The 72,089-nt window shown below is 32.0% G+C and overlaps 1 protein-coding gene across 3 annotated transcripts; it reads right to left on the bottom strand.

The window, feature by feature from the left end:
• Positions 1-14,689: 14,689 nt before the first annotated feature.
• On the bottom strand, positions 14,690-61,217 carry RpS24 (ribosomal protein S24). Of its 3 annotated transcripts, none has more exons than XM_085811668.1 (5): positions 61,128-61,217; positions 60,817-60,885; positions 20,351-20,560; positions 16,503-16,619; positions 14,690-14,916 (listed from the first exon to the last, which is right to left on the bottom strand). In XM_085811668.1, the coding sequence occupies exons 1-5, from the start codon at positions 61,128-61,130 to the stop codon at positions 14,908-14,910; spliced, it is 408 nt and encodes a 135-aa protein (XP_085667794.1). In that variant the 5' UTR covers positions 61,131-61,217; the 3' UTR covers positions 14,690-14,907. The 3 variants fall into 3 exon arrangements, with proteins under 3 accessions (XP_085667794.1, XP_085667795.1, XP_085667796.1); XM_085811669.1 differs by having other exon boundaries at positions 14,690-14,754; XM_085811670.1 differs by lacking the exon at positions 60,817-60,885 and having other exon boundaries at positions 61,128-61,152.
• Between the last annotated feature and the right edge of the window lie 10,872 nt (positions 61,218-72,089).

Raw genomic sequence — 72,089 nt, 5'->3', positions numbered from 1 at the left:
ATAAAAAAAACTGAAAGCTTTCAGATTTTAAAGGGGCCCTAAAGGAGCTTTTTTTAATGTTTTATATGTTACCTTTATTTATTAAATATCATGTTCTTCCCACTTAAACCATAAAATTCAACAGTAATATCGCAATAGAATTTTAAAATGAGCTTATCTTTAGAATTTCCGATACACCGTCTCACGAGCTGGAGATAATTTTTTTTTTTTTTTAAACAGTATTGCCATTGTTCTCTTTGAAATCGTTGAGTTTGTTAATCAAAAATTCGTTAACGTATTACAAAATGTGAAATCGATAATAAAACAAATTCCAAAGTCGGGCTTCCAGATGCCCATATTCAGTGGAAGATTACGTTATTCAAAATTGGATGGCTCCAGGTACCGTTGTTTTATCACAATGCGAGAAATATTGATACATTTACGCAGATTCTTCATTATTTAATTTTTTTAATATAACACAGGGCTCTAATATTTGGTGGCAACAATCTGAAAAGTTGCTTTTATAGTGAACCAACGCAAAATGCCGCCATTTGGGCTAAAAACGAGAGAGATCCTAATAAGATGCCTTTTACTATAATTAGCATTCATCCAATAACTATCCGACTAGCCCGGCCTGAATTTAGGAGAAGGGGTGTCTATTTGTTGAAAGAGAAATTCTTCAAAAGAATCTAATTTTTTATGTAATAAAATACATAATTCAAATTCAAACTTTTGAAACAAAATTAACATTTCTTTTTAATTTTTAAACTAAATTGATTAAATTAAATTAATTATTTTTTTAAATTTTATATTTTAAAGTCTTGCACTATACAGAGTTAATCTGTTTTCAGATATGTGTTTCTATTATATCCTTTGCACCCTGATGTTCGTCTTCTGAAGGCAGGTAATAAGCATATACAATTACCCGAAGAAGTCAACGTCTAAAAAGCTAATAAATGAAAAAGAAATAGCCATCAAAAGAAGTATTTGTCAGATTAAAAATAATGATAATATTCGTTTAGCTAGATCTATAATAATGGCTCTGAGTATTCAACATTCTGATTTTCTAAGTGAAAAATTGGATAAAATATTAACACTAAAAATTTTATTATATATATATATTAAAAATGGAAGATTATTACAAAAGACATCAGCCGTAAAATTACATGAATTGTGTAACTTTACCTTAGAAATACGTAACTTAAAGTATGTTAAGCAATTTGCAGTATTTTTAGATATTCAAATCGCTATATTTCTAAGAGAAAACTTTAATCAAAAATTATATAATGGAAAATAGTATAAAGCTACATTTATAAAAATAGAAATCACTTTCAGGTTTCAGGCTTCTGTTAGAGGTTTTTTAGGAAAAAATAACTATTGCCATTATTGCAACGTGAGTTATGATATAAAAAAGATAAACACAAATGCCATCTAAAATGTAACAGATACTTTTTTTAAAAATAGTAATTGTCAAGGGGAAAAAACACTCTGTAATGATTTTTTTTTTTTTTTTTTTAGATTAAACCTATGGAATGTTTTGAAAATCATAAAAGGGAAAAGGTTTGTGAAAACTTAAGGAAATGTTAAAATGTAAGCAACATATTTAAAGAAATGAAAGAAGTCCAGAAATAAATATATTTCTTTCCTAGGAATAAAATATGAAGAAATATAACATGTTTTACTTTCATTAAATTATGTCGAGAAAGATTCGGTTTTAAATTTATCACTCTCAAAAATGTTCCTTTTCTGCGTGAAAAAACTCACTCTACTTCCAAAGTAAGAATAGAAAATTTTTTTAAAAATCTGAAAGATTTCAGATTTTACATTACGCCAAAAGGGGCGTTTGTTTAACGCTTTGTGTGTTACCTTTATTTATTAAATATCATGTTCTTCGCATTTACACCATGAAATTCAATTCAACAGCAAAATCGAAAAATAATTTTAAAATGAACATGTCTTTAGAATTTCCGATACACAGTCTCGCGCGTTGGAGATAATTCCCCCCCCCCCGTACAGTGTTGCCATTTCTCGCTTTAAAAATTTGATTTTGTTAATTGGAATTTTCTCGCTTAGAAAATTTGAGATTGTTAGTCAAGAATTTATTAGAGTCTGATAAAATACGAAACAGACAATAAAACAAATTCCAAAATAGGGCTTCCAGATGCCGATATTCGGTGGAGGATTAAGTTATTCAAAATTTGATAGCTCTAGGTCACGTTGCTTTATCACAGTGCGAGAAACATACATACATTTATGCAGATTCTTCATTATTTAATTTCTTTAAATATAATACACGGTTGTAACATTTGTGGCAATAATTTGAAAAGTGAATCAACGCAACATGCCAAACGAAATTAATCGCCCTTGTGGGCTAACGGCCTAAAAAAAAAAAAAAAAAAAAAAAAAAAAAAAAAAAAAGTTTTACATTGTTTTGGAAAAGTCTTATTTATAATTTTCTAAGACGATGAACGTTTACTACAGTTTTCGCTAGGACTAAAAAGAAACACTTTGATTTTTCTGAGTTGAAACAGTTTTCACTTTAATTTTTTTAATAATCTCCACTTTTATTTTGTCTATGGGAAAATCCATGTTAATACTTTTGTAGAGTCTTTTTTAATCTCCACTTTTTTACTTCCTTGTACGAAGTAAAAAAGAAGTACTGTAATCGGGAAAAATTTCCGATATATTTCAAATAATATTTAAAGAAAATACATATTTTGATCGCTTTCGAATGCAATTTAACAATGCTTTTGCGTAACATCTGTACGTAAGAGCAGAATAAAGGACTCTTTTTTTCTTAAAAATATTATAAAACAGATTTAAAATGAATTCTGAACATATTTTTTGCGTGGCGTCTGTACGTACGTATGTATCTCGCATAATTCAAAAACGAGTATCCTCAGAACGTTGATATTTTGTATATAGGACTGCTATAACATGTAGATGGGCACCTCCCATTTCGGTCGCAATCGGCCATACCAAAAGGATATAAATATACGCATATATATATATCTACTTTGTTACTCGGTTCAGTCTGCTCAGTTTCTTTATTCTTATATGTTAGTAAATTTTGCACGTTTTGCTTTCAAAATGATTGAATTATGTTGTACTTATCTTCCGGTTACGGTTTTTATGCATTTAGTAAATCAGCATGCAATATTTTTAGAATTATCAACAATTTAAAAGATTTTTTAAGTGCGGCTAAGCTTAAACTTTGTTTATCATAGCGGCCATATTTGTTTACATTTGTAACTTAGCAGAATAGTGGATTTGTTGCCAATCTAGAGAAAATAAACTTCGCAACAACAAAATAACATGTTCTTTTATTATTGTGAATTAAATTATGCTTAATTTATTCTGGATTTAAGTTATTAGCTTGTTTTTGCGTAGAAACAGTAATTTTGACTAAATTTTTTTAAAAATTGCTTTAACTGTACTTGGTGTTTTATGTCTTTCTATATCTTTCAGATTTTAATGAAAATATTTTAAATTTTTACGCATTCTTGCATTGCCGCGAAGTGAGAACTGAATTAAATAGTAGTGCATGCGCATTAGGTAAGCGGCGCTGAATCGTTTGTGAAAAACTGTTTCTTTTTCATTTGTTTAATTTTTTTTATACATCGTTTTAGATTTATTATAGTATTTGAATAGAACTTGTGGTAAATTCTTCAGATGATATGATTTTTGTGCACTCTGAGTTTTAAAATGAATGAGATGTAACGCTGTTAAGTAAAGCTAACGCCGAAGTGTCGCTATGGTAAATAAATATAGTGAACTTTAAAGAATACACTTCCGTACAGTGAAGTCACGTGGTGTACACATCATATTTTTTTCATTGTAGACAACCAGGGGGGGGGAGTTTGTATAAATCCCACGAATTGTTTTTAAAAAATTGCCTCTCAAAATTTTAGCTCCTCCATGTTAATTGAATTTGATATTTATTTATAAATATCTCTTTTTTTTTATTAAACTATTTTATTCTTTCTTTCACATTTCGAAATTTAGGGTCATTCCAAATAAAATTCGCCCATTTTTTCTTCCTTGTATGAAGTAAAGCAACTATTGTGATCATGAAAACTTCCAGGGACCACATTTCAATGAAAAAATACATTTTGACCGCTATCGAATACAATTTAACGATATTTTTGCATGTCATCTGTACGCATGAACAGAATAAAGGACTCTTTTTCCCAAAACGAATTATAAAACTAATTTAAAATGAATTCAAAAGAGATTTTTTTCGTGGCGTCTGTACGTATGTATTATACGTGCCTACATATGTATCTCGCATAATTCAAAAAACGAGTAGCCTAAGAACGTTGAAATTTTGTATATTATAGCATTAGATATGCATCTCGCTTTTTGGTGGCAATTATATCCACTCTCTCACTCAGCTCAGCTTTTTTTTATAAATATCTCTTTTTTTTTATTAAACTATTTTATTCTTTCTTTCACATTTCGAAATTTAGGGTCATTCCAAATAAAATTCGCCCATTTTTTCTTCCTTGTATGAAGTAAAGCAACTATTGTGATCATGAAAACTTCCAGGGACCATATTTCAATGAAAATATACATTTTGACCGCTATCGAATACAATTTAACGATGTTTTTGCATGTCATCTGTATGCATGGACAGAATAAAGGACTCTTTTTCCCAAAACGAATTATAAAACTAATTTAAAATGAATTCAAAAGAGATTTTTTTTCGTGGCGTCTGTACGTATGTATTATACGTGCCTACATATGTATCTCGCATAACTCAAAAAACGAGTAGCCTAAGAACGTTGAAATTTTGTATATTATAGCATTAGATATGCATCTCGCTTTTTGGTGGCAATTATATCCACTCTCTCACTCAGCTCAGCTTTTTTATTCTTATGTGTTGGTAAACTGTGCATTTTTTGCTTTAAAATTGATTGAATTATGTTGTTTCTATCTTCCGGTATAGATTTTTAATGCCTTTAGTTAACTTCCACACAATAGTTGTAGAATTATCAACAATTTAAAAGTTGTTTAAGTGCGGCTGAGCCTAATATTTTTTACCATAGCAGCCATATTCGTTTACATTTGAAACTTAGCAGAATAGTAGTTTTGTTGCCAATCTAGAGAAACTAAGCTTCGCATCAACAAAGGTAACATCTTCTTTTATTATTGCGAATTAAATCATACTTAATGCATTCTGGAGTTATCATTTAAGTTATTAAATTATCTCATATACTCACTGAGCATAGCGTTCACAACAAATGATGTCAGTTTCTACGCCTTCAGTATCTTTTTGGCGAATCAGTTTTGTGCACTGAAAAATCTGCCTTCTTGCCCGCTGGCTGAATTGCTTGTTTTTGCGTAAAAACTCCAATTTAAATTGGAAAAATTGTTTTAACTGTATTTATCTATATTTTTCAGTTTTTAATACAGATATTTTGAGTTTTTCTGTATTTTTGCCTTGCCGAAAAGTGAGAACTGAATTAATTGAATGATAAATATATCTTTAATTAGGCTTGCCAGATTTGAGAAATGTTCAAACGGGACACAGGAATTACCCCCGGTGACGCGGGTATTCAAGGGTTCACACCCTTGGCGGGTTTTTAGAGGGTCGTTTATTCTCAGTGTTATGAATAAATGGTTACTTAATAGGAATCTAAACCATGGGTAATAATAAATGCATATAAATTTAAACATTTTATTTCTTACATGCTAATTATAAGTTACTTAAGGTAAGAAGAAATAATTCAAATGAGGAATAAAAATTTGAACAATATTTACATGTACTTTTCATTGGCTAGGACTATTTTTAGAAAGTCTTTTTTGGTTTTAATCTTCTTGTAAAAATCTTCACAAGCTAATCCGATATTAATTTTACTGTAAAACTGGACTCGCCCAGAAAGCCTCTCGCATGGTAAAATCGCTTCACTTTTTCAGTGATCAAATGCTGATAAAACGCTAGGCAATATCTCTACTCATAAGAATGTCATAACTAAGCTATTTCAAAATTATTTGTGGTACATAGCAGGCATGGCAAAACTGGGGCTCGCGAGCGGGATACGATACTTTGACCCCTTAAATCCGATTCTTTGCAACAAAGAGTTTTATTTTTAAAAATATATTTAGAATGACATAAAGCAATTTTTGAAACAGACATTTTGTACGGACACTCATCTTTATCATTCAGCAATTTATTTCTTTAAATTATATAATATGTACAGTGATTTAAACGATTTCAAATTTAACGTTGCTAATCCCCGCAACAAACTAAATGTTAAAGAATTTCGTTTCTGTGAATTTTTCCCACGGCCAGTGTTCCATCGTGTTTAGAGCAAACAGCGGCCCATAGAACAAACACAAAAGATAATTTTAAAATAATGTACTATATTTTCTCCTTCAGATTAATTTTATTACAGGCAGTTTTCCTACAACTGTCCTGTATAGTTCCCTTACTTCTCAGTAGCTGCGATTTAGTGTCTCGTAAGATTTTCTGTTATATATTTGTAGGTTACTATTCTTATTCATTTCTCAAATGGCTTAGAAGCCACTGAAGAAATTTCTCTCAGCTTTCAGAGAGGGAAAATGCAGTCCGAGTAGGGGCTGTTTTAATTCTGGAAAAAATCTGAAGTCTGATGAATTCATGTACAGGCTTTAAAACGGGTAATCTAAGACTAACCACTTGTACTTGACCAGTAGATCTGTCAAAACTTTCCCCAAGTACAGTTACGCACTAACTTTCAAAATTAATTTTTCCCCCCTCAGCAAATCGGTTCATATTTTAATATTTTCCTATACAGTGTTTGCAGTAACATGCTGTAGTCACACTTTTTCACATATGGCACATTCATGATGAATAGCTGGTAATCCTAAGCAGAGATCATCATTTACTTGAATAATGATTATCTTCGTTGAAATGTTTGGGATTGTGAGACATCTTTATCATCAACTCTTGTATCAATAATGTTGGATCAAGCAGTGAAGGATCCATCAGGTACAAAGCTTTTATGATGCTGGTGAAATTTTTGTAACTTATGACATTAGTTGCTTCACTCATCCAGGATCTATTAGTAGAAGGTTATTTATGTTTAGACTTATCAAGATTATTTTACAGTTAGCTTCGAGAACTTTCAAGAAAGCGTAGTCCGGTTATAAGTTGAAAATTCTGCCAGATTTCGCTTAGAGGTCTTTCAGAAATATCTCCAGTAAAAAATCCAAAATCGAAAAATTTTGGGAATAAAATGCATTGTTAAAAATATAGCTTATGTGAAGCTTAATGAAGAATTAGCAATTTTGTTTATTTTCCAGAATCAGAAATTGAATTAATTTTTACTTCCTTGTATGAAGTAAAGGAAGTATTGCTATCACAATAAATACCGAGCATGGCATCATATTTCACCGTTATCGAATGCAATTTAATGAAGTTTTTGCGTCTACGTAATGACAGAATAAAGGACGCTTTTTCTCCAAATGGATTTAAAATGGATTAAGAAGAGATTTTTGTAACATTTGTAAGTACGTATCTCGCATAACTTAAAAATGAATAGCCTCAGAACAAACATTGAACTTTTGTATATACGACTGCTATAACATGTAGTTGTGCACCTGGTTGCATTCGGGCGTACCAAAAGTATATAAATATATACGCACCTGTTACTGGGCTCTATAAGGTCAGTTTCTTATATGTTGGTAAATTCTTTAAAAAATGATTGAATTATGTTGTTTTTATCTTCCGGTTACGGATTTTATGACTTAAGTTAAGCTGCATGCAATAGTTGTAGAATTAGCAACAATTTAAAAGTTGTTTAAGTGCGGTTAAGCCTAATTCTTTTTTTATCGTGGCAGCCATATTTGTTTACATTAGAAGCTTACAGAATAGTGAATTACGCCAGTTTCTGCATCTTCCGTGTTCTTTTGACTACACGGCACCAAAAATAAGCTTTCAGTTTTGTGCACCGAAAAATCTGTATCCTTGCCCGCTGGCCGAATTCCTTGCTCTTGCGTGATACAATTGCAAAAATCTGTATTTGGTGTTTTACGCTTTTCTATATTTTTAATAAAGATATTTTGAGGTTTTATGTATTTTCCCCTTGCTGCGAAGTGAGAACCGAATTAATTGAATGAGAAATCCAGGATTTCTCATAAAATCCGAGGAAGTAAGCTTAAATGAAATGCAGCTAAAAATGCGTTTAATTTAATATTCCGTACAAGTCGTGGTGTCAGCATCAGACTTTTTTTTTTTCATTAAACGAATTTTGTGCAGTGGCAAAATGGAAAGTGGTGGGCGAGCAAACGATTTAGCAAAGAAAAGCGAACTGTGGCAAGAATATTTAGGCTTTTCTACATTAAATAAGCTTGCTTTAATTTATAACAGTATATGAAACATTCTCTTCAACCCTCTTCGTTTGCAAAACTCTGTATGGTTTTATACCTGTAGCTTGAATTTCTAGGCCTATAGTAAACGTGTAACTTAAAACCGATTTATGAACTATAAGGAATACGACCAGACTGCAATTTTTCATCCCTTTAACAGATATAAAGGAAAATATTTGCTTTCCATTGGAGGAACTTTTAATTTCAGAAATTAAATACCGCATAAAAAATGTAACTATACCATATTTACGCATGTTATAAAATAATATGTCTAAATAATTATGTCTAAGAAAAACCACATTTTACTACGGTAATGGTAACGGCTGTATGAACGGGGGGGGGGGGACTTTCTTTTGGTTGTAAATTAAATACACACATATGAATGTATTCATCCTTCTAATGCTATTTCTGCAATAACCAGTATTCTAAATGCAATTTGATACTTCATTATAATTATTAACTAAAGCACTTACGAATACTTCTAATTCAAATTTCTATAAAACTGCATAAAAAATATTTTTGAAGCATCATTACTCTAGCTTAGAACTTAAAAGCACTTGAAAAACATCACTGTGAAATAAAATTACATTTCTCCAAATACGGTATCCAATTGAGGAAATAAAACTGCAGTTTATTATGTTCATCAATAATCAAATTATATCGTAGTTCACTGGGTTTTTAAAAACCGGAAAATAACTATGCAATAATATTAATGAAAAGTGAAAAAATTTTTACTTTTACCTTGTGCTGCCATCTAGTGTCGAAAAAAAGAAATACAACATTGATAAAATCTGCTACGAACATACTGGTAACTCGTATTATTCATTCAAATCCTAATTAAATCTTTTTCAATCAATATATATTTAATCCATACCTAGAACACTTAATGTGTGTTAAAATCAACTGTGATTCCAGTAGTTTCTTATGTCAGTGCTACCAGCGGCACAGTAGAAAATGTTATCAATAATAAAGATAAGAATCATAATAGTCAGTCATGTTTAAAGGACTGATGACATAGGATTCAGTGCCTTAACGGACTGTTTAAATTTCTAAAAGAAGTGAGACCCATTTCTGCTCTTTCACTAACAAACATCGCAAAATTATCTGAAAAACTACCTGAGGTGCAACCAGCTCAGCATCCCTTGTATTCTCCATATTTGAGGAAATTCTTAGTTCTATTGCCACTGCTTAATTTCTATTCTAATATGCCCTTAATGTCCTCTAAACACCGAGACTTATTAAATTCGATATAATCCTCAATTATTTTATGCTTATATTATTTCCATGCTGTGTGTTTGTGCTCTTTGTTACTTATACAGTACAAAGTCCGTAATCTGAACATTCATTATCCGGACTTCAAAGCCACAAACTTTACGCATGCGTTGAAAGAAATGTTTAATAAAGTAAACAAATATATATTAAGCCTTTTTTTTGGTAAAATTTGATACCATTTAGATCATATTTGCTCTTTATTTCATAATTTATGGTTTCATATTCTTAATTGTACAATTTTTGCATGCCATCTTAACAGATTTAAATTGATGATCTATAATCCGGAATCGCCGAAGTCCCGACGAGTCCAGATTACAGACTTTGTACTGTAGTTCTATTTACTGGTTATTTGTCTTAGCTCACTTCGGGTTCTTGCACTTAATTATGTTTGATATGCTAATTTTTCCCTAGCTCGATGGCTTGCCATTTTCTCATCATTAAGAATCTTTGTACGCCCTACTAATTCCTATAATTTATTACTTTGATTCTGAACCTCAATCATTACTTAAATAATAATAAAAAACTCATGTAAACATTTTTTCTTAATTTCAAACTTTGATTAGTTATTGTACTTGTATCCATTTGCAAAAAACTTATTCTTGCTTTTTGAGACATAGTATGGGGCTTCTTAAGCGAGGAAGAACCAGCAGGTTAAAAAAATTAAACACATTTTCCTCCATTTAAATACTAAATAATGTTTGATTAATTAAAAACACGATACGAGTTTCCCTCAGAATTATGTTTTTAAGCCTTAGCTTTTGTTTCGCACTCATTCATTCCTGTCTCAAGTCACTTTTAACTCAATTCAGAGAGAGGGAAAAAAATACCCATGGTCTGACATATAACTACCATTTAACATCTCATTTCAAATGGGACCTGATCATCAGCTAGTTTTAATGTTGCCATTTGATATTCCATATCTTTAAACTTTATAAAATTATATTTGTATAGCCACTTAGCAAAATGACGGATTTAAAAACAATGAGCATAGTGGATGTTTACAATTATACGACAATACAGCCACCTTTCCTACTTGTTACTATTCGATTGTATTGGTGTTACTCCTGTAAAAATGTTAGGTTTGGTTATTTTATTTTGGCAAAGACGAGATTCTCCTTCTGTGGAGGACTTTCTAAGGACAAGTGGCATTACCATTACATATAGGAAAACCCACAAAAGTGTGCACATAGAGCCTGCTTGCTCAGCAACACATGAATTTAAGGAGGCTATGGTGCATTTTCTTGAAGTGATGTCAATGATAACAGAGATATGATTTTGGCAGCACCCTTTAGGAATTTAATTCGAGGATTTTCCAGGTTTTGAGTCACTAGTATGTTACCGAGCTTTCAAGTGAGTGGTTGATGCTCTCTTGAACTTTTAGTTTTTAAGAATGTCTTATGGTGAGTACATGCTGTTTACTGAACCATAAAAAATTATCCCAATGGTTCCAAAAGGATTAATGCAATTCAGAAAAAAGATTTTTCAAGTGACTAAATTTTCAAGAGGTAATTTGAACATTTTCGTCGACAAAATACTGGGTGATATATAATGAAACTAATATGAACTAAAGTGAGGATAGACGAGGGTAAGTTGAAAATAAGTTTCCCCTGTCGACTGTGGTCAGAATTGTGTACGAAAGTCAAAAAATAGAATGAGACATTAAAGATATGACATACCTTTATTTTATTATTCTCGTACGAGTACGTTGAGACATTTGTCATATCGCTTGATAAGCTTCAAAAAGTCCTCCAAGAAAAATTCACACTTTGCATATGGAAGAAGCATTGAACGGCTATGGGTGAAAGGCGTCACAGCAGGAAAACACGCAAGTCACCGACACACCATTGGGTAGAGGTCGCTGCAAATCAAGCAGATGGCGCTGTTGCTGTGCCTGCGCAAAGCGGAGACCAGCCTCTCATTTGAGCCCTGGTAGGTATGGAGAGAAGGTGCGTTTTGAATTAGTGGTCAAAGGAGGAAGAGAAAGCGGTTATCCGCCATGAATGGGCACGTGGAGTATCAGGAACAGAAATTCATAACCGCCTCGTGGAAGTCTATGGGCTAGGTGTGATATCGAAGCAAATGGTGCGGAGATGGTGTCGCACATTCAGTGATGGACGTCAGCAAGTGGAAGACATACCGAGAGCTGGACGGATGCGCACGGCCACTACAGATGCAAATGTCAGGAAGGTGGATGACATGATCAGAGCGAACCGGTGTATCACCATCGATGAAGTAGCGGAAGAACTTGGAATCCTCACATGAGCAAGCTCAAAATATCATCCACGACATTCTTCGATACAGAAAAGTGTCAGCACGATGGGTGCCCCAACAACTGACCTCGACACACAAGGAACAACGAATGGAGGTCAGCCTGAAACATCTCGTGCGTTATCATGAAGATGGCAATGACTTTCTGTTTTGGATTGTGACGGGGGATGAAATGTGGGTCCACCATTTTACGCCAGAATCGAAGGCCGCATCTATGGAGTGGAAACATCTGTTATCACCTGTCCAAAAGAAGTTCAAGACAACTCCCCCTGCAGGTAAAGTGCTCCTCACAGTTTTCTGGGACGCCCAAGGTGTTTTGTTGCTGGACTTTTTGAAGGTTGGAACCATCAATGCTATGTGCTACTGTGACACCGTCGAAATTGAAAGAGGCGATTCGGCAAAAGCGGCCTGGCCTTCTCACATCTGGTGTTCTGCTGTTGGATGACAATGCCAGACCACATTCGGCGATGGCAACGCAAAACCATATTGCAACTCTTGGTTGGGAGTGCCTACACCATCCGCCATACAGTCCTGATCTCGCACCAAACGACTTCCATCTGTTTCCGGCTTTGAAGAAAAATCTCGGCGGAAGGCGCTTTGGAAGCAATACTGAAGTGAAACAAGCTGTTCAACGCTTCTTCCATATGCAAAGCCCTGATTTTGCCCTGGAGAACTTTTTGAAGCTTATCAAGCGATATGACAAATGTCTCAATGTACTTGGTAGCTATGTGGAAAAATAAAGGTATGTCATATCTTTAATGTCTCATTCTATTTTTTGACTTTCATACACAACTCTGACCACAGTCGACAGGGGAAACTTATTTTTCAACTTACCCTCGTACATATATTTATATCAAATAAACACATTTAACCTTAAAATAAGAACAGTAAAATGACTTACATCATGCTAGTAATTTAATTTGTAACACACGGCATTATTTATCAAATGTAATGCAAATTACAAGAAGAATGTGATTTTACTTTAACGTTCGAGCCCGGCGAGCGCTTCACTTGTCATATGCCCAAAATACGACGCAGAGCGACTCTCTTCTTGTATTGAGAATGCGAAGACGCTGCTGTTGGTTCGTGTACTTGAAAAAAAAAAAAAAAAAAAAAAAAAAAAAAAAAAAAAAAAATTGAAATATCCAATTTGTTTTGCATCAGGAGGAGGGGCATGCTTTGATCCAGGTACTTCAAAAAAAGTGTTCGATTCGTTCGAAAAAATTGTATCCACGGGTAAAAACTCATCAATAATATCGTCATCGGAGGTACTTGCAGTTACTTCATCACTGCTATCACTAATAACTCGTAATCTCTCAGAGCGAATGATGATGTCACTTCCACCATCACTTTCAAGGTCATTACTCTTCATTATCACTTTCAAATGAATCAGAACTTGACATGGGTTATTTCGTAACTATCAGTATAACACTTGGTAAAAAAATGAAAACAATTTCCAATTCCTATAAAACAATTGCTCTCAATAATTGCGTAAAGTATACTAACTAACATCAGCATCTTTGCATTTTCAATACAAAACAAGAGGGCATATGACAAGTGAAGCGCAGTAGCGCTTCGCCAGACACAAACGGTTAAATATAGAACTAAGGAAAATTTCAAGCTTAAATTTACTGAAATAAAAAGAAATTTTATGTTTTGAATTGAAAATATGAATACACGAGAAGCCATAATATATTTGCTTTATTATTAATATGAAAAAGCACTATTTCAAAAAATGCTTATATGTTTGTCCAATAAACCTTTTTGCAACTAATGAAATATAAGGAGCATTAAAGGAAATTTTAAAATGAAAGACTATTTTCAGTGACAGATTCTAGCCTTGATAGTTAAATCCAAGTAGAATGATTATCATGCAAGAGCTTCCTTTTTTATACATTACTAACCCACAAGCCGATGTATACTATACAATAGGGAAAACACGTGAACAATCCCGCCAAAAGAACCACGAAACTAACAAAACTTGGCATACTGCTAATCAAAACTGAATATTTACACCAGGCAGAGTAAAAGTAAAACAAATCGGACTGACAAATCCTGCTTTGCCCGAATTTTCTCAGGATAATAATGACTGCAATATATACAAACCGAGATAACTTGGAATAATCAGGCAAGCGGTTAAAACACACTATTTTAAATGCTCATCAATAGCTTCATTGATGGTAGGAATCTTTTGTTCTATTTAAAATTAGATAAACTTTAGAACAGAACTCAGAAACAAACTTTTTTAAATAAAAAATTCATTATTACTGACTTATTTCATATTTAACATGTTTTTACGCTACTATGCATTACTGTTTTATCTGCTACATCAAAAATATGCTGTATTTACATGCACTATATTTATGTTTCAAGAACTAAGCAGTTTCATAAAACTTGAATGCACCATTCCTATTAAAAAAAAAAAAAAAAAAAAAAAAAAAAAAAAAAAAAAAGTAAAAATACTTAACCCTGTCAATGGAACAAATAAATTCATAAACAGCATTGGGGAGGAAACAAGGGAATGCTGCCAGAAATTTGATGTGATAACAATTTTGATACCACCTGAAGCACAAAACTTGATACCTTTTACAATGCTTTTGGGAAAGACAACAGGAATATTTCATATATTTAAACCTGAATATACAGACGATGAAATGTTTTTAATATTCAGACCAAATATTTTCTAGTGAATTAACTTGACACTTGCTACGCACTCAGCCCTTACTGCTTTAGTATGAAAATTAAATACTTTACTACGCATACATACACAATAAATGTGGGAGTTCAGTGCAAAGAATACAAAAAAACCAAACACAAATACATATAATTTTTTTATTGTAAAAGTTGGATACACATCTGCTTTTATCTTCAACACTTTTATGGCTGAAAGAAAATAAAAAAAAAATTGTTTTAATGGTAAGCCATTACAAAAATCACTTTTGAAAAAGTAAAAAGATGAATGTAACTGAAGAGGAAACAGAAAGCAGCAGCTAGAAAAGCTTGAAGAATAAGCAGAAGTAAAGTTCCATGTGCTCTTTAATGTTTCTGTGAAGAAATAATACAAAATGAATAAAATTTATAGTATAAGAATTGTTTCAGGTTAGTCCACAGCAAGCTCCTACTGTAACAGTTAGTAACAAGCCAACTTTGTATAAAATATTTTAAAAACTAGTAATCTGTTACTCTATTTTATCAATGCCTTGGCATAAGAAGCAGTTTTTCAAAAGTTAGGTAAAGAAGTATTAGTGCAAAATGAGGAAAAAAAAAAAGATAAATAAGTAGTAAAGTATATATATGTATATATATAAAAACTTCTACAAAGGTATTAAAAAATGAAAAAAAAATATTCCAGATGCAGTAATCAAATTTTACCTCCAAACGATAAGTAAAATAAATTTATACTAAAAGGGCATTCAACGAAAAAAACAAGCCAATGGTTCTACAACAGCAATGATTTCTCAAAATATTCAATATTGTGTTTTACACTAAGTGTTCCATGAAAAAATTATGAAACTGATGTTGGATGATTACGAAACACTGTTTGATGTTATGCAAATAATTAACATAATTTAAAACAATTCTTTAAGCAAAATTTTTTTGCTTTGTCACATGTTATAAAACAGCCAATCACCATGGATCACTTTTGGAGTTACCAAATACAAGAAAACTACTCTCTATTACAAATGATGGAGGATTAGATGGTGATTGCTGATTAGTTGTTAAAAACAAGCAGCTTACAATTTTTTTGTGAAATGAAGGAAAAAATAGTGCTTCTTCCTTTGACAGGTAAAGTAGATAGAAACACATGCAGAATGCATTTTTGTCCGTGCTTCGGTTCTCAGCTCAAAAATAAAGATTTTAATGTCACTATTTTAAAAGTGTTAGTTTTCTTTGGTTTTTGTTTTATTTTTTAAACTGGTAAATAAATATAAATTGTTCACTAATAAGTAATATTTTTATCATTAAAAGTAATATTGTTTATATAATTAATTGATTTGACAACTGATTCCGGAATGAAACAAAAATTAAAAATACTAATGTTAAATGAATTTTGGATAAGCTTGCCAGAAGAATATCCGAATTTATCAAAATGAGCAACCTGTACTTACGAGACAGGTTTTCCATATTGCGCCGCAACAAAATCTAAATACAGAAACTGACTCGCTGTTGCATCCGATATAAGAGTTCATATTTCTAGCATTCTGCCTGATATTATGAATTTGTAATTCAAAGAATCATTTACATTAATTTCAGTGAAAACTAAAAACGTCTTTTAAACATTTTAACTATAATATGCATTATCATAACCGACTTGTCACACACAGCACTTTCAGCAATATGTAACTAGTTATCTCTCATATCCAATGCATGTGTAGGAATATCTTTTTCTCCCTGTATTGTAATTACTGGTTAGACACTAAAATGCATGCTTTGTTTTTTTGCATTGAATGTCCTTATACATTTCTAATGATATAAATATTTTTTAAAAATTAAAAATGATTGAGGTCTCATGCTTGTAAACGAATTTGCACAGCACATGCAGAATTCAGACCTCTTCCCTGGCCAAAAAAAAAAAAAAAAAAAAAAAAGGGGAAGCACTCTATAAATTCTGAAAGACTATAAATACATACCTTTTTACCACTAGCAGCACCAACTTTAGCTTTCTTCGTGCCTCTTACTTTCTTCATTCTGTTCTTCCGTTCTTTCCTCTGTTTCCTGCCTGTTTTTGCTCTTTCACCAAAGCCATTCTGAAATAAATTAAGACAAATATATGATAAAGATGCCAGTATTTACATGCACTAGAACTATATATACAGATAAACCTTCTGTTAATGGACTTTCATTTGACCAAGATTTTGTTATTACTGCACCACTAAATGGGGTGCAGTGGTCATATTTAATTTAAAAGTTCAGAGATCAGGGTTTTCATCATTGAACTAATGTGCAATAGGCATTTCATTTTAAATCAGAACTATGTGTACACTAATAAGACAAAGGAATGAGAAACAAAACTTTAAATTCTTGACATCTACTGCAATCTAGTGATACCAAAGTGAATTCTTTAACATAAAAGACCATGGAGGTATGTAAATTTGATGAGAAAATCTACTGCTTTGGGCTTCTCAGCAAACTCATCTAAGGGGGGGGTTCAAAAGTAAGATTTTATAAGTGAATGAGCTGAGCAAGTCTATAAATGTTTATGAATGCTTCTATAATCATTTTATAAGAACTTGTGGAACATGCAAAACACAATGCAGGAGATAAAGTTTTTTTATTTTGCTAGATTTCACATAGCACTATGCTTCCTTAATATTTTAACCTTTTACACACAAGAAAAACTAACAATTTTAACTCCTTGTTAAAATGACACACTTTTGATCTTCTACATAATAATTAACAAGTTTTCTAAATTGACAGTTACTTGGAAATATGATGACTACTTATATACATTTCCAAAATAAAATGCAAATGTCAAAGTTGAACATGCTGCCCTATTTCTAAAACATGCACAAAAGTATGCAATTTGACATTACTATATTACAGTCAAAAGTCGTTAATCCGGACTCCTCGGGACTTCGGCGATTACGGATTATAGATCATCAGTTTAAATCTGGTAAGATGGCATGCAGAAATTACAAAATTAAAAATATGAAACCGTAATTTATGAAATAAAGAACAATTATGATCTAAAGGGTATCAAAATTTACAAAAAGAAAAAGCTTAATATTTATTTGTTTACTTTATTAAACATTTCCTTCAATGTAAGTTGCTTCATTTCATGTGATAATACTTTCTCTTTAATTCTATTAAACAGACATAATTTCTTGTTTAGTTACAAAGTTCCGCTGTTCCAGTCCTATAATTGCTGTGTTGAGAATACCGACTAATTTGTCAATCGAAATGTTTTTGTTTTCAATAACCTCTGGGTCACTTTCTTCACTATCGGAAGCGAATTATAATGACAAGGAACTTGATTTAAATCATATCAAAGACCGATAGTGCTGACAGATTAACTTCCAATCCGCCCCGTGAAATTGATAAACAGATTTCGGATTTCAAAACATACTTTCGCTTTGTAGATACAAATTATTTTTAAATATATATCGAAAATTCTATTTGACATAATCTTTCTAATCTATCATAATCTAATAATGACGTTTCTGCCCTCCCTCTGCGGCAGAGCAGCGTGAAATTGATAAACAGATTTCGGATTTCAAACATACTTTCGCTTTGTAGTAAATATATATCGGAAATTCTATTTGACATAATCGAAAGTTCAAGCTTACTTTTATAAAATTGCTCTAACAGTCTGCAAAAAATAATAAGCCGGATCCAATTCGAAGATTAAGGAACAACGCAATCTGAAACATTAACTGAATTAGATAACTTTAGCTTAGCGTATAACTCCGTTACACATTAAAAACGCATGCGCACAAACATATTCGCAGCCGTAAGGGTCTTACGCGCTCTCGTTAACGCCTGTGCGCATGCGTGAAAGCGACGCATGCGCAGAAAGTTTGTAGCTTTGAGGTCCGGATTATAGATCATTCCGGATTACGGGTGTCCGAATTAACGACTTTTGACTGTATAATATGTTTTATTTATAATTTTAAAATTTTCAAGTGTTTGAAATACAAAAAATGTATATTATCTGAAGGGCGAAAGTTTAGCCATACACTTCCTGTTATAACTACAAAACTTGCACTGATTCCTGCATGGATCTAACTTTACAATACTTTCATATCTCAATTGAAAGGTTGTATGCAAATATAGGTAAGTTTTGTGTAATATACTTCAAAGACTAGCCGAAATAGGTTGAAACTTGTGTTAATAGAAAATACACAGTGTTTAAATATATATTCAATATCAGTGGATCAATTAAAAAATATTAAAAAAAAATTCTGGTGGCACTATCTGAAATTTGCACCAGAATTTACTGTCATCCTCCACAACTTGTCTTTACCTCCATGTAAATAAAGTGATTGAATTCTTTTAATTCATATTCTAATACCTAATTTTTAAAAACAACACAGGCAACTTTTATGAAACTCAACTTTTTGGCAAAATTTAAGATGCAGTATTGAAATATAGGGGAAAAAAAAACAGCATGTCATTTCAGAAAAAGTTTGATTTTGTGTCATATACCTGTGCTATATAAAAACTATGCATCCTATGCTCCATTTCGAGACATGAAAAATGCAAGTTGGTTTTCATCAATTGGCACAGCAGAACATGCTCAATATGGAATTTTCCTATTTTTTTGACACAGTGTACAAAGCCATTGGAGTAAATTTCTGACCTTATTTTCCCCAATAAGGAGACAGCCATTGAAATTCAGCATTACTGTGAGATGCAGTCAAAAGTGATCGATAGTACAATTGGATATTTTTCCTTGCAGCAGCCATTCTGAAATTTTGAGGCCCACTGCTTATTGATGCCTTTCTTTTGCAAAATTTCATGAGAGACCTTCAAGATGGAGTACATGAAATTTTACTTTGAATTTATCAATGGCTTCATTTCTAGCTATATATAACATATGCAGTTTTATGGACTAAAGGACAAAGCCGCATCTGCAAAATAGCATGCTTAAAAGTAAAAACTGAGAAAGCTTGGAGCTATATATTACAGCCTATTATTTAAAAATAGGCATTTTGAGACTTAACCCTTTTGCCGTCCTCTCCTGTCTGTGAAAATGTCTCCCCCAGCGGCCGTCTATTTTTCGTAGTGTGTAATGTTTTCTCTGTACATCATAACTTTCGTAGTGGATAAATGTCAATGAATATTAATTAAAATAAATAAATGGAAAAATAATATCTTTGCTTATTTCTAACAGCAGGATAATTTGATAACATCTGTTCCAGGCGGTCTACTCCTCCCATTATGTTGTAATCTTTTACAATTATTGGTTTTTTTAACAGTTCTTTTCAGTGTCCCAACATCAATCATTGAGTTATTATGGACTGTACTCATCAAATGTATATCCTTCTTGTCTTTCCAATTCACAACCTCATTCTTTCTCTTTCTCTGCGGAGTAGATGTAGAAGCCATCTCTCACTGTCTTGTATCTTATGTAAAATGGTGTGAATATTCATAAAACCCGGGGCAAATTCAATTAGAAATAGAATGCCTGATTAGTACTGCCCTCTAGGAGGTATTAGAACAAATAAAATAAAAACTTAAACAAGTAAACATTTAGAAAGCATTTTAAAGTGTAGAAGAACGACGCTTATAGCGCGTTACGGATGACGAAGAGGTTAACAGCCCTCCGTATTTGCCATGACAACACAAGTTGTTATGAGTTATTAAAAGTATCATATTTAAATCTTTCCAATTTAAATTACAATGGCAATATAATTCTAGATGCATTAACATGAAGGACATATTTATACAAATCTATATGATTATCTAAACAAAAGCATTACTAATTCTTTTTTATGTTAAATTTAAATATATTAATTAGTAAATAAATATTACATACCCTTATGAGACGATACTTTGGCTCAAATTTTTTTGCATAATCTAATGTGTCATATATAAGAGCAAAACCGGAAGATTTGCCGCCACCAAACTGCGTCCTAAAACCAAAACAAAATATGACATCTGGTGTAGTTTTGTACAATTTAGCTAATTTTTCTCGGATTTCTGTTTTTGGAACTGATCCCTTTCCAGGATGAATAACATCTACAACCTATTAAAAAAAAAAAAAAAAAAAAAAAAAAAAAAAAAATTATGACTTGGCAACAGAACTAGCAACATTACTCACATCTATCTTAGCTGAATCTGTCATTTTGAAAGATAAGTAATTCTAGAAATGAAATACAGTCGAAAGTATAATCCGGAGTCGTCGGGACTTCGACGATTCCGGATTTTAGATCATTAGTTTAAATCTGGCAAGATGGCATGCAGAAATTATAAAATTAAAAATATGAAACCGTAATTTATGAAATAAAGAGCAATTATGATCTAAAGGGTATCAAAATTTACAAAAAAAAAAAAAAAAAAAGCTTAATATTTATTTGTTTACCTTATTAAACATTTCTTTCAAGATCGCATGCGTAAAGCATACATTACGCATAGTTGAAATTAGAAAATTGCAACCAGAAAACTATTTGATGTGTATTCGTGATATTTATAATGATGAGGAATTTGATTTAAATCATATCAAAGACGGAGTACATCGAGATGAAATACTACATTTAGTAAGCCAAATAAAATAAAAACATCTGCCCTGAAGATAAGGATACTGCTGACAGATCAACTTCCAATTCATTGCGTGTAAAAACTGCTTACCCATAAAAAGATATCACACTTTTGAATTCAAGATACAGCATGTGATGATTTTCAGCAATTAAAAAAAAAAAAAAAAAGAGGCCCCCCCCCCTTGGATCAGAAAACTGGAAAGAAAAAAGGGAGGAAGTCCAACCAAGAAGAGGTTAAGGTTAGTTATAGAAAAACTTTTATCTCCATATGATCTTATTAAAAAACAGTAACTATTTAGCATTTTATTTATTATTGCTTCAGATATCTTCACTGTAGCACACTAGCAGAATAGTCTACACTTTCAATTAGATCTCGTAACAGCTTAAACCTAGGTAGATCCTGCGCATATTTCTTACCACATCCGATAGACTACTTGTTCAAAACACGCCAGCTTACAAAGAAAATGCCATACCATAAATATATGACAGATGCAACTGCTAAAGCAAACTGCAGAACATACAGAGGTCCCCCCTTGGGTTAGAAAACTGCAGCAAGATATCAGAAGCATTAAAATTTCTGGCAAATCAAATGTTAACATAAGAAGACAACCCGCATGTGAAGAAATAATAATTGTAAGAAGTGCATATCATTAGTGTTAAATAAGAATAAGAAGCATATTAACCCTTTAAGCGTGCTTGACGAACTCACCTCGTCATCGTCCCCACTGCAGTGCATGCGCAGGAGCAAACGCTACACGCTTAAAGGGTTAATGCTCATAAGATGTCATGATGTGCTATTTTCCCAAACTGATGCGATTCATGAAAGATTTCACTCTAGGTCAGCAGGAGATTTGCCTTCCACTCATCTACTGAAAAGGCTATCCTCAACAGCAAGATATCATAATTGTTTAAAAAGGTATCACATCATAACTGCTGAATAAAAGAATGCAACACTCTGTGAAGAAAAACAACTAGTCTGACTTCATGGAGCCACGCTGCAACTAACATCACAAGCCACTTAGTCCTAGTCTGGACACTGCCGCGATGGAAGACCAGATCTTTTTTTGTGACCTACTGGACAAAGAGAGAGTCTTGTGCCATTATCTCAATCATTACAGAGATCGACGTATCGGAAATTTTTCCACCAGCTGAGTAGATGCCGTTTAAGAGCTAAACTTAAGATGGTTTTTGAAAGTGAACGAAATGAATTTTTTAATTTCTTAAGATTTGCAAAAAATTTGAGTGTTTCGCGATAGAAATAATACAATTGATGCTGACGATTCTACTTTTATTGGATATTTCGACTTACCAAACCTATAGCATGGAACCTTATGAATAAATTAAGGCCATACTTTACTGGAGCATCCAGATCAAAATCTTCTGAATTATAGGTAAGGAATTATTCGCTTGTTTTCATATCTGCATGACATAGGCTTCTGGCTATTGATAAGCAATTTCTTAATTTTAGTGAAAATAATATATTTGGTGTTTTCCTTTATCACGTATAAAGAAGGAGTGCATATTTTAAATTTAAAATTGTAATTTTTAAACTAATGTACTTAATTTCATATTTTGATGAGTAATTTGTAAATTTTATGTTTTAAATCATAATGTATTTCCCTCCGCTTTTATTTTAGGTCGTAGCATATAAATATGTAATATATTAACAAATGCATTAAAAATGTGCAATATATATTCAAATTATGCACATCCTAAATTCAACACTCATATTAAATTGCTTCGAATTAAAAAAATCTGTTTAAGTAGTTTTAATTGTATATGTCGATATGAATGTCAGCTTTCAGTAGTTTTTAGAATCTCCTGTATACTTCAAGTTAAAATTCTTGTAAATATTTTAATACATGATTTATAATTAGTTATCAGATTTTTTATGTGGTCTGCTTTAAGATATCACATTAGTTTTGTGTAATTTTTATTCATATTAAAAAAGTGTTTGGTTTTGGTTTTATGTGATTACTGCAAAACCTTGAGGGTTATCTGCTTAAGGTGAGAGTTGCCTCTGTGGAAGATTTTTTTAAGGGAAACTAGCTCTTATACACTTAACACATGGGAAAAACCATGAAAACGCTCATGTAGCCAGCTCGTTCGCGGGATTCGAACTACCAGTTTTCAGCAATTTTACCGCTTCACCGCTGGTGGGATGGACTTAAAAGAGTACAAATAGGAATATGTACTGCAATTTCTTTCACTGCATATGTTAATATATTTATAACAGTTAGATATACATATATGTATATATAGTTATTTATTTAAAAAAAAATTTTGTGTGCTTTAAATATTTATGTTTATGGAAGTTACCACAGATATATTTGTAATGATGCCCATGCAACCAGCCCGTTAGCGAGATTCAAACCTCGGACAGAACTACCAGTGTTCAGCGATTTTACCGCTTGTCCACTGGTAGGATCGATTTAAAAAAGGTAGATACAGGAAAATGTACTGAAATTTCTTTCACTACATACGTTAATATATTTATAATACAGTTATATATATGTATTTATTTAAAACAGGCTTTGTGTGCCTTAATCTTCTTTGCTTCAAGAAGTTACCAGAGATATGTTGGTAATGACAGATATGTAGGGCTGAGTCATAAAGATGTCAGTTGGTGTATTTGAGAAGTTACAGATGCTATTTGTTCTGGTATTTTCACCAAATGGATAAAATTTACAGTAAAGAGAAGTTTTCAACAAAACAAAATCAAATTAGGATTCAGTTGAAAGTTTGGATTTCCTGGTGTCATAGGTGCTGTAGATGGTACCCATGTATCTATAATGCACCTAATGACAAGGAAGAATGCCAAGGTTACCTATAGAAGCAGAAAATTTTGGCAATTGCTTAATGTGCAGTTATGTAATTTTTCCTTCCATTTTATATAATATATAAATACACCTGTGTATGTGCATTTATATGAAAGATATGTTCTGTGACTTAACCAATAGTTATATATATTATTTTCCTTTGTACTACTTTTGTTAAAATTTTTTATCACTAGTAAATTGTTTTTTAATGCATCATTCTAAAGTTTTCTGCTTATTGATATTTACAATACAGTCAAAAAGTCGTTAATTCGGACACCCATAACCCGGACCTCAAAGCTAAAAACTTTCTGCGCATATGCGTGTGCGCAGGTGAAGAATACGTTTTCGCCTGCGCATTTAATGTATAACGGAAGGTGTAAGCTAAAATTATCTATTTCAGTTAATGTTAATGATTGCGTTGTTCCTTAACCCCTTAGCCCGTGTCTTACACGGGCGATAGTTTCCGGCAAATTTGCACATGTCCGTGTCTCACACGGGCGCCTTTGTATCTCGTGTTATTTTATTTCTAATGCTTGTCTGAGATCCGTTCCAGTAAAAATAAATAGGCTAGATTATAATTAAACTTATTTGACATAGATGGCACCACTCTTCAGCATTTTTCTTGTGTAAACCACGTGGCGCATTTTGATGATTAGCTATAAGTTTGCTAGGAATTCTTTGCTATAAAGTAGTCGTTTGGTGTGGAAAAGGTAATATATCCATTTTTATTACGTAAATATAATAAAAGTAAGCAGTTAACTGCAAATTATATTACTAAGTGTTTTTGTAATTTTAAAAAAGTTATCTGATAATGAGCGACTCTGACGATGACAATTTATCAGACAGTTTCGGCGATGAGAGTGATGATTTCTTGAGTGATGGAAGTGAATCGGAAGATAATGACAACGAGATTTTGGATATAGCAAGGAATTGGTATCAAATTAGTATAAATCAACCAAACGTTGCACCACCGAGATTTCGATTTGAAGCTAACCCTGGCTGTTATGCATATATATTGATTATGCAAGAAAAAAAATAGGTGATTTTTTGACCGAAAATTAGAAATTAATCTGTGCCTTAAGGGGTTAATCTTCGAATTGGATCCCGCTTATTATTTTTTGCAGACGGTAAGAGCAATTTTATAAAAGTAAACTTGAACTTTCTATTATGTCAAATAGAATTTCTGATGCTGGAACTTCCAAAGGATCTACAAAACGAAAGTATGTTTCAATGTCCAACAAACAAAAAGTGGAATTGCTGCAAAAAATAAATAAAGACATGAAGAATGTGACAGAGAGGTTAGTGAAAACGAAAAAATTTCGATTGACAAGTTAGTCGGTATTCTCGGCACAGCAATTAATGGGACTTGAACAGCGGAACTTTGTAACTGAACAAGAAATTATGTCTTTTTATAGAATTAAAGAGAAAGTATTATCACATAAAATGAAGCAACTTAAACAACTTACATTGAGAGAAATGTTTAATAAAGTAAACAAATAAATATTAAGCTTTTTTTTGTAAATTTTGATACCCTTTAGATCATAATTGTTCTTTATTTCATAAATTACGGTTTCATATTTTTAATTTTAGAATTTCTGCATGCCATCTTATGAGATTTAAATTGATGATCTATAATCCAGAATCGCAGAAGTCCCGACGAGTCCGGATTAATGACTTTTTACTGTACATAGTATATCTGTAGTTATGTGATAATTATAAATATGTATAAAATGATTGATATAATCATCAATTGCTAAAAAATTTAAATTCTGAATATTAAACATGCATATGCGATGCTACATTTCAATGATTTGATTTATGACAATGTTGCATAACCTTTTAAGACAAAAAAACTTTAATCATAAAATTCATCTTAATAGTTTACAAACATGTAACCTTTTAGAAAATTTCCTTTTTGCAAAAGATCATATGTGAAATTATGCTCACGTTTCTTCACTTATCTGCAGTTTTGAAAATGTCATTTCTTTCTGCATATAACCCTTCCCATTTATCTTTCCTGTGCTTTTTACCAAATGTGCATCAAGTTGACCGCTTAACAGTTGCGGATTTCTTTAAAAAATTTCACCATACTTGAACTAGTCAGTTAATTTTTTTTTCCTACCACATCCTCAGTGATAAGCACGTACGAAACAGAACTTTTAACAACAAACTAACTCCATTCGTGAGCCTTGAGCAATGTAGAGGTGAGAGAGACTGGTTGCTATGCAATAAACGTCACTTCTGCTTCATTTTTAGCTGATGGAGTTTGAAGAAATCAGACTTGCTTTTCCGTTTGCTGTTGAGTGGAAAGAGAATTCCAATTGGTTTTTCAACATCCATCTCGACCGGTATCCCAACTAGACCCCTTAGATACAGTTATATGCAGTCAAGGTATCATAGCCTGTACCAATACAATATCTTCTAAATGCAATTTTGTAACAGGATAAAGCACACCTACACACCCTTCAGATAAGATTTAACATCTTGCAAAATCTTGCAACCTTAGCCAATTCAATCTCCAAGACATAACCAAGATGTTGACTAAACTTTCTCTTAACTCCTACAAAACAAACGACTGTAAACTGGAAAAAAAAAATTTTATGTACCATATGCCAAAACATTTATTGAATTCATGCTACATCGGGTTTGAAAATACACTGCCCAAAATGAAGATTCTTACAATATTTTCCAATTATTTTATATTTTAAGCCATTAGAACTCTGATTGGAGATGAAATAAATCTTATTATTGGTTATGCTCCTGTTTGCTTACAGTTCTAGAGCATTCCTTTATAATGTGGCCTTTACTCTATCAAGCAATGTAGCACTTATTCATACAAACACTGTTAATTATTTTCAAAAGCTACAAGGACAGGGTAAAAGAACATGACGCCTGTAACATAAAAGCTACCCCCTAAAAAAAAACAACAGATTTCACGCATTTATTTGATAATATTCATAGCTACTAAAGAAAAAATACTATTATAGCACAGGCTGAGCAATCCCAAAAAGAAATTTATCAGGGTCATCAAATGTAGTTGTATGTGAAACTGTTTTCAAAACAAAATTTATGTGACTAGATCAAAGCCTGTACAGTGACTCTTTAAACTAATAAGCTACAAGAAACACCTACACATGTTTATTTAGCAACATTAAAGGTTACTATAGAAAAATAATCCTTCACGAGTAGGTAACAGCTGCCAATTAAGCATTTTCTACCTGACGTAAAAAGAGTATAAAAGAAATAAGCTACAGCAAAGGGGAATAAGAATCCAAAAAACGTAATGGCTTAAAAATAGTACTCGAATACAGAAAAATAATTCTGAAGTAGTAGGACACAGTTGCCAATTATGAATATTTTTTTTTTTTTTTTTTTTTTCCTGTTAGGAAAAAGTATAACAGAAAAGGGCTACAGCAAAGGGAGAAAAAAACCAAAAAAGCAAAGGGCTTTAAATGAAATACTCAACTGGAATGTTTCAGAACAATGTCTATACATGATTAAAATTAAGGCTGTTATGTATAATGACTCTTGTAAACCAATAAGCTACAAGAAACGCCTATATATGTTTATTTAGCAACATTTAAGGTTACCGCAGGAAAATAATTTTTCAGCAGTAGGACACAGTTGCCAATTAAGCATTTTTCTACCTGCTGTTAAAGAAATGAGCTACAGCAAATAGGAATAAAACTAGAAAAAATGTAATGGCTTTAAAATACTTGACTACAGAAAAATAATTCTTAAGTAGTAGGACATAGCTGCCAATCAAGCATCTTTTTTTCTTCTGTTAAAGGAAAAAGTATAATAGAAAAGAGATAGAGCAAAGAGAGTGGGAAAAAAAGGTAAGGGCTTTAAATAAATGTACTCGACTGGAACTTTCAGAATTATCTATACGTGATTACATTAAGGCTGTTATGTATAATGACTCTTGTAAACCAATAAGCTACAAGAAACGCCTATACATGTTAATTTAGCAACATTTAAGGTTACTACAGAAAAATAATTCTTCGGTAGTAGGACACAGTTGCCAATTAAGCACCTTCTACCTGCTGTTAAAGAAAGACTATACAAGGAATAAGCTACAGTAAAGGGGAATAAAAATAAAAAAAAAGTACTTGCCTACAGAAAAATAAATCTTAAGTAGTAGGACACAGTTGCCAGTTAAGCATCTTTTTTTTTCTGTTAAGGAAAAAGTATAACAGAAAAGAGCTAGTGCAAAGGGGGGGGGGAACGAAAAAAGCTGAGGGCTTTAAACGAAATACTCAACTGGAACGTTTCATCTATATGTGATTAAAATTAAGGCTGTTGGAACGTTTCAGAACAATATCTATATGTGATTAAAATTAAGGCTGTTACGTATAATGACTCTTGTAAACCAATAAGCTACAAGAAACGCCTATACATGTTAATTTAGCAACATTTAAGGTTACTACAGAAAAATAATTTTTCAGCAGTAGGACACAGTTGCCAATTAAGCATTTTTTACCTGCTGTTAACGAGTATAAAAGAAAAGCGCTACAGCAAAGGAGGAAAAAAATCCAAAATAAAAGTGTAACGGCTTTAAATAAAGAACTCCACTGCAGAAAAGTACTTCTTAAGTAGTAGGACAAAGCTGCCAATTAAGCACATTTTTTTAATTAAGGAAAAAGTACAAGAGGAAAGCGGGGAAGCCAAAGGCTTTAAATAAAGTACTCAGCTCGAAAACATTTTCAGGATACCCAATATGTAATTAGATTAAAGCTGTTACGTATAATGACTCTTGTAAACCAATGAGCTACAAGAAACGCCTATACATGTTTATTTAGCAACATTTAAGGTTACCGCAGAAAAATAATTCTTCAGCAGTAGGACACAGTTGCCAATTAAGCATTTTTCTACCTGCTGTTAAAGAAAGAGTACAAAAGAAATGAGCTACAGCAAATAGGAATAAAACTAGAAAAAATGTAATGGCTTTAAAATACTTGACTACAGAAAAATAATTCTTAACTAGTAGGACATAGCTGCCAATCAAGCATCTTTTTTTCTTCCGTTAAAGGAAAAAGTATGATAGAAAAGAGATAGAGCAAAGGGAGGGGAAAAAAAAGGTAAAGGCTTTAAATAAATGTACTCGACTGGAACTTTCAGAATTATCTATACGTGATTACATTAAAGCTGTTATGTATAATGACTCTTGTAAACCAATAAGCTACAAGAAACGCCTATACATGTTAATTTAGCAACATTTAAGGTTACTACAGAAAAATAATTCTTTGGTAGTAGGACACAGTTGCCAATTAAGCACCTTCTACCTGCTGTTAAAGAAAAGACTATACATGGAATAAGCTACAGTAAAGGGGAATAAAAATAATAATAAAAAAAAAGTACTTGCCTACAGAAAAATAAATCTTAAGTAGTAGGACACAGTTGCCAGTTAAGCATCTTTTTTTTTTTTTTTTCGTGTTAAGGAAAAAGTATAACAGAAAAGAGCTGGTGCAAGGGGGGGAACCAAAAAAGCAAAGGGCTTTAAATGAAATACTCAACTGGAACGTTTCAGAACAATATCTATATGTGATTAAAATTAAGGCTGTTACGAATAATGACTCTTGTAAACCAGTATGCTACAAGAAACGCCTATACATATTTCTTTAGCAACATTTAAGGTCACCACAGAAAAATAATTCTGTGACAGTAGGACACAGTTGCCAACTAAGCACGTTCTACCTGCAGTTAAAGAAAGAGTATACAAGGAAAGAGCTACAGCAAAAGGGAATAAAAAAAAAAAAAAAAAAAGACTTGCCTACAGAAAAATAATTCTTAGGCAGTAGGACACAGTTGCTAGTTAAGCACCTTTTTTTTTTTCTTCTGTTAAGGAAAAAGTATAACAGAAAAGAGCTTACAGCAAAGGGGAGAAAAAACGAAAAAAAAAAAAAAAAATAAGGGCTTTAAATGAAATACTCAACTGGATCCTTTCAGAACAACATCTATAAGTGATTAAATTTAAGGCTGTTATGTATAATGACTCTTGTAAACCAATAAGCTTCAAGAAACGCCTATACATGTTAATTTAGGAACATTTAAGGTTACTATCGAAAAATAATTATTCAGCAGTTGGATGCTGTTGCCGATTAAGCATTTTCCACCTGCTGTTACAGAAACAGTATAAAAGAAGAGCTGCAGCAAAGGGGAATAAAAATCCAAGGAAAAAAGAAAGTAACAGCTTTAAATAAAAGAACTCCACTACAGAAAAAAAAATTCTTAAGTAGTAAGACACAGTTGCCAATTCAGAATCTTTTTTCCCCCCTTCTGTTAAGGAAAAAGTATAACAGAAAACAGCTTACAGCAAAGGGGAGAAAAAACGAAAAAAGCAAGGGCTTTAAACGAAATACTCAACTTGATCATTTCCAAACAACATCCATAAGTGATTAAATTTAAGGCTGTTATGTATAATGATTCTTGTAAACCAATAAGCTTCAAGAAACGCTTATACATGTTAATTTAGCAACACTTAAGGTTACTGCAGAAAAATAATTCTTCGACAGTAGGACACAGTTGCCAATTAAGCACCTTCCACCTGCTGTTAAAGAAAGGGTATACAAGGAAAGAGCTACAGCAAAGGGGAATAAAAAAAAAATAATAATAATAATAATTAAAAAAAAAAATCTGTAATGTTTCAGATTTTAAATTACGTCCAAAAGGGCATTTTTTAACATTTTGTGTGTTACCTTCTTTATTAAATATCATGTTCCTCGCACTTAAACCATAAGATCCAGTGCAACAGCAATATCGCAAAATAGTTTTAAAACGAGCATATCTTTAGAATTTCCGATACAGAGACTCACGCACTGGAGATAAAAATGTTTTTTCTGCACAACGTTGCCATTGCTCGCTTTGAAATCCTTGAGTTTGTTAATCAAAAATTCGTCAAAGTTTTAAAAAATAGGAAATCGATCAAAAAACAAATTTCAAATTTGGTCTTCCACATGCTCATATTCGTTGGAGGATTACGTTATTCAAAATTCGATGACTATGTACCGTTGTTTTATCACAATACAAGAAATATACATACATTTATGCAGATTTTTCATTATTTAATTTCTTCAAATATAATGCAGGACTCTAACATTTTGTGGCAACAGTTTGAAAAGTGAACCGACATTTATGAGTCCGACGCAAAATGCCAAAACGAAACTAATAGTCCTTCGGCATTCAAATCCCTTTGGGCTAAAAAAAAAAAAAAAAAAAAAAAAGGGTACTCGCCTACAGAGAAATAATTCTTAAGTAGTAGGACACAGTTGCCAATTAAGCATTTTTTTTTTTGTTAAGGAAAACGTATAAGAGAAAGGGGGGAAAAAACCAAAGGCTTTAAATGAAGTACTCGGCTGGAAAAAATTTTCAGAACACCTAATATGTGATTAGATTAAGGCTGTTATGTATAACGACTCTTGGAAACCAATAATTCTTAAGTAGTAGGACACAGTTGCCAGTTAAGCATTTTTTTTTTTTATGTTAAGGAAAAAATATAACAAGAAAAGAGCTAGTGCAAAGGGCTTTAAATAAAATACTCAACTGGAACGTTTCAGATAAATATCTATATGTGATTAAAATTAAGGCTGTTACATATAATGACTCTTGTAAACCAATAAGCTACAAGAAACGCCTATACATGTTAATTTAGCAACATTTAAGGTTACTACAGAAAAATGATTTTTCAGCAGTAGGACACAGTTGCCAATTAAGCATTTTTTACCTGCTGTTAACGAGTATAAAAGAAAAGAGCTACAGCAAAGGAGAAAAAAATCCCAAATAAAACTGTAAGGGCTTTAAATAAAGAACTCCACCGCCGAAAATTAATTCTTAAGCAGTAGGACAAAGCTGCCAATTAAGCACCTTTTTTAATTAAGGAAAAAGTATAGCAGGGAAGGGGGGGGAAGCCAAAGGCTTTAAATTAAGTACTCGGCTCGAAAAAATTTTCAGGACACCTGATATGTGATTAGATTAAGGCTGTTACGTATAATGACTCTTGTAAACCAATAAGCTACAAGAAACGCCTATACATGTTAATTTAGCAACATTTAAGGTTACTACAGAAAAATAATTTTTCAGCAGTAGGACACAGTTGCCAATTAAGCATTTTTTACCTGCTGTTAACGAGTATAAAAGAAAAGCGCTACAGCAAAGGAGGAAAAAAATCCAAAATAAAAGTGTAACGGCTTTAAATAAAGAACTCCACTGCAGAAAAGTACTTCTTAAGTAGTAGGACAAAGCTGCCAATTAAGCACATTTTTTTAATTAAGGAAAAAGTACAAGAGGAAAGCGGGGAAGCCAAAGGCTTTAAATAAAGTACTCAGCTCGAAAACATTTTCAGGATACCCAATATGTAATTAGATTAAAGCTGTTACGTATAATGACTCTTGTAAACCAATGAGCTACAAGAAACGCCTATACATGTTTATTTAGCAACATTTAAGGTTACCGCAGAAAAATAATTCTTCAGCAGTAGGACACAGTTGCCAATTAAGCATTTTTCTACCTGCTGTTAAAGAAAGAGTACAAAAGAAATGAGCTACAGCAAATAGGAATAAAACTAGAAAAAATGTAATGGCTTTAAAATACTTGACTACAGAAAAATAATTCTTAACTAGTAGGACATAGCTGCCAATCAAGCATCTTTTTTTCTTCCGTTAAAGGAAAAAGTATGATAGAAAAGAGATAGAGCAAAGGGAGGGGAAAAAAAAGGTAAAGGCTTTAAATAAATGTACTCGACTGGAACTTTCAGAATTATCTATACGTGATTACATTAAAGCTGTTATGTATAATGACTCTTGTAAACCAATAAGCTACAAGAAACGCCTATACATGTTAATTTAGCAACATTTAAGGTTACTACAGAAAAATAATTCTTTGGTAGTAGGACACAGTTGCCAATTAAGCACCTTCTACCTGCTGTTAAAGAAAAGACTATACATGGAATAAGCTACAGTAAAGGGGAATAAAAATAATAATAATAAAAAAGTACTTGCCTACAGAAAAATAAATCTTAAGTAGTAGGACACAGTTGCCAGTTAAGCATCTTTTTTTTTTTTTTTTCGTGTTAAGGAAAAAGTATAACAGAAAAGAGCTGGTGCAAGGGGGGGAACCAAAAAAGCAAAGGGCTTTAAATGAAATACTCAACTGGAACGTTTCAGAACAATATCTATATGTGATTAAAATTAAGGCTGTTACGAATAATGACTCTTGTAAACCAGTATGCTACAAGAAACGCCTATACATATTTCTTTAGCAACATTTAAGGTCACCACAGAAAAATAATTCTGTGACAGTAGGACACAGTTGCCAACTAAGCACGTTCTACCTGCAGTTAAAGAAAGAGTATACAAGGAAAGAGCTACAGCAAAAGGGAATAAAAAAAAAAAAAAAAAAAGACTTGCCTACAGAAAAATAATTCTTAGGCAGTAGGACACAGTTGCTAGTTAAGCACCTTTTTTTTTTTCTTCTGTTAAGGAAAAAGTATAACAGAAAAGAGCTTACAGCAAAGGGGAGAAAAAACGAAAAAAAAAAAAAAAAAAAAATAAGGGCTTTAAATGAAATACTCAACTGGATCCTTTCAGAACAACATCTATAAGTGATTAAATTTAAGGCTGTTATGTATAATGACTCTTGTAAACCAATAAGCTTCAAGAAACGCCTATACATGTTAATTTAGGAACATTTAAGGTTACTATCGAAAAATAATTATTCAGCAGTTGGATGCTGTTGCCGATTAAGCATTTTCCACCTGCTGTTACAGAAACAGTATAAAAGAAGAGCTGCAGCAAAGGGGAATAAAAATCCAAGGAAAAAAGAAAGTAACAGCTTTAAATAAAAGAACTCCACTACAGAAAAAAAAATTCTTAAGTAGTAAGACACAGTTGCCAATTCAGAATCTTTTTTCCCCCCTTCTGTTAAGGAAAAAGTATAACAGAAAACAGCTTACAGCAAAGGGGAGAAAAAACGAAAAAAGCAAGGGCTTTAAACGAAATACTCAACTTGATCATTTCCAAACAACATCCAATAAGTGATTAAATTTAAGGCTGTTATGTATAATGATTCTTGTAAACCAATAAGCTTCAAGAACGCTTATACATGTTAATTTAGCAACACTTAAGGTTACTGCAGAAAAATAATTCTTCGACAGTAGGACACAGTTGCCAATTAAGCACCTTCCACCTGCTGTTAAAGAAAGGGTATACAAGGAAAGAGCTACAGCAAAGGGGAATAAAAAAAAAATAATAATAATAATAATTAAAAAAAAAAATCTGTAATGTTTCAGATTTTAAATTACGTCCAAAAGGGCATTTTTTAACATTTTGTGTGTTACCTTCTTTATTAAATATCATGTTCCTCGCACTTAAACCATAAGATCCAGTGCAACAGCAATATCGCAAAATAGTTTTTAAACGAGCATATCTTTAGAATTTCCGATACAGAGACTCACGCACTGGAGATAAAAATGTTTTTCTGCACAACGTTGCCATTGCTCGCTTTGAAATCCTTGAGTTTGTTAATCAAAAATTCGTCAAAGTTTTAAAAAATAGGAAATCGATCAAAAACAAATTTCAAATTTGGTCTTCCACATGCTCATATTCGTTGGAGGATTACGTTATTCAAAATTCGATGACTATGTACCGTTGTTTTATCACAATACAAGAAATATACATACATTTATGCAGATTTTTCATTATTTAATTTCTTCAAATATAATGCAGGACTCTAACATTTTGTGGCAACAGTTTGAAAAGTGAACCGACATTTATGAGTCCGACGCAAAATGCCAAAACGAAACTAATAGTCCTTCGGCATTCAAATCCCTTTGGGCTAAAAAAAAAAAAAAAAAAAAAAGGGTACTCGCCTACAGAGAAATAATTCTTAAGTAGTAGGACACAGTTGCCAATTAAGCATTTTTTTTTTTGTTAAGGAAAACGTATAAGAGAAAGGGGGGAAAAACCAAAGGCTTTAAATGAAGTACTCGGCTGGAAAAAATTTTCAGAACACCTAATATGTGATTAGATTAAGGCTGTTATGTATAACGACTCTTGGAAACCAATAATTCTTAAGTAGTAGGACACAGTTGCCAGTTAAGCATTTTTTTTTTTTATGTTAAGGAAAAAATATAACAAGAAAAGAGCTAGTGCAAAGGGCTTTAAATAAAATACTCAACTGGAACGTTTCAGATAAATATCTATATGTGATTAAAATTAAGGCTGTTACATATAATGACTCTTGTAAACCAATAAGCTACAAGAAACGCCTATACATGTTAATTTAGCAACATTTAAGGTTACTACAGAAAAATGATTTTTCAGCAGTAGGACACAGTTGCCAATTAAGCATTTTTTACCTGCTGTTAACGAGTATAAAAGAAAAGAGCTACAGCAAAGGAGAAAAAAATCCCAAATAAAAGTGTAAGGGCTTTAAATAAAGAACTCCACCGCCGAAAATTAATTCTTAAGCAGTAGGACAAAGCTGCCAATTAAGCACCTTTTTTAATTAAGGAAAAAGTATAGCAGGGAAGGGGGGGGAAGCCAAAGGCTTTAAATTAAGTACTCGGCTCGAAAAAATTTTCAGGACACCTGATATGTGATTAGATTAAGGCTGTTACGTATAATGACTCTTGTAAACCAATAAGCTACAAGAAACGCCTATACATGTTAATTTAGCAACATTTAAGGTTACTACAGAAAAATAATTTTTCAGCAGTAGGACACAGTTGCCAATTAAGCATTTTTTACCTGCTGTTAACGAGTATAAAAGAAAAGCGCTACAGCAAAGGAGGAAAAAAATCCAAAATAAAAGTGTAACGGCTTTAAATAAAGAACTCCACTGCAGAAAAGTACTTCTTAAGTAGTAGGACAAAGCTGCCAATTAAGCACATTTTTTTAATTAAGGAAAAAGTACAAGAGGAAAGCGGGGAAGCCAAAGGCTTTAAATAAAGTACTCAGCTCGAAAACATTTTCAGGATACCCAATATGTAATTAGATTAAAGCTGTTACGTATAATGACTCTTGTAAACCAATGAGCTACAAGAAACGCCTATACATGTTTATTTAGCAACATTTAAGGTTACCGCAGAAAAATAATTCTTCAGCAGTAGGACACAGTTGCCAATTAAGCATTTTTCTACCTGCTGTTAAAGAAAGAGTACAAAAGAAATGAGCTACAGCAAATAGGAATAAAACTAGAAAAAATGTAATGGCTTTAAAATACTTGACTACAGAAAAATAATTCTTAACTAGTAGGACATAGCTGCCAATCAAGCATCTTTTTTTCTTCCGTTAAAGGAAAAAGTATGATAGAAAAGAGATAGAGCAAAGGGAGGGGAAAAAAAAGGTAAAGGCTTTAAATAAATGTACTCGACTGGAACTTTCAGAATTATCTATACGTGATTACATTAAAGCTGTTATGTATAATGACTCTTGTAAACCAATAAGCTACAAGAAACGCCTATACATGTTAATTTAGCAACATTTAAGGTTACTACAGAAAAATAATTCTTTGGTAGTAGGACACAGTTGCCAATTAAGCACCTTCTACCTGCTGTTAAAGAAAAGACTATACATGGAATAAGCTACAGTAAAGGGGAATAAAAATAATAATAAAAAAAAAGTACTTGCCTACAGAAAAATAAATCTTAAGTAGTAGGACACAGTTGCCAGTTAAGCATCTTTTTTTTTTTTTTTTCGTGTTAAGGAAAAAGTATAACAGAAAAGAGCTGGTGCAAGGGGGGGAACCAAAAAAGCAAAGGGCTTTAAATGAAATACTCAACTGGAACGTTTCAGAACAATATCTATATGTGATTAAAATTAAGGCTGTTACGAATAATGACTCTTGTAAACCAGTATGCTACAAGAAACGCCTATACATATTTCTTTAGCAACATTTAAGGTCACCACAGAAAAATAATTCTGTGACAGTAGGACACAGTTGCCAACTAAGCACGTTCTACCTGCAGTTAAAGAAAGAGTATACAAGGAAAGAGCTACAGCAAAAGGGAATAAAAAAAAAAAAAAAAAAAGACTTGCCTACAGAAAAATAATTCTTAGGCAGTAGGACACAGTTGCTAGTTAAGCACCTTTTTTTTTTTCTTCTGTTAAGGAAAAAGTATAACAGAAAAGAGCTTACAGCAAAGGGGAGAAAAAACGAAAAAAAAAAAAAAAAATAAGGGCTTTAAATGAAATACTCAACTGGATCCTTTCAGAACAACATCTATAAGTGATTAAATTTAAGGCTGTTATGTATAATGACTCTTGTAAACCAATAAGCTTCAAGAAACGCCTATACATGTTAATTTAGGAACATTTAAGGTTACTATCGAAAAATAATTATTCAGCAGTTGGATGCTGTTGCCGATTAAGCATTTTCCACCTGCTGTTACAGAAACAGTATAAAAGAAGAGCTGCAGCAAAGGGGAATAAAAATCCAAGGAAAAAAGAAAGTAACAGCTTTAAATAAAAGAACTCCACTACAGAAAAAAAAATTCTTAAGTAGTAAGACACAGTTGCCAATTCAGAATCTTTTTTCCCCCCTTCTGTTAAGGAAAAAGTATAACAGAAAACAGCTTACAGCAAAGGGGAGAAAAAACGAAAAAAGCAAGGGCTTTAAACGAAATACTCAACTTGATCATTTCCAAACAACATCCATAAGTGATTAAATTTAAGGCTGTTATGTATAATGATTCTTGTAAACCAATAAGCTTCAAGAAACGCTTATACATGTTAATTTAGCAACACTTAAGGTTACTGCAGAAAAATAATTCTTCGACAGTAGGACACAGTTGCCAATTAAGCACCTTCCACCTGCTGTTAAAGAAAGGGTATACAAGGAAAGAGCTACAGCAAAGGGGAATAAAAAAAAAATAATAATAATAATAATTAAAAAAAAAAATCTGTAATGTTTCAGATTTTAAATTACGTCCAAAAGGGCATTTTTTAACATTTTGTGTGTTACCTTCTTTATTAAATATCATGTTCCTCGCACTTAAACCATAAGATCCAGTGCAACAGCAATATCGCAAAATAGTTTTAAAACGAGCATATCTTTAGAATTTCCGATACAGAGACTCACGCACTGGAGATAAAAATGTTTTTTCTGCACAACGTTGCCATTGCTCGCTTTGAAATCCTTGAGTTTGTTAATCAAAAATTCGTCAAAGTTTTAAAAAATAGGAAATCGATCAAAAAACAAATTTCAAATTTGGTCTTCCACATGCTCATATTCGTTGGAGGATTACGTTATTCAAAATTCGATGACTATGTACCGTTGTTTTATCACAATACAAGAAATATACATACATTTATGCAGATTTTTCATTATTTAATTTCTTCAAATATAATGCAGGACTCTAACATTTTGTGGCAACAGTTTGAAAAGTGAACCGACATTTATGAGTCCGACGCAAAATGCCAAAACGAAACTAATAGTCCTTCGGCATTCAAATCCCTTTGGGCTAAAAAAAAAAAAAAAAAAAAAAAAGGGTACTCGCCTACAGAGAAATAATTCTTAAGTAGTAGGACACAGTTGCCAATTAAGCATTTTTTTTTTTGTTAAGGAAAACGTATAAGAGAAAGGGGGGAAAAAACCAAAGGCTTTAAATGAAGTACTCGGCTGGAAAAAATTTTCAGAACACCTAATATGTGATTAGATTAAGGCTGTTATGTATAACGACTCTTGGAAACCAATAATTCTTAAGTAGTAGGACACAGTTGCCAGTTAAGCATTTTTTTTTTTTATGTTAAGGAAAAAATATAACAAGAAAAGAGCTAGTGCAAAGGGCTTTAAATAAAATACTCAACTGGAACGTTTCAGATAAATATCTATATGTGATTAAAATTAAGGCTGTTACATATAATGACTCTTGTAAACCAATAAGCTACAAGAAACGCCTATACATGTTAATTTAGCAACATTTAAGGTTACTACAGAAAAATGATTTTTCAGCAGTAGGACACAGTTGCCAATTAAGCATTTTTTACCTGCTGTTAACGAGTATAAAAGAAAAGAGCTACAGCAAAGGAGAAAAAAATCCCAAATAAAACTGTAAGGGCTTTAAATAAAGAACTCCACCGCCGAAAATTAATTCTTAAGCAGTAGGACAAAGCTGCCAATTAAGCACCTTTTTTAATTAAGGAAAAAGTATAGCAGGGAAGGGGGGGGAAGCCAAAGGCTTTAAATTAAGTACTCGGCTCGAAAAAATTTTCAGGACACCTGATATGTGATTAGATTAAGGCTGTTACGTATAATGACTCTTGTAAACCAATAAGCTACAAGAAACGCCTATACATGTTAATTTAGCAACATTTAAGGTTACTACAGAAAAATAATTTTTCAGCAGTAGGACACAGTTGCCAATTAAGCATTTTTTACCTGCTGTTAACGAGTATAAAAGAAAAGCGCTACAGCAAAGGAGGAAAAAAATCCAAAATAAAAGTGTAACGGCTTTAAATAAAGAACTCCACTGCAGAAAAGTACTTCTTAAGTAGTAGGACAAAGCTGCCAATTAAGCACATTTTTTTAATTAAGGAAAAAGTACAAGAGGAAAGCGGGGAAGCCAAAGGCTTTAAATAAAGTACTCAGCTCGAAAACATTTTCAGGATACCCAATATGTAATTAGATTAAAGCTGTTACGTATAATGACTCTTGTAAACCAATGAGCTACAAGAAACGCCTATACATGTTTATTTAGCAACATTTAAGGTTACCGCAGAAAAATAATTCTTCAGCAGTAGGACACAGTTGCCAATTAAGCATTTTTCTACCTGCTGTTAAAGAAAGAGTACAAAAGAAATGAGCTACAGCAAATAGGAATAAAACTAGAAAAAATGTAATGGCTTTAAAATACTTGACTACAGAAAAATAATTCTTAACTAGTAGGACATAGCTGCCAATCAAGCATCTTTTTTTCTTCCGTTAAAGGAAAAAGTATGATAGAAAAGAGATAGAGCAAAGGGAGGGGAAAAAAAAGGTAAAGGCTTTAAATAAATGTACTCGACTGGAACTTTCAGAATTATCTATACGTGATTACATTAAAGCTGTTATGTATAATGACTCTTGTAAACCAATAAGCTACAAGAAACGCCTATACATGTTAATTTAGCAACATTTAAGGTTACTACAGAAAAATAATTCTTTGGTAGTAGGACACAGTTGCCAATTAAGCACCTTCTACCTGCTGTTAAAGAAAAGACTATACATGGAATAAGCTACAGTAAAGGGGAATAAAAATAATAATAATAAAAAAGTACTTGCCTACAGAAAAATAAATCTTAAGTAGTAGGACACAGTTGCCAGTTAAGCATCTTTTTTTTTTTTTTTTCGTGTTAAGGAAAAAGTATAACAGAAAAGAGCTGGTGCAAGGGGGGGAACCAAAAAAGCAAAGGGCTTTAAATGAAATACTCAACTGGAACGTTTCAGAACAATATCTATATGTGATTAAAATTAAGGCTGTTACGAATAATGACTCTTGTAAACCAGTATGCTACAAGAAACGCCTATACATATTTCTTTAGCAACATTTAAGGTCACCACAGAAAAATAATTCTGTGACAGTAGGACACAGTTGCCAACTAAGCACGTTCTACCTGCAGTTAAAGAAAGAGTATACAAGGAAAGAGCTACAGCAAAAGGGAATAAAAAAAAAAAAAAAAAAAGACTTGCCTACAGAAAAATAATTCTTAGGCAGTAGGACACAGTTGCTAGTTAAGCACCTTTTTTTTTTTCTTCTGTTAAGGAAAAAGTATAACAGAAAAGAGCTTACAGCAAAGGGGAGAAAAAACGAAAAAAAAAAAAAAAAAAAAATAAGGGCTTTAAATGAAATACTCAACTGGATCCTTTCAGAACAACATCTATAAGTGATTAAATTTAAGGCTGTTATGTATAATGACTCTTGTAAACCAATAAGCTTCAAGAAACGCCTATACATGTTAATTTAGGAACATTTAAGGTTACTATCGAAAAATAATTATTCAGCAGTTGGATGCTGTTGCCGATTAAGCATTTTCCACCTGCTGTTACAGAAACAGTATAAAAGAAGAGCTGCAGCAAAGGGGAATAAAAATCCAAGGAAAAAAGAAAGTAACAGCTTTAAATAAAAGAACTCCACTACAGAAAAAAAAATTCTTAAGTAGTAAGACACAGTTGCCAATTCAGAATCTTTTTTCCCCCCTTCTGTTAAGGAAAAAGTATAACAGAAAACAGCTTACAGCAAAGGGGAGAAAAAACGAAAAAAGCAAGGGCTTTAAACGAAATACTCAACTTGATCATTTCCAAACAACATCCATAAGTGATTAAATTTAAGGCTGTTATGTATAATGATTCTTGTAAACCAATAAGCTTCAAGAAACGCTTATACATGTTAATTTAGCAACACTTAAGGTTACTGCAGAAAAATAATTCTTCGACAGTAGGACACAGTTGCCAATTAAGCACCTTCCACCTGCTGTTAAAGAAAGGGTATACAAGGAAAGAGCTACAGCAAAGGGGAATAAAAAAAAAATAATAATAATAATAATTAAAAAAAAAAATCTGTAATGTTTCAGATTTTAAATTACGTCCAAAAGGGCATTTTTTAACATTTTGTGTGTTACCTTCTTTATTAAATATCATGTTCCTCGCACTTAAACCATAAGATCCAGTGCAACAGCAATATCGCAAAATAGTTTTAAAACGAGCATATCTTTAGAATTTCCGATACAGAGACTCACGCACTGGAGATAAAAATGTTTTTTCTGCACAACGTTGCCATTGCTCGCTTTGAAATCCTTGAGTTTGTTAATCAAAAATTCGTCAAAGTTTTAAAAAATAGGAAATCGATCAAAAAACAAATTTCAAATTTGGTCTTCCACATGCTCATATTCGTTGGAGGATTACGTTATTCAAAATTCGATGACTATGTACCGTTGTTTTATCACAATACAAGAAATATACATACATTTATGCAGATTTTTCATTATTTAATTTCTTCAAATATAATGCAGGACTCTAACATTTTGTGGCAACAGTTTGAAAAGTGAACCGACATTTATGAGTCCGACGCAAAATGCCAAAACGAAACTAATAGTCCTTCGGCATTCAAATCCCTTTGGGCTAAAAAAAAAAAAAAAAAAAAAAAGGGTACTCGCCTACAGAGAAATAATTCTTAAGTAGTAGGACACAGTTGCCAATTAAGCATTTTTTTTTTTGTTAAGGAAAACGTATAAGAGAAAGGGGGGAAAAAACCAAAGGCTTTAAATGAAGTACTCGGCTGGAAAAAATTTTCAGAACACCTAATATGTGATTAGATTAAGGCTGTTATGTATAACGACTCTTGGAAACCAATAATTCTTAAGTAGTAGGACACAGTTGCCAGTTAAGCATTTTTTTTTTTTATGTTAAGGAAAAAATATAACAAGAAAAGAGCTAGTGCAAAGGGCTTTAAATAAAATACTCAACTGGAACGTTTCAGATAAATATCTATATGTGATTAAAATTAAGGCTGTTACATATAATGACTCTTGTAAACCAATAAGCTACAAGAAACGCCTATACATGTTAATTTAGCAACATTTAAGGTTACTACAGAAAAATGATTTTTCAGCAGTAGGACACAGTTGCCAATTAAGCATTTTTTACCTGCTGTTAACGAGTATAAAAGAAAAGAGCTACAGCAAAGGAGAAAAAAATCCCAAATAAAAGTGTAAGGGCTTTAAATAAAGAACTCCACCGCCGAAAATTAATTCTTAAGCAGTAGGACAAAGCTGCCAATTAAGCACCTTTTTTAATTAAGGAAAAAGTATAGCAGGGAAGGGGGGGGAAGCCAAAGGCTTTAAATTAAGTACTCGGCTCGAAAAAATTTTCAGGACACCTGATATGTGATTAGATTAAGGCTGTTACGTATAATGACTCTTGTAAACCAATAAGCTACAAGAAACGCCTATACATGTTAATTTAGCAACATTTAAGGTTACTACAGAAAAATAATTTTTCAGCAGTAGGACACAGTTGCCAATTAAGCATTTTTTACCTGCTGTTAACGAGTATAAAAGAAAAGCGCTACAGCAAAGGAGGAAAAAAATCCAAAATAAAAGTGTAACGGCTTTAAATAAAGAACTCCACTGCAGAAAAGTACTTCTTAAGTAGTAGGACAAAGCTGCCAATTAAGCACATTTTTTTAATTAAGGAAAAAGTACAAGAGGAAAGCGGGGAAGCCAAAGGCTTTAAATAAAGTACTCAGCTCGAAAACATTTTCAGGATACCCAATATGTAATTAGATTAAAGCTGTTACGTATAATGACTCTTGTAAACCAATGAGCTACAAGAAACGCCTATACATGTTTATTTAGCAACATTTAAGGTTACCGCAGAAAAATAATTCTTCAGCAGTAGGACACAGTTGCCAATTAAGCATTTTTCTACCTGCTGTTAAAGAAAGAGTACAAAAGAAATGAGCTACAGCAAATAGGAATAAAACTAGAAAAAATGTAATGGCTTTAAAATACTTGACTACAGAAAAATAATTCTTAACTAGTAGGACATAGCTGCCAATCAAGCATCTTTTTTTCTTCCGTTAAAGGAAAAAGTATGATAGAAAAGAGATAGAGCAAAGGGAGGGGAAAAAAAAGGTAAAGGCTTTAAATAAATGTACTCGACTGGAACTTTCAGAATTATCTATACGTGATTACATTAAAGCTGTTATGTATAATGACTCTTGTAAACCAATAAGCTACAAGAAACGCCTATACATGTTAATTTAGCAACATTTAAGGTTACTACAGAAAAATAATTCTTTGGTAGTAGGACACAGTTGCCAATTAAGCACCTTCTACCTGCTGTTAAAGAAAAGACTATACATGGAATAAGCTACAGTAAAGGGGAATAAAAATAATAATAAAAAAAAAGTACTTGCCTACAGAAAAATAAATCTTAAGTAGTAGGACACAGTTGCCAGTTAAGCATCTTTTTTTTTTTTTTTTCGTGTTAAGGAAAAAGTATAACAGAAAAGAGCTGGTGCAAGGGGGGGAACCAAAAAAGCAAAGGGCTTTAAATGAAATACTCAACTGGAACGTTTCAGAACAATATCTATATGTGATTAAAATTAAGGCTGTTACGAATAATGACTCTTGTAAACCAGTATGCTACAAGAAACGCCTATACATATTTCTTTAGCAACATTTAAGGTCACCACAGAAAAATAATTCTGTGACAGTAGGACACAGTTGCCAACTAAGCACGTTCTACCTGCAGTTAAAGAAAGAGTATACAAGGAAAGAGCTACAGCAAAAGGGAATAAAAAAAAAAAAAAAAAAAGACTTGCCTACAGAAAAATAATTCTTAGGCAGTAGGACACAGTTGCTAGTTAAGCACCTTTTTTTTTTTCTTCTGTTAAGGAAAAAGTATAACAGAAAAGAGCTTACAGCAAAGGGGAGAAAAAACGAAAAAAAAAAAAAAAAAAATAAGGGCTTTAAATGAAATACTCAACTGGATCCTTTCAGAACAACATCTATAAGTGATTAAATTTAAGGCTGTTATGTATAATGACTCTTGTAAACCAATAAGCTTCAAGAAACGCCTATACATGTTAATTTAGGAACATTTAAGGTTACTATCGAAAAATAATTATTCAGCAGTTGGATGCTGTTGCCGATTAAGCATTTTCCACCTGCTGTTACAGAAACAGTATAAAAGAAGAGCTGCAGCAAAGGGGAATAAAAATCCAAGGAAAAAAGAAAGTAACAGCTTTAAATAAAAGAACTCCACTACAGAAAAAAAAATTCTTAAGTAGTAAGACACAGTTGCCAATTCAGAATCTTTTTTCCCCCCTTCTGTTAAGGAAAAAGTATAACAGAAAACAGCTTACAGCAAAGGGGAGAAAAAACGAAAAAAGCAAGGGCTTTAAACGAAATACTCAACTTGATCATTTCCAAACAACATCCATAAGTGATTAAATTTAAGGCTGTTATGTATAATGATTCTTGTAAACCAATAAGCTTCAAGAAACGCTTATACATGTTAATTTAGCAACACTTAAGGTTACTGCAGAAAAATAATTCTTCGACAGTAGGACACAGTTGCCAATTAAGCACCTTCCACCTGCTGTTAAAGAAAGGGTATAAAAGGAAAGAGCTACAGCAAAGGGGAATAAAAAAAAAATAATAATAATAATAATTAAAAAAAAAAATCTGTAATGTTTCAGATTTTAAATTACGTCCAAAAGGGCATTTTTTAACATTTTGTGTGTTACCTTCTTTATTAAATATCATGTTCCTCGCACTTAAACCATAAGATCCAGTGCAACAGCAATATCGCAAAATAGTTTTAAAACGAGCATATCTTTAGAATTTCCGATACAGAGACTCACGCACTGGAGATAAAAATGTTTTTTCTGCACAACGTTGCCATTGCTCGCTTTGAAATCCTTGAGTTTGTTAATCAAAAATTCGTCAAAGTTTTAAAAAATAGGAAATCGATCAAAAAACAAATTTCAAATTTGGTCTTCCACATGCTCATATTCGTTGGAGGATTACGTTATTCAAAATTCGATGACTATGTACCGTTGTTTTATCACAATACAAGAAATATACATACATTTATGCAGATTTTTCATTATTTAATTTCTTCAAATATAATGCAGGACTCTAACATTTTGTGGCAACAGTTTGAAAAGTGAACCGACATTTATGAGTCCGACGCAAAATGCCAAAACGAAACTAATAGTCCTTCGGCATTCAAATCCCTTTGGGCTAAAAAAAAAAAAAAAAAAAAAAAAGGGTACTCGCCTACAGAGAAATAATTCTTAAGTAGTAGGACACAGTTGCCAATTAAGCATTTTTTTTTTTGTTAAGGAAAACGTATAAGAGAAAGGGGGGAAAAAACCAAAGGCTTTAAATGAAGTACTCGGCTGGAAAAAATTTTCAGAACACCTAATATGTGATTAGATTAAGGCTGTTATGTATAACGACTCTTGGAAACCAATAATTCTTAAGTAGTAGGACACAGTTGCCAGTTAAGCATTTTTTTTTTTTATGTTAAGGAAAAAATATAACAAGAAAAGAGCTAGTGCAAAGGGGCGGGGAAACCAAAAAAGCAAAGGGCTTTAAATAAAATACTCAACTGGAACGTTTCAGATAAATATCTATATGTGATTAAAATTAAGGCTGTTACATATAATGACTCTTGTAAACCAATAAGCTACAAGAAACGCCTATACATGTTAATTTAGCAACATTTAAGGTTACTACAGAAAAATGATTTTTCAGCAGTAGGACACAGTTGCCAATTAAGCATTTTTTACCTGCTGTTAACGAGTATAAAAGAAAAGAGCTACAGCAAAGGAGAAAAAAATCCCAAATAAAAGTGTAAGGGCTTTAAATAAAGAACTCCACCGCCGAAAATTAATTCTTAAGCAGTAGGACAAAGCTGCCAATTAAGCACCTTTTTTAATTAAGGAAAAAGTATAGCAGGGAAGGGGGGGGGAAGCCAAAGGCTTTAAATTAAGTACTCGGCTCGAAAAAATTTTCAGGACACCTGATATGTGATTAGATTAAGGCTGTTACGTATAATGACTCTTGTAAACCAATAAGCTACAAGAAACGCCTATACATGTTAATTTAGCAACATTTAAGGTTACTACAGAAAAATAATTCTCCAGCAGTAGGTTACAGTTGCCTATTAAGCATTTTCTACCTGCTGTTATAGAAATAGTATAAAAGAAGACGTACAGAGAAAGGGAATAAAAATCCAAGGAAAAAAAATAACGGCTTTAAATAAATTACTCCACTACAGAAAAATAATTTATAAGTAGCAAGACATAGTTGCCAATTAAGCATTTTTTTTTTTTTTTTTTCTTTCTAGTTAAGGAAAAAGTATAACAGAAAAGAGCTACAGCTAGGGGGGGGACCAAAAAAAGCAAGGGCTTTGAATGAAATACTCAACTGGAACGTTATAGAACAAAATCTATACTTGATTAAAATTAAGGCTGTCATGTATAATGCCTTTGTAAACCAATAAGCTACAAGAAAAGATTATACATGTTAATTTAGCAACATTTAAGGTTACTGCAGAAAAATAATTCTTTGGCAATAGGACACAGTTGCCAATTAAGCACCTTCTACCTGCTGTTAAAGAAAGAGTATACAAGGAAAGAGCTACAACAAAGGGGAATAAAACCCACCAAAAAATTATTCTTAAATAAATAGTAGGACACAGTCACCAATTAAGCATTTTTTTGTGTTTTTTTTTGTTAAGGAAAAAGTATAGGAGAAAAAGTGGGGAAAAAACCAATGGCTTTAAATGAAGTACTCGACTGGAAAAAATTTTCAGAATACCTAATATGTGATTACGTTAAAGCTGTTATGTATAATGACTCTTGGAGACCAAGAAGCTACAAGAAATGCCTATACATGTTTATTTAGCAACATTTAAGGTTACCACAGAAAAATAATTCTTTAGCAGTAGGACACAGTTGCCGATTAAGCATTTTCTACCGACTGTTAAAGAAAGAGTACAAAAGAAATGAGCTACAGCAAATAGGAATAAAAATCCAAAAGATGTAACGACTTTAAAGTACTCGACTACTGAAAAGTTAATTCTTAAGTAGTAGGACATAGATGCCAATCAAGCATCTTTTTTTCTTCCGTTAAAGGAAAACGTATAACAGAAAAGAGCTAGAGCAAAGGGAGAAAAACATAAGCACACACACACACACAAAAAGAGCATGGGCTTTGAATAAACGAACTCGGCTCGAACTTTCAGTATCATCTATATGTGATTAAATTAAGGCTGTTATGTATAATGACTCTCGTAAGACAGTACGCTACAAGAAATGCCTATACATATTTATTTAGCAACATTTAAGGTTACTACAGAAAAATAATTCTCCAGCAGTAGGACACAGTTGCCGATTAAGCATTTTCTACCTGCTGTGACAGAAACAGTATAAAAGAAGAGCTACAGCAAAGGGGAATAAAAAATCCATGGAAAAAAAAAAAAGTAACAGCTTTAAATAAAGAACTCCACTACAGAAAAAAAAAAAAAAAAAAAAAAAATTCTTAAGTAGTAAGACACAGTTGCCAATTCAGAATCTTTTTTTTCCCCTTCTGTTAAGTAAAAACTATAAGAAAAAAGAGCTTACAGCAAAGGGGAGAAATATCGAAAAAAGCAAGGGCTTTAAATGAAATAGTCAACTGGATTGTTTCAGAACAACATCTATAAGTGATTAAATTTAAGGCTGTTATGTATAATGACTCTTGTAAACCAATAAGCTTCAAGAAACGCCTATACATGTTAATTTAGCAACACTTAAGGTTACTGCAGAAAAATAATTCTTCGGCAGTAGGACACAGTTGCCTGACACTGTTAAAGACAGAGTATACAAGGAAAGAGCTACAGCAAAGGGGGATAAAAATAAAAAATACTCGCCTACAGAGAAATAATTCTTAAGTAGTAGGACACAGTTGCCAATTAAGCATCTTTTTTTTTTTTTTTTTGGTTAAGGAAAAAGTATAAGAGAAAGGGAGGGAAAAAACCAAAGGCTTTAATGAAGTACTTGACTGGAAAAAATTTCCAGAATACCTAATATGTGATTAGATTAAGGCTGTTATGTATAATGACTCTTGGAAACCAATAAGCTACAAGAAACGTCTATACATGTTTATTTAGCAACATTCAAGTTTACTACAGAAAAATATTTCTTCAGCAGTAGGACACAGTTGCCGTTTAAGCATTTTTTACCTACTGTTAAGAAGTATAAAAGAAAAGAGCTACAGGAAAGGAGGGCAAAAAAAAAAAAAAAAAAAAAGGAACAGCTTTAATAAAGTCCTCCTCTACAGAAAAATAATTTTTAAGTAGTAGGACACAGTTACCAATTAAGAGTATTTTTTTTCTGTTAAGGAAAAAGTATAACAGAAAAGAGCCACAGCAAAGTGGAGAAAGAAAGCAAGGGCTTTAAGCTGCAGAAAACGGGTGGCGTAAGAATCGGCCAGAGCTGCAGTGTCTCAAACAGACGGCTGTGGCCGAAAAATCAGGCAGCGAATTTTCTCCCCTTGATCCGTTAGGGTGCGAAGATAGTCATTGTCTGAATAATCTCCCTTGCCACTTACGGGAAATGACAATAGCGCCCCCCAACTTTGGGGTTTCGTAAATTTGCCTTTGTTTCCCTCAGCGGTGAAATCTTAGTAATTTTACATTAGTATTAATTTCACCAACTTTTCACAGGGTCGTACACATTTCTGCACACGGAAATTAAGTACCTTTAAGGTCCATTAATGAAAAAAATTAAGGACCTATGAGCAAACGGGAACTGAATAAATTCAATTAAAGATATTATCTATGCCTGAATTTCAGTTTTGTAATACCACCCTAAAAATAAAATAGATTCCTAAATAGTATGCATTATTACTAAACATGAATTAACATAATTATTAATAAGTTTGAGAATAAAATAAACTTTACGCAATTTATCCAGTAGCATTAAATATTTTACACTTGTAATAGTTGGACATATTTGAGAGAGGAGAATTGACATTTACATTTTACTAATAGTTAGCTTTATGTTGATTTTTTTTATGCCTCATTTTGTCACATACTTGGTTTCGTAAATACCAGGTAGATTTTGCCAAAGGGTATAAGTTAAAATAAGAAGTAAGATTATAATCAGCATGATTCATAACCAAAAGACTGAATGTTGTCATCATTGCTGCTAATCTAGAGAGAGACATGCTGATTCGAACAAACCTGAAAGGCCTGATGTATGCATGGTTGGCAAGTGTTGAAAGTCAGTCAGGCTCTTTTTGATGCAGTTAGTGTCGTAGCTTCGTGTAGAGATTCAGGGGTTATAACCCAGTTAATATACTTTAAGATTCCAATAAGCCATTAAAGCACCAAGAGGTGATAAGTTGTTTTGTATTATTTTAAGTCTCACTAGATGCAAAGAATAAGTTATACTTGAATTTTTACATTTTTGTATTTTATCTTGTGACCACAGTGGATTGGATTATTTACGGCAAAGCACACGAGGGCTATCTGCCTAAAGGGAGGACTTTCTACAGGAAACTTGCTTGTATACACACATGGGGAAAACAATGAAAACGGCCATGCAGCCAGCACATCCGTGGGATTCGAACTTCAGACTGAACTACCAGTGTTCAGTGTCTTTACCGCTCGCCCGCTGGTGGGCCTGACCACAGTGAGTATTAATGAAAGGCAAACACTCACTTTAATATGCAGAGAAAATTTTTAAGTGTAAACAGTTAGTTATCATAATTACATTAGGTAGGTAAATAACCCTAGTCTATGGATTTACATGGTCACTATTAAATTTTATTTTTTAACAATATTTGTTAAAAAAGCCCTATCAAAATAAAAATCTAATAAAATTTCAGTTTAAAATACATGTAACTTACGACATTGATTCTTAAACGATATTAGGATAATTACACATTAAAAACTACAAAACATTTATGCTTTGTAACAACACTTAACAAAATATTTATCCGCCATTTTAATTTGAAGGCTTCCCAGACATTTTGGCTAGTTTATACTGATTTCCTTCTCTTTAAGCATCTTTTCTAACAATGAGAGTTTTGTCTCAATATGCAAAAATCAATGCTCTTGCTAGTTTCTGCGTGCTTATTCTTCTAACTTGTCCACCTTTCCACAATGTACCTATGAGGGTTTATTTGATCTGGTAAAAGTTAAATAGACCAAACCCCTCGACAAACGCGAAGCATATTATTGCTATGTTTGAAAGTAACTGCAATATCAGACAAAGGTTTAAATTAGCCTCTTATTTAAAAAGAACTTAAAACATAAAGGTATGTTCTGATGCTAACAAAATTAATTACAGCTCACGGTGACGTAATTAAAGAACAGTCAAAGTAAAAATGTGGTCTAGTGGTCAAAGATTATACAATTTAGTTTTAATTTTGCCCTCTAAATGGCAAGGTCATATATATATATACCGCCTAGAATATTTTTTGTGATATCTGTAAGAATGTATATATACGTGCATATTAAAATATGTCAAAGAAGTTGAGGCAGTATATCAAAAGTGCACAAATCCAGGTATGTAATAACAGGAGAATTTTAAAATTAAAATCAAAAACATAATTTGTTTCACAGTAGTTTTGGGAAATTTGCTTTCTTAGCGAAAACCCTAGGCGCTCAGTGGGTTGGCTCAGTAACTATCATATGAGGAAACAGAAAGGGAAATTATAATAAAGGCTGGAATCATAAATAATTGGGTAATTTATATAACTGCACATATTTTTGAAGAATAATTTTTTTATGTATTTAATTTCTTTCTTCAACACATTTCCTTTTCCTTTTAGAATTTTTTTGATTTAATTAAGGATTTCTGTTATTCTAAAAAACACTAAACGCATTTAGAATGTACAGAAAAAGGCGGTTTATTTCTTTAGTAATATGAATATTCAGAAGAAATATGAAATATATATGGTAAAGGCTAGTTACAAAGCTGATGTGGCAGAATTTTTAGAATTGAATGACACACTGAACAACAACATCTATAAATGGTAAAACTTTTAGAATTTAGAGCTGCCATTGGATGCATTTAGAAAGGCACTAGGCAACAGAATTTAAGATCCACAGAGATTGCATCAAGTGGGAAAATGCCTTGTGCCAGCTATGAGTATGGTGCATTAAGACAAATTAATCTTCTAAATTGTTTTTAATTTCTTTATTAATAAAAAAACTCCTTTCTATAATGCCTGCCCATGTGATAAGATTAGAAGCATTTTTGATATTTTCCATGCTTGTGTCTAGTGAAAAGTAGAGAAAATAAAGGGAAGATAAAACATGTTAAGATTTTAGCATCAGAAGTAAAACATTCAAATATTATGTTTTCATTGTTCTTCCAGACGTTCTCCAAAAAGTAAGAAATTCATAGCAAACTTTCTGTAAAATACATCAATTACGTGTTGATATGATGGAGACATTTCTCATTTTGTCACACATTTCTCGAATCTTCTAGAATCGTGGCTCTATAAATCTTGCCTTCAAATTCTTCTAAATTTTCCAAGCTGCAATGTTTAAAATCCTAAAAAAAATTATCCCTACCAATTTCGTAACAGCAAAAGGCCAGAAATAGTTTGGAAAAAAAAAGGGAGGGAAAAAGTTTAAATTAATTTTATAGAGAAAACCTGATGCATATTCTAAGAATTCTAAATACTCTGAGACAATTACATGAAAAAATTAAAAAAAAGAAGACATTTTTAATTAATTACATAGATAGGGAAAGGGATATTTTCCTTGTATATGCAGACACTTTGCATTTGGTGTAGTGACTTTGCAGATAAGTCTTTGTGCTGACGGTATGGCTTTGTTAGTAGATGTTTTCAATCTGCTTTCAATTAATTATTTTCTAAATAAATTAATTACACCTGTAATTCGAATAAGATAATTTAATTTTTATACAAGATGCTTACATTATTCCAGGTGTATTTACATATAATTAATTTCTAAATAGATTAATTAATCTTACAAATATATTTTAAATCTTTAATTATAGAGTTAAATTACACTCTTTTTCCAACTTATGACTCATATTTGCAGATAATTTTTATTAGAAAGTTTTTAAAATTATCTACTTAATATTTAAATAAATCAAATGCCTTTTTGCTAAGTCAATTAAATTTGTATCTTCAAATAAGATTTATATTTACCGATCGTATAATACTGCTTCGGGATCGCCAGTTTGAAACCATTATAGACAATGTTTAATTTGCAGGAAAATAACATTTTATGAATTTTTCATGCAATAAATACAGATAAATTCAATTAACCTATTCTATTTAATTGATCATTTTCCGAAATTTAAACAATTGCATAAGGTTGCGAAAAGCTATAGATGCACTTGTCATAAATCTGTTTCCTTGCAGTTATGCAATTCAGGATTAAATTTCTTTATCTACATGAAATCTATTTTTGCACTTAAACTAGAAAATGAATAAAAAAACCCCTCTTAACCTTACGCGCAATGAATTGGAATTTGATCTGTCAGCACTATCCTTATATTTAGTGCATGTAAATTCAAATTAGCAGACAAAACAATATATTAAGCATATGGTTGTAAAAATTCACAGATAATAAGCACGTAGATGTAAAACTAACCGGTTAAACGAAAATAAATTTGTATTAAATTCAAGTTAGCACAGAAAAGAATATATTAAGCATAAGACAATATATAACTAAAATAAAAATTCATTAAAAATATAAATTAATATTAATATACTGAAATTAACTGGTTAAGCGTGATATACGGAAAAAATTTGTCTTAAATTCCAGTTAACACAGAAAACAATATATTCCTTACACCAGCAGTGGTTTGCTAATTTTGATGACCATGGTGATGCATCGAACTATTCTGTCATCTTAGATAATCAATATGTTTTGTTTTAATTCAATCATCTATTTATGTCACACCTGCCATCCTCTGAAAGGTTATTGTTAAAAAAGCATTCACAATATTATTAAAATTTTACACGATAAAAATTGAGGCTGATCTTTGGAATATGGTAACAGGTAGTTTGGCGACATTTTGGAGGCGATAAAGGACCTAGGACTTTGGGAATAATGTGAGAAGTACTCAGTTCCGATTACGCATTATTTTGTGAGAGGGAAATGAGAAATCATGAGACATGTCATGTGACATTAATGGACGAATCACTGTTCTTCAATCGGAAAAGGGGGTAAATTTGTAAAAATAGCTGCTGTACAGCATTAGTTTCATTCTATGTTCTGTGAAACAGTGTTGTTTAATATTTGGATACCATGACCCTATATAAAGTAAATCCGAAATTTTTATTGCATTTATGTGTAATTGAAAAGAATTGCTTAATTGCGGATAAGTATGAATGTCCAACATGTGGGTATGAAATGAGATTGTGTGAAAGGAAGGATATTACAGATAAGTTTGAATGGCGGTGCAAGAAATCTGGTGAAAACGGACATTTTGTGATCTGCCATGCACTCAAGATTCTGTAGATTAGGTAAGTTAGTATTTTGAATTATTTGAGGATATTATTTTTATGCATTGTTCTAAATGTAAGGAGTAAATAAATTAATATGGTATTATTGGAAAATTGTTATTTGCAATGATTTAGTTTAAATTAATTAGGATTGTAAGCTAATTTTTATTAATTTAATGTATGTGCTTATTTATATTTTAAGTGGTGCTTTTTAATTTAATGATCATGATTTTGAGAGTTTGTAGTATTTTGGAATACGTTTGAGTAGAAGTAAATGTGCATGGAAAGAATTTAAGCATTTGGAACCATTTTTAATGTTTGCGTTAGAAATTGGTAGGTGAGGTTTATAATAGATAATTTAGAGGGAAAAGTTTTTGGATATTTTATTTATTTTATACGTGCAAATGTTCATCCTTGGAAAGGGTATATACTTTTTTGCCATCAGGTAATTTCATATATGTCCTTTTTACCGAATTTAGATTCACAAAATTTTCATGCATTTTTGTGAAAATTTTCTAATTTATGAGAAAAAAGCAGTGTACATGGATATAGTGAAGAGTGTGCGCAATGCCATTTTTGTGCAATTCTGGGATTTTTTTTAAGTAAAAATAAGTCGACGTGTACATGGATTAGTGATATTTTAATTAAATGATAGTTATTTTGTGAATTTTATGTTTGTAGGAATTTGGTATACGTTTCAGAGGAAGTAAACGTGCATGGAAATAATTTAAATATTGGAGACTAAGTATTTGTAACCACTTTTAATGTTTTGCTATAGATTCGTTGGTGACGTTTATAATAGATAATTTAGAGGTAAAAGTTTTTGGATATTTTATTTATTTTATACGTGCAAATGTTCATCTTTGGAAAGGGAACATACTTTTTCGCGATCAGGTAATTTCATATATGTCTTTTTTACCGAATTTGAAGATTCACAAAATTTTCATGCATTTTCGTGAAATTTTTCTAATTTATGAGAAAAAAGCAGTGTACATGGATATAGTGGGGCTGATCTTTGGAATATGGTAACTGGTAGTTTGGCGACATTTTGGAGGCGATAAAGGTTACAGTTCTTTAATCGGAAAGGGGGGGGGGGAATTTGGAAAACTTTAGTACTATATTATTTTGTATTAAGCTTCATTGTGTGTTGTGTGAAATAGTGGAAGCGTGCATGCCGCGTAATAAAGATTAGGTAAGTTAGTATTTTTAATCATTTGAGGATATTATTTTTATGCATTGTTCTAAATGTAAGGAGTAAATAAATTAATATGGTATTATTGGAAAATTGTTATTTGCAATGATTTAGTTTAAAGTAATTAGGATTGTAATCTAATTTTTATTAATTTAATGTATGTGCTTATTTATATTTTAGGTAGTGTTTTTTAATTTAATTATCGTGATTTTGTGAGTTATATGTTTGTAGTATTTTCATGCATTTTCGTGAAATTTTTTTAATTTATGAGAAAAAAAGCAGCGTACATGGATATAGTGAAGAGTGTGCGAAATGCCATTTTTGTGCAATTCTGGGATTTTTTTTAAAGTAAAAATAAGTCGACGTGTACATGGATTAGTGATATTTTAATTAAATGATAGTTATTTTGTGAATTTTATGTTTGTAGGAATTTGGTATACGTTTCAGTTGAAGTAAACGTGCATGGAAGTAACTTAAATATTTGACACTAAGTATTTGTAACCATTTGTAATGTTTGCGATATGAATTCGTTGGTGACGTTTATAATATAATAGATAATTTCGAGGTAAAAGTTTTTGGATATTTTATTTATTTTATACGTGGAAATGTTCATCCTTGGAAAGGGTATATACTTTTTCGGGATCAGGTAATTTCATATATGTGCTTTTTACCGAGTTTAAAGATTCACAGAATTTTTTTTGCATTTCCATGCAAATTTTTGTAATTTATGAGAAAATAGCAGTGTAGATGGAAGTAAATGGAACTAGTAGATTGTTGGAAAAAGTGTTTATGGTAACTTGGCGTTTTTTTGGCGAAAATTTGGTGATTAACTCTCCTACAGCAACCCTCTATTTTTTTTTCCCGCCGCCTTGTTTCTTTTCTTTTTATCTACTGAACACTTCTTCCAACAATCTACTACCCGAATTACACTTATGCTAGAAATTTTATCTAACAAAACTGCTTAATCATGACAAATATTCACTGCAAAATTGGGAAAAAGTGCACAATACCATACTCCTTACGCGTTTTTCAAAATAACACATACACATAAACCATGTACATGTCGACTTAGTTTTACTTAAAAAAACATCCCAGAATTGCACAAAAATGGCATTGCACACACTCTTCACTATATCCATGTACACTGCTTTTTTCTCATAAATTTGAAAAATTTCACGAAAATACATGACAGTTTTCTGAATCTTTAAACCCGGTAAAAAGAACATATATGAAATTACCTGATCGCGAAAAAGTTTATACCCTTTCCAAATATGAACATTTCCACATATAAAATAAATAAAATATCCAAAAACTTTTACCTCTAAATCATCTATTATATTATACACGTCACCAACGAATTCATACGCAAACATTACAAATACTTAGTGTCAAATATTTAAATTATTTCCATGCACGTTTACTTCAACTTAAACGTATACCAAATTCCTACAAACATATAATTCACAAAATAACTATCATTTAATTAAAATATCACTAAACCATGTACACATCGACTTATTTTTACTTAAAAAAACATCCCAGAATTGCACAATGGCATTGCGCACACTCTTCACTATATCCATGTACACTGCTTTTTTCTCATAAATTAGAAAAATTTCACGAAAATGCATAACAATTTTCTGAATCTTTAAACCCGGTAAAAAGAACATATATGAAATTACCTGATAGCGAAAAAGTACATACCCTTTCCAAATAAGAACATTTCCTCGTATAAAATAAAATATCCAAAAACTTTTACCTCTACATTATCTATTATATTACAAACGTCACTAACTAATTCATACCTTTACTTCATCACAAATACTTAGTGTCAAATATTTAAATTATTTCCATGCACGTTTACGCAAATTACTTTACTTTCACCTTACATTTAGAACAATGCATAAAAATAATATCCTCAAATAATTAAAAATACTAACTTACCTATTCTTCAGAATCTTGATTACGTGTCCGATAAACTTTTCTTATTTCTGTTTCAGGATCTTTAAAATCATACTTATAGTTCATACCAAGGTACCAGGTAAAATAAATAACTTAATAAAACATCTTTACTTCTATCTCGCACAACCTTAAAAAACACTTATTACTACGCCTTTCAATCCTACTAAATACCCATTTCGAATTGACTTTAGTTAGGGCCATGGGATCCAAAAATTAACGAACACTGTTTCACACAACACAGAATAAAGGCAAATACAAAATTTCCAGATTTTTTCCTGATTTCCCCCCTTTTCCGATTAAAGAACCGTAATTCGTCCATTAATATCACACGATCTCTCATTTCCCTCACACAAAATAATGCGTAATCGAAACTGAGTACCGCTCACATTATTACCAAAGTCCCAGGTAGTAACCTTTATCGCCTCCAAAATGTCGCCAAACTACCAGTTACCATATTGTAAAGATCAGCCAAAGTGGGTTCAGTAAATAAAAAGAAAAGAAACATGTCTTTACTTCGTGAAGACAAAATGGCGGCGAAAAAAAAGAGGGTTGCTGTAGCAGAGTTGGTCGCCAAATTACCATAATCCAAAGACCAGCCATATAGTGAAGAGTGTGCGCAATGCCATTTTTGTGCAATTCTGGGATTTTTTTTAAGTAAAAATAAGTCGACGTGTACATGGTTTAATTATATTTTAATTAAATGACAGTTATTTTGTGAATTATATGTTTGTAGCCATTTGGTATACGTTTGAGTGGAAGTAAACGTGCATGGAAATAATTTAAATATTTGTAACCATTTTTAATGTTTTATTATGAATTCGTTGGTGACGTTTATAATAGATAATTTAGAGGTAAGAGTTTTGGGATATTTTATTTATATCATACGTTGAAATGTTCATCCTTGGATAGGGTATATAATTTTTTGTGATCAGGTAATTTCATATATGTGCCTTTTACCGAGTTTACAGATTAACAAAATTTTCCTGCATTTTCGTGTAAATTTTTGTAATTTATGAAAAAATAGCAGTTTAGATGAATAAAATCAAGAGTGTGCACAATGCCATTTTTGTGCAACTCTGGGATTTTTTTTAAGTAAAAATAAGTCGACATGTACATGGTTACTGTGTATGTGCAATTTTAAAAAACGCAGCAAGGAGTTTGCGATTCTGCACTTTTTCCCAATTTTGCAGTTAATATTTGTCATGATTATGCAGTTTTGTTCCATAAAATTTTTAGCATAAGTGTAATTCGGCTAGTAGATTGTTGGAAAAAGTGTTGAGTAAATAAAAAGAAACATGTCCATACTCCGTGAAGACAAAATCGCAGCGAAAAAAAACTAGAGGGTTGCTGTAGCAGTTGGTCGCCAAAAAATTGCCAATTATTTTAGAGGTTGAAAACCTCATGGTTCTTAGAGCTGTTAATAATTAAGAACACAACGTGAACAGCCGTGTTACAAATTAGCATTCTCCCCTCCTGCCGTATTCTCTTCCTTTCATCGCGAACCGAGAACCAGCATATATCTACGAAAATATTTTTATCTATTCATTGTTAAAAAATTCTGATAAAATATTAATGAATAAGAAAAGAATAATACACATCTGCAAATGCGAAGAACGACAGTGATAATTTAACAAAATGAACGCACGAGGAATGATTGCAAACTTCGAACAAGCGAATAGGATAAATCCGATAGGTGACCAGGTTTGAACTACGAGTGCGGAAGTGCTCCCCAAAAGAGAAATATCAAGGGCTTCAATTAAGGTACTAGGTCGAAGAAAAAAAAAAAAAAAAAAAAAAAAAAAAAAACAGAGCAAAATATGTATGCAATTTAGACAAAGGTTGTTATGCATAATGACTCTTAGAAACTCCTACACATGTTTATTTAGCAACATTTAAGGTTTCCACAGAAAAATAATTCAACAGTAAAACACAGTTGCCGGGGGGGGGGGGAAATGCAAGGGACGAACAAAATAACTTTGGCTTTCTTTTATGTGTAATCTATAGAAAACCCAAGTGATTTCAAGATGTCAAAAATTATCCCTTTTGGAATCAAACAATGAAGTATTACAGAAAGTTACAAGAAATACGTCATAAATCCAGTTGATGGAAGTACAATCTTAAATTGTAAGAGTTGGAAAACTTTCTTATGTGTGACAATTAAATACAATTGTTTTGTAAATTCTTCCATCTATCCTTTCTGAAAAATAAAACGTAACTTAGCCTCGGTAGTAGATAATGCGACATTCAGTACACTCAAAGCATTTTTGCGCTGGTTTTATATAACTGTGATCTTCAGAAAGCTAGTTTTTACTTCAAAAGAAAATATGCTAATTGTTATTTATTTTGTAGCTATTATACATATCAGAGAATTTTGGTTAACGAAATTACCGATATTAGTTTTAATGAATTTGTTTGCCAGATAATATGAAAGCTCAAACTATTATTTATTTAAGTCTTCTTTATATGCCATATCTGTAACTTGCACTGGCTGATTATATAATTAAATAAAGAGCAACCTGCTATATAAATGGAAAATGATCTATTCCCTCAAACTTCCACTGGAAGGATTAGCTGTAGTTGAATAGTATATCCAAAAAATTTCACAGTTGATGGGGGAAAATAGATAATTAGCAACTTTTAACATGTTTTGGGGCACACCAATGTGGATTTACAAATATGCAACTGCCGGTAAGAAAGAGGTAAAAAATTTATATGATGTTTACACAAAATTGTGACAAATCACTCAAATACTTTAAACGGTATTGAAAATGCCCGAGAGAAACATGCAAACTGCGATACACACGCATTAATGCTATCGCCTTTATGAAAACTAGCAATTTTTTAGACTTTTTTTAAAAAAAAAAGGTTCCAAAACTATCAAATTTATCATAAGTCTGTAAATACTGTTCACACACCAAAAGAAACATACTTTAGCTATTGAATATACAATTTTAAATTAATAAATAAGGGTTATAAATGCATAAAAAATAAAACATTTTTCACAAAACCCGTGAAATTCCTTTATGACATTCTTGCTTGCATGTACAATGGCCTGTTCCTGCTTAAAAAGCATCAAATTGCACAAAATAAGCAATGTGCACTAACCATCTATCAAATGCGGATAGATCAACAGCCCCTTTAGCGATTCTGCAAAAAAAAAAACATTGCATTCCGGCAGAAATTTTACCACACTTTCTTTAATCACTGGCAAATTTCACAAGTGCATATTTTAATATTGAGTTTAAGACAAAAATATCACGAAGACTTTTCTTTATTTTTCCATTATTGATCAGGACAAAAAGTTGACCTTAACAGCAAAATAGTCTACTTTTGACTTAGGAGATTAATGTTGCATAATGAAATCCATGCACTAAATTTTACTAAGTATACGAAATTATCTCATTTTCAACCCAATTTTGATCAACCACAAATTTGAGAATGCATCTGATAGACTTGCACTGCCCCTCTCCCCCAAATCCAGTTTTTAAAACTATTTTAAGATGAACAGTGTTTAATCCTAGTATACAGTGCATACACGATTTGGCAACATTATGAGAAGCAGTAAACAAGTCACAAATTTTGTGTGCGAAAGAAGCGTAATGCATAAATTGCAATTTACGACAAAAAAAAAAAAAAAAAATATGGGAACTCTTGAGTTGGCATACACGTTACAGATTCGTATTTTACTTTTAAGTAAACATTTAATTAACAATATAAAATATGGGAATTTGCATACGCATCAGCTAAACAGTTTCTATAATCAGGTATTAATGTGAATTCAATCTAGATATTTTATTACTCACCATTTGTTTCCGACATAATAATCGATTTGACATAAATTTTTTTGTCCTTAACGTTACAGTGCTTTCACCCTAAAATAAATACAGCAGGTTTAATTATAAAGACATTAAAAGTAAATTTCAAATTGATGGTAGTCATCCGATTACAAAACAATCATCTATGTATTTAAAAAAACGAAAAGAGAAACATTGCACTGTACGTTTATAAATAATACATATTAAAAGAAATTTCTAAATATTAATGATAGCTTATAATCTAAATTTCTAACTGGCAAATATAAATTAACAATAAGATTCATAAAGATTTAAATTACCATGATGAAAACTGTTATTTGTTACCCCTCTTCACATGCAATTTAGAAAGCTGACATTACGGAAGTTTAGGTGTGTCGATCCTGCTCTGCAATTGCTGCCATTAGATACAAGCGTATTTATGATAAATTCTAATATCACATACGACTATTTACTACGAGAAAGTTCCCACTTTGAGATAACTAAAGTGACAGTGATCAGTTACTTCCTGTAAAATTTAGTAAAAATATTAAATAAACAAAACTGGAATTATATATATATTAAAAAAAAATCCCGGTGTTTCTAAACTTTTTTTGATGCCGATTTAATTGTTCTAAAATAGGTATTTTGACACAAAATCGGACATTTTCTGAAATGACATGACAATGTGTTTCCATATTTTGATTTTACGACTCAAATTATGCCAAACTGCCAATTTTTGTAAACATCGCAGGAGTAGTTTTATAAAAAAATTAGCTCTCAAAATTTTAGCTCCTCAGTGTTAATTGAATTTGATATATATTTATTAATATTTCTTTTTTCATTAAACTTACTTGATTTCTTCTACCAGAATTCGAAATTTAGGCTTAATCCAAATATAATTCGCACATTTTTTATGATTTATTTTTAAAATTTGTATTTTAAAATAATTTTTATAAATTTTTTGAAAAATATGACCTGTAAACCTTTTGCCATCATCTTAAAGTAGTTGTATTTCTAAGCATACAAGCAAAAAATTAGAGTTTTTTATTCAAAATTTCCTAGGATATACGTGAATTTACATGTTGGCGCGTTTTGAAATTGGGCGTATTTATTATCAGTGATAACAACGGCAAATGTGGTTTACGCACTTTGTTAAAATTATTTAAAAGTATGAACGATGACTTGTTTTCCGCTCGTGGACAATGGGAAAAAAAAGGAAAGGGAAATAGTTTGCTATAAATTAAGAAGTTCGTCAAATGAATTATTCTTGGTGCAAGTTGAGAAAAGTGCGCCAACAAATGTTTTTAAATTTTTCAGCAAAATTTAATATCTAGGCATACTTGGAGTTGAAGAATCGAAATATGGAAAAAAAAAATGCATGTCATTTTAGAAAACGTCCGATTTTGTGTCAAAAAGTCTAGATTAGAACAGTGCTATATAAAAATCGGTACTTTTTCGTTTCGCCGGCACAAATCTCGCCAAGCAGACTTTGTTGGCGACAAGATACAGCATACGCATAAAAAATGTTAACAAATGTTAGTTCTAAGAATTTTTTATTCTGAAGGCATGAACATTTTAATATGGTTTAAAATTGTATAAAATGCCAATAAATAAAGACAATAAATTTGTGAAAAGACATTAATTAAAAAATTTACTATGCTTTCATAGTTCAACATCCTGAACCATGTGACCCCTAGTGATCTCATCTCACGTAAACTACGCTACAAAAATCTAATTCTCTCAGTAATTATTTACATTGATTTCAAGTTAAATTTTAATTTGGAATGCAAGTTTAAATGCAAGAATTATTTCAATTCGTACAAATAGCTTACTCAGAAATTATATAAAACCCCAGTGCTTTACTTCGCTAGTGCATTCTCATTAGAATGGATGAATGTAACTCTTGATTTTGCCTTTTCTATATGTTCGCTTTCGGGTAAGCGGTGTGATTGCATTCTAATTGACTTAATTACCGCGAATCGTCTTAGGGCATAAAATTTAACTATCTTGTAAAAATTCTATGTAATTGTATGCCAGTATTGAAGGAAACAATCTGATAAGAAATAGTTGCGACTTGTTTTGAAAATGAGGCGTAAAAGGTTACCAGCGAAGATATTCCGGCATCAGTTGTACCATTATTGGCGACTTTATCGTTTGCGCCGGCAAAACGGAAAAGTACCTAAAAATCTAATTATAGCCTAAGTCGCGCATGGCTTGTAGAAATAATAAAATTAGAAGTATGAAATAATTGTTTTTGAAACAATGAAGAATTTGTGACCTTAAAAGAATTAAAAAAAAAATCCTCAATATCGTATGTTTGTTTGTCTTAACAGTTTTTACCATAGAAGTTGGATACTTTCTTATTACCCGTCCCCCCAGAAAGTATTCACGACGCCTCCAGAGTGCATTAATGTGGCGCCTCAGTATGCACGCTCATGCAGCAGCCGAGAATGGATTTAAAATGATTCAGAATAGTTTTTTTTCCGTCACATACAGTGTCTCACAAAAGTGATGGGACACTTGTGCTTTACAAAAGGAAACTGTAGTAAAATAAATTTAAAAAACATGTAAAAATTTTTTTGTGGGTGTTTTTCATACTTAAATTTATTAACAATTATTACATAACATACATTTTCTCAAAATATTAAAATAGTAATTTAATAAAAATACAATTGTTTAGAACGGAGCAAAAAATGGCTCACTTAAGTGATGGGACACTTACTTTTCCATCAAACATTTATCCAAAAATTTTACTTCTTAAAATGTTTTAATATTTTGTTGGATTTCCTGGATTCGACTAATTTTTTTGTGATTTCTGGAGTGATTTTACCCCATTCTTCTTGAAGCAATGATTTTGATTGTTGTTTTGAAGAAATGGTGTGTTTGCGAATTCTTGATTCCAATTCTTGCCAAATATTCTCTATGGGATTTAAGTCTGGAGATTATGGTGGTGTTTTTATTATTTCAGGACAGTTATACAGCAGCCAGAGTCTAACGTTCAAAGCAGTGTGCGTGGGGTCATTGTCCTGGTAGAAATTAAAATCATTATGAAGGATCAATTTTCGTGCTGAACATTTCAAATTTTGATTTAAAATGTCAATATACTTGTACTGATCCATTATACTGTCAATAAAAACAAGATTACCAACTACATCGGACGACATACACCCCCATACCATAACTCCTCCTCCACCATGTTTTACTGTTGGCACCAAGTTCTGTTTGCGAAATTCTTCCCTGGGTTTTCTCCACACCAAGATTCTACCGTCAGAACCAAATATATTAAATTTACTCTCATCAGCAAATATAACTTCATTCCAGTAATCAGAGTTCTTATTTATGTTGGATTTTGCGAAAGCCAGTCTGAGTTTTCTATTCTTTTCACTTACGAAGAATTTTTTCCTGGCTGCTCTACCGTGATATCCAGCAGATCGAATTACTTTTCTAATAGTCTTAGGATTAACAATTACTCCATATAATGCTTCATATAATAACTTTAGGAGCACTCATTCTTGGAATTTTTTAAAAAAATATTTTGAACAATAATTCGCTTTATTCCATTGGATAGCTTTGATAGTCGGCCAGGTCTTCTTTTATCCTGAATCATATGATTCTTTTCATATCGTTTAATGATATCGAAAACTGTTGAATGACTGATGTTAACTGTTTCAGCAGTTTCTCTAGTTAATGACTAATTTTCGAATTTAAGGCAAAGTTTTTTTTCGTTTAGCATTCATGGCTGCACAGAGCTAAAAAATACAAAAATTCCAAAACAAACTGGAGAGAAAGACTGCAGACGATTTTATAAATTATTGCCAATTGCTTTTGAGTAAAAATAAAAACCCCAAAAAATATTTTTATTGTAGTACGTAGTAGTATCTAATGGTGTCCCGTCACTTATGTGAGCCATTTTTTGCTCCGTTCTAAACAATTGTATTTTTATTAAATTACTATTTTAATATTTTGAGAAAATGTATGTTATGTAATAATTGTTACTAAATTTAAGTATGAAACACACCCATAAAAAATTTTTACACGTTTTTAAATTAATTTTATTACAGTTTCTTTTTGTAAAGCCCAAGTGTCCCATCACTTTTGTGAGACACTGTATGTACGTACGTATGTATCTCACATAACTCAAAAATGTGTAGCCGTTCGAAAGGTTGAAATTCTGTGCATGAGACTGCTATAACATGTAATTTTCCCCCTCTCTTTTTCGTTACAATCAGCCCTATATATATATACGTATATAAAATTAAAAAGTAATTCTTCAAGCTATAGCCTACGAGTAAAGTGATACTTCGTTCCTTTGCAAAAAAATATAAACACATAGTAAAGATACAATTGTAATACAAAATGTAAAAACATAGAATGTAGGAAAAATTAAGAAAGAAAAAGCTAAAGATGAATGCTTATCTTGGTTGTAATTTAAAAGTTAATATGTATGTAAAATAAAGTGTAAGCTATCTCATTACATATTAGATAAAATATAACAAAAATATCATATTAAAAATAATAAGAACTAAAATCAGCGGTAAATAGAATATTCGAACATCATCATGGACTTTTGAAGGGAAATGCATATTGATATTCGAACTCTGCTAAATTCCAGAACGCGGTTCGTCGAACAGGCATTGAGACTGATAGCTAACAAATTTTTTATTATTATAAAGTCCCAATATTAATTTTAAACCAGGTCTCAATTTCCCTGTTCCATTTCCCGACGCGTCCGCTGTTAACCAGCATAAGAGAAGTATTTAATTAATGCAGTAAAAGTAAATAAGACGCCTGCAGGCGCAGTTTACAGCAATAAAATAAATAACGAAATTATTAGTCAAAATATTCACGGACTTTAAGGGTGAACCTTCTAGTGTGAAAAGTTATAACTTAAAAAAAAAAAAAAAAAAAAAACACACACACACACACACACACACACACACACACATATACATACATGTATATATATATATGTGTGTGTGTGTGTGTGTGTGTGTGTGATGTACCAGCTTTTGTCCGGAATAAATAGATTGGTGAAGAATCATAGATGTAGTCGTAACTCAAATTATCAGAAGATAAGTTTAAAAAACAGGATCCATTTATTATTATTCAGGAGAAATAGCGGTTACAAAAAATCAGATCTCCGGAGTAAATAAAAAAGAACTACTAATAACTTTTTGTATGAAGTTTACTGCATCGTTACATTAAAGAAAAGACGCCGATATTCCTTTGCGAGTCCTTTTATAACCTCTGGAAAGGCGGAGCTTCCAAGAAATGACGTCAGCCTCGTCAGCCATTCCAATTCGCTTTAAATATCTCCAGAACATTCTATAACTGTACGTGTAGAAAAGGCGGGAAAAACAACTTGACTACGGGGCTGTAGATTTAATTCCACGTACTTTCAAATAAGAGTCCGTCGCCATTAAAAATGAAAATAACATACAGTTAGAATTTTAAGTGTATTTTTGACTAAGGAATTTTATTATTACACACACACACACACACACACATATATATATATATATACATGCGAGTGTGTGTATGTAAAATATAAAAAATACGATGGCTTTGCTCTACGCAAACAAGCAAACTCCAATTAACTTTCCGCAATTTAGGATCTCCCCTTTAGACCAGTACCTTCGAGAACATGCCAACTTATTACGTAACCGCTAGTATAAATAATGAGCTCGCGCCATTTTGACACACAACAACAGAAGCTCCTCTCCTCCTTCTGTACCAAACCTCGCTGCTTCATCAAGACTGCTGGAAAATATCACTGCTGGAAAATATAATGTGTGTATATATTTGTTATATATTCATAGATTTTGATACTTGCACTTGATTTACATATGATCTCAGAATTTAAATGATATTGTAGGTTAGTTCGCAGCAATAATTATTCATTTATTTGTAATTCAATTTCATTTAAAATTTAATTAACTTTAAATTTGCTTTTTACGAATGGAGAATGTTTGTTAAATTCAAATATATATATATGCACGCACACACACATATATACATATATATATACATACAATTCCCACTCTGTTACCCGTCTTGGTAAGCTCAGTTTTTTATTCTTATTATGTTTGTAAATTGTGCATTTTTTTTTTTTTTTGCTTTAAAAGTAATTGAATTATGTTGTTCTTATATTACAGCAAAGTTTTTTATGTTCTTAGTCTATGCAAGCAATAGTTATTAGAATTATTACAAATTTAACTTCGGTGAGCTGAACTGAACTGTAAAACCATATCGTTATCATTAAGTCCAAGGTGTCCGAAATGGAACTGCGACGCTACCAGATTAGAACTATTATTTACTTCCAGTACTATGGAAAAAAGTCAGCTACAGAATGTCTCTAAATCTTTTGTATTGCTTTAATTACTAATGTTGTATCATATGACACTGTGAAAGTGTGGTAACGAAATTTCAAAAACAAGAACTGTGACATTCAAGGAGCAGAGAGCTTTGGCAGGCGTATGGATGTTGATGAGGCCCGCCTGCGAGAACTTGTAGAAGAAGATCAGTATGCAACCATGAGAGGTTGCTAGGAAGTTAGACGTCAGTGCCATGACCATTAGTCGCTCTATGCATTGCATAAACTTGACGTACAAGTTCAATGAGCTGACTCTAGCAGATAAGGGCAGATGTGTTCGATCCTGCACTAATCTGCTCGAATATCAACGCAAGATCAAAATTCTAGACCGGATCGTCACTTGAGATGAAAAGTGGATTTACTTCAACTACACAGGTTGAAAAGGGGTTTGGTCTGCTCCCGGTGAGCCCGTAGGCAGCATTGCAAAGTGCAATTTGACTAACAAAAAAATCTTACTTTGTATGTGGTGGGATATCCGTGATATTATCCACCAAAGAGTATCTGAGAAAAGGTGAAACTCTCGACAGAAATGTGTACAGTGAGATGCTAGTCCGTGCTGACGCTGCTATCAAGGAAAAACGTCGAAATGAGCTCCATCATCTTGCATCATCTTGATGGAAAAAAGGTAATGTTCCATCAAGGTAACGCAAGACGACATGTGTCTCCATTGAAAGGCTGGTCTCTGTATGTATTCGAATGGGATCTTTTGCCACACCAACCGCATAGCCCGACATCGGTCCTTCGGACTCCAATTTTTTTACACCAGCAACTACATCTTGCTAGTGCTATCTTCCAATCTGAGGTTGATATGTTTTTGGACTCGCGGGCACCAAGTTTCTGAGCCGAAGGCTTTGAAAAAATACTAAAATGTTGCAGGAAATCATAGATTTGGGTGGTGATTACCAACCGAACTAAAGGTACTGCTTTAATGTTTTTTTTCTAACTTTATTAAAATCTTTTTGTGACGGAAAACTTTTGTTACAACCAGATATATGTGGTCCATATATGAGTTTAGTGTGGAAATCCAGGGTACTGAGAGATCACCGTGAGTGCTTTTGCTTTTGACGCGTTTTGCATTGCGTTGTGTTCGACGTTCTTAATGATTTGATGTGGTAGCTATTGATTGCGCCTATAACAATATATATTATTATTTGGAGACCCGAAGCTTATATTATCACTTGCGTAAGAAGCATTGTAGCTTAAGTATGAGCCCTTACAGACAGCTTATGAAAATTAATGACCAGGCCACTAGTGGTGACAGCATGACTATTCTTTCACTATTTCAATCGAAAATACCTTTCCTCTTAATTTTTTGTGATTTATGTTGAATACATTCAGTTCAGTACAGCATATATTAAAAAGTGAGCATTTTGCTTATACATTACACTGATATTCTGAATTGGGGATATTTTCGAGAAGGAAAAGTTACTTTCGAGCTCATATGAACAGTTCGCCTAGAGATTACATGTTATTGAGGAATAGATAAATGTGTTTTCACACCTTGATTGGGGAGACTTATTGGTTTTTGATGTTATTAATAACACCTGAAAAACTGTCTACTATTTGTTCATTTAAATTCATTTAGGCATTTAATAAATTTAATGTTCTGCACATATAATCATTTAACGCATATAATCATTTCTTAATTTGCCTTTTGTTGTATTATTAAAATCACACCATTTGTTCGTAGTTTGCATTTTTTGATACGGTTTCCTCAAATATCAAAGCAGCAGAACATATTTATATTATTACAAATATGACGCATTGCTTCTTTAAGTTCTGAAATAGTCTCTGATTATAGTTTTGCTCTACAAATATTTATTTTAATCCAAAAGTTTTTATTGGTTTGAGATCTTGACTACTTCCAGGTCACAGCGAAATCCTTGTTAAAGGTTCTTGTAGTTGCTTAGGAAAACAGCGTAGTATATCTGTGCCTTTAAGAAATATCTTTAATAAAGTAAAAATACGAAGTACAATTCGTATATCTCGGAATTTGCCTGTTCTGTGCTATAATACTTTGCTGTTAGGGAGTATCTTATATCGTTTAAATTTGTGCGAAGATCCAAATGATGATGATAAAAATTTCATAAGAAATAATGGGAGCTTCCGTTGTTTCATAAAAACGAACTTCTTCGGTTTGCAGGAAGGTGAAATACAACTTTGTCATAAAGAGATTTTTCCAGAGGAAACTCACTCTCACAATCGTGTCTGCATTTCGAGCGAGTCTTTGAGTTGAATGGACTTGACTGTGAATTTAATACAGTGCCTGAGGCGAAGCTGCTGTGAGAAGAAAGGTTTTACCAGCAAATGGGACATGTAAAATGCAGAGCAGGACTCTCAATTTCATACCCCCTGCAACATAACCATAAGTCACTTTATATCTTCTTAGGTAACATCGCACACTTCTCTTTCATCTTAATACCTGTTGAAGCAGAAGTTTAATTATAATAACCATAAGTCACTTTATATCTTCTTAGGTAACATCGCACACTTCTCTTTCATCTTAATACCTGTTGAAGCAGAAGTTTAATTATAATCTAATTTTTATACAATGAATGGCACTTAGTAAACATACCATAACATTTATCGTTCAAAGAATACAATTTTTTTTCCCTAAGTTTGTTTTCGATTTTCTAAAGGTGAATGGACTCGTGGACCTCGTCTAGTATATTCCTAGGCATGGAGATTAGTAACAACAACAACAACAGAATACAAATATTACGCCACAGCTAATGTATATTATAACAAAAAGAAAGTAAACATATGTTTCTAAACCTTAATTTTGTACAAAAGCATCATGGCAAATGCACGGCAAGATGCCAAACATATACTCAGCCAAATTTTGTGTCTCTTGCTTTCGCTAAGACCTTCGAATGAGAAGAAAGAAAGCTTCATCGAGACAAATATGGCTCCGTCAAACTAAAGCGGGATAATTTCTGTAATGAGAAGTTTGCCTCACAAGGGCTATCCATCCAAACTTAATACCTCAGAATAGGGGTTCCCACACTACTACATCAAATGTCAAAAGATTTTCTTTGACATTTTCAACACTTTCAGCTTTCTTTTGAAAAATTCGAGAGACAGATGTTTTAAATCGGGATGCTTTGTCTCAACGTGCCGACGTAATTTACTTGAGCACTTTCATACTTTCGTTTGCAAGTATTTCATTTCAAATAATACATTCAGGTTTCGGGTTATCTTCATCTTCATTCAATGAAAACCCTTATGGTAAGTCAGAATCATATTTCCTTACCACTTATCTTCGTTACGGTCTGCTTCAATCTCAGTTGAATTTTATTTGAAGGTTCCATTTCCAGTCGGCGTCTTCTTTATCAATCACTTATCGACAATGTGAATGTGATAAAACATACTTGAAAAATTTATCAAACGGCGATAACCTGGAGGCGAAGACTGTTGCCAAAGCTCGCTAGCTAGACTCCGACTCATATGAAGGCCATCTTGATGGGAGAAGGCCGAAGCTAGCGTTTGATGACGTCACAGCCAGGGGCGGTCAGCCAAGATGATCTTGAGTCGGCGTGTTTTTTTTTCCCTGGTATTGAGAAACAAATATATTTTTCTCTTCCTATAAGCATTATTAACAAAAAATACTGAAGAACTGAGTACAGATCTTTTACACTTAGACGATGGGGTTGCATCTGAGGAGAGTTTCTCAAATAATATTAATTTTTGCTTGCTGATCAGTAACATTCTTTACAATATTATATTTACAATTTCTTTACAATACTATATTTTTGTTACATAACATTATGTGCAGTTTAATAGCGTTAAACACTTCTACACCGGTTAAAATGAATATTATACCAAATTTTTAATTGCAGTGTGACTGACATTCAAAATTAAATCATAACTAAATATTTTCACTTATTTCCAAGCAATACAAGAAACTATGTTTTTGCTCTCTCATATAAAAAACATTACTCAGAAATTCGAAAGCTTCAAATATTTATATTTCAGGTTTAGTCAAAAGATTGACATTCAACAGAAAGTTATGCTTCTCAGATAAGTTTTCCTATTATTTACATATAATTGTTTATATCAGATAATTTTAAGATAAAAATATGCTAGCTGGGAACACAGCGATATAAACGCATTCCATTTCTTCATTATTTAATTTACACATAGAATTTTCATTTGTATAAAATGAATACAAAACCTGAGGCCATTATTTTAGATGTAACTTCATAATATACAATACAGATTATTCTAATTCCTTCAAATTTTGACATTCACAAATACTTGCTGAAGGACACACAATGTTTTGCAGAACAGTAAATACACCGACATTATTAAACAAATTAAAATCTAATATGCTTATTACTTCATACTGCATATCAAAATAAAAGCACTCTCCAGTTATTTATCATTGAAAAATTTTCACTAAATTAAAAAATATAAAGCTTATTTGGATAGTAATTTGACTTGCATTCCGAAACGCAACATTTTCGCGGTATCTGCAAAAGTTCAATTAACACTGTATTATGCACCATAATTAAACAATTACTAAAGAAATTACAGTGAATTATTTAATTCTGTATAATTAATATGCTGTAGACTATAATTATTAATGCATTCCCATTTAAGCTTAGTGAATGTACAAAATATATGTACAAGTTCGAGCTCAATATTTTTTATCTTTCAAGAATTTTTTTTTTTTTTTTTTAATATTATTATTCTTTTCTAATTTAGAAGAAGGAATTATTCTGATAACGCATTATGAGATTCGTGTTTGATACATAGTTTGAAAATGGAAGATACAAGAGAAATTTACTATATTGTTATAATATTTATTATGAGTGTTATGGCAGATGTAATAAATATGTGTTAGAACATGAATAAAAATGGGGGGAGTCTCTTTAGCTTGCATTTATCATAAAAATATGTGTTTGTA

The sequence above is a fragment of the Stegodyphus dumicola genome, chromosome 2 (genome assembly GCF_044657685.1).
Source record: "Stegodyphus dumicola isolate Sdum_Otavi_A_Nest chromosome 2, ASM4465768v1".
NCBI lineage: Eukaryota > Metazoa > Arthropoda > Arachnida > Araneae > Eresidae > Stegodyphus > Stegodyphus dumicola.
This window is presented reverse-complemented; position numbering and strand designations above follow the sequence as displayed.

Excerpts from the sequence above, each read along its gene's own strand:
- RpS24 (XM_085811668.1), bottom strand. Across the intron at positions 20,561-60,816 it reads TATTATGTCGGAAACAAATG|GTTGTAGATGTTATTCATCC; the intron begins GTGAGTAATAAA and ends TTTTTTTAATAG. Across the intron at positions 16,620-20,350 it reads CAAAGTATCGTCTCATAAGG|AATGGCTTTGGTGAAAGAGC; the intron begins GTATGTAATATT and ends AATTTATTTCAG.